The sequence below is a fragment of the Scyliorhinus canicula genome, chromosome 21, assembly GCF_902713615.1.
Source record: "Scyliorhinus canicula chromosome 21, sScyCan1.1, whole genome shotgun sequence".
Classification (NCBI taxonomy): domain Eukaryota; kingdom Metazoa; phylum Chordata; class Chondrichthyes; order Carcharhiniformes; family Scyliorhinidae; genus Scyliorhinus; species Scyliorhinus canicula.
Genome location: NC_052166.1, coordinates 19,394,192 through 19,463,962, shown reverse-complemented (window position 1 = coordinate 19,463,962; position 69,771 = coordinate 19,394,192). Strand labels below are relative to the sequence as shown.

Genomic DNA, 69,771 nt, shown 5'->3' with positions numbered 1-69,771 from the left:
TAAGTGCAGACAAGATGCCTAAATAACCATTCCTATTGCCAGTAAATGGATTGTGGAATAATTATATTTGAAGTGAGTTAGTCAACAGTCATGCGCCTTAATGACAGATTAGCAAATTAAATAAAAATCAATGGTCTAATGTAATTTTAAAGGCAAAAAATCTTTTAGATGATTCAACATTTTTGGCGGAATGAACAAATAAACAACTATATTTAAAAGGAGCGTTCTAAACGGAGGAAGGAGGGAGCAATTAAATAATTATTCTGGCAGAATACATCATTAAAATAACAATTTGATCTGTTACACCAATAAACTGTGCCGTAGATTCTAAACTGTTAAGAGGCACAAAAAGAGAACAGCTACAAAATCTTGAAGAAAATATAACGGTCAACATCAGTGTTCCTTGAGTTTTTCAGGAGCAAAGGAAAGAAGATTACTAGGGGGGAGGGATGTCACAGAACAAGGAAATAGCAGAATTACTAATTATTTTGTTACACATTTTGCCACCGAAAGTGGAGGGTTGATTACTGATTGACAGAATGACCTTTCTTCAAAACTGGCCAATCTCACTGAAGATCCTTATCACTTTACTGTTTTTGGGATCCTGCTATGCATAAATTGGCTGCCACATTTCCTACACTACAACAGAGACAACACTTCAAAATAATTATAGCAGTAACATACTGCAGATGCTGAAAATGTTAAATAAAAACAGAAAATGCTGGAAATATTCAACATCGGTGGAGATGGCAACAGAACAGATTTAGAAACAAAATTTGGCTCCAGGAGGGGTGTAACGTGGGTAGCAGAATCATTACCAGCAGCTCCTCACTGAAAAACGGGAGCAATGGTCATGACCTGAAATAATTAAACTTGATGTTGGGTCTGGAAGACTTTGAAATACCTAAACAAACGATGAGGCCCTCACCGTTCCTCAAGCTTCTACTGAACTTCATTAGAACAGTGTAGGAGGCTATGGGCTGATGGGTCAGTGTTCTAGAGTGTTGGTTATTTTAGAGGGTCTTTATAACCATATGCATGCCAACTGTAAATCTTTATTAACTCTTAGAGCTATTCACAAATATACAGTAAAGGATAAAACTAGGCACTGTCACCATGCTTGCTGGTACATACAGCTCTGTCTAACATAGACTGACTCTGGGTGCTCTCTAACATTACCGTGTGGGTGGTACTATACTCAGTCCCACTTTAACCTGATATGTGCCAGACCCTTACACTACATCTCCCCCCCCCCCCCACCCCAGTCTTTCTACAATGTATGTAAGTGATTATAGTTTACTTACATCTTTTATTGTTATTTCTATCATACATTTGCGTTACTACATTATTACATGTCATTATTACATTGTCACTACCCTATATCCCCCTTGAAGTCTTTGAATGATAGACTCTATCACTGCTGGTTCTTTCTGTAGGTTTGGAGGTTGTTTTGGCATCTGACTATAATCCTTGATATCTCTACCTTGCACAGTAGGGATGGGCAGTCTAGGGATGAGCTGGAGACTCCTGCTGTTTCTCCTGACTGTACCCTCTGTGATACCCACCAGGTAGGAGTCAGGTTGGTTCTTGTCCTTCCTAATGACGGTATCTCCTCTCTCTCGGGGTCTTTAATCTAAACCTTGTCACCTCTCTGTAATTCTGTCAGGTACGGTACACCCTCTGTTGTAAGTGGAAGCTTATTCCTGCCTGTGGGATGACTCTCTCACTCAGATGTCCTGGTAACCCTGGGTTACCAACCCTGAGATGAGTTTCTTCAGCAGGATTGGAAGTTGTGTGCAGAGTTTCCTGCTCATCAAGAATTTGGATGGGGCAGGCCGCATTGTAAAGGGCTATACTTGTATGTGAGCAGGTTAGTGGGGAAGTCCTTGTTATTTTTTACGAGGGCTGTTACTGTCTGGGCCCCTCTTTCAGACTCTCCATTTGACTGTGGGATCTCGGGGAGCTGATGCCATGGATATGGTGGTGAAGTCCGCAAAGTATTCACCTGAAAATTGTTTTCCGTTATTGGGCACAATCTCACCCGAGAAGCTGTAATGTGTGAACATCATCTTTTAGTGCTGGAGTTACTGCCTCTGTGATAGTCATATATAGTTACCTTACCTCAACTCCTCCTGAGAAGTAGTCCACTATTGGGTGGAGTGCTGTTTCCAGGGGCAGGTGTGGACTCGATGAGCCGAATGGCCTCCTTCTGCACTGTGAATTCTGTGATTATAAAGCACACTGCTCCTGAAGATGAATAGGTCAATGTCCAGCCTCTCCAATGGCCTAGTAGGGAACTGTGTGGGAATGAGGAGCTCTTTCTGGTCCTTCCTGTGTAAGCACACACCTGTCACTTTGCAATAGTGTCTCCAATTGCCTTGAAATGGCTGACCAGCCAACGGATTGGGCCGGTTTCTGCACTTTTGTCCAGGTGGCCCTGGTGTATTTTCTGAAGTATCTCTGGCCACAGGAGACTGGGATGATCAGTCTCTTATCGTAGACCAGGAACTCATCCATAATCGTAAAGTGTTTTTGTTGTTTGAACCAGGTTTTCATAGCCCCTCCGTCTGATCTCTGCTGAGGCAATTCGTGTTGGCAGTATCTGCAGATGGGGACACATTCCTCATCGCACATTTGTTCCTGGTGGATCTATTGCAGTTTATTTGTGGTCGCTGCCAAGTGTCTCCTTGTCACTTTAGAGTACACTTCCAGTTGTTCGATGGGATTTTACATCCTGGCCGGGATTCTCCCCTACCCGGCGGGGCGGGGGGTCCCGGCGTGTCGGAGTGGCGTGAACCACTCTGGCATCGGGCCTCCCCAAAGGTGGGGAATTCTCCGCACCTTTAGGGTCCAAGCCCTCACATTGAGGGGCTAGGCCCGCGCCAGAGTGGCTCCCGCTCCACCGGCCGGCGCGAACGGCCTTTGGTGCCCCGCCAGCCGGGGCTGAAAGGCCTTCGCCGGCCGGCGGATGTCCGCGCATTTGCCGGTGCGTCAGCGGCTGCTGACGTCATACCGGCACATGCGCAGGGGAGGGGGTCTCTTCCACCCCCGCTATGGTGAAGACCATGGCGGGGCGGAAGAAAAAGAGTGCCCCCACGGCACAGGCCCTCCCGCCGATCGGTGGGCCCTGATCGCGGGCCAGGCCACTGCGCCCCACCCCAGGACCCCGGAGCCCGCCCACGCCGCCAATCCCGCCGGCACCAGAGGTGGTTTAAACCATGCCGGCGGGAAAGGCCTGTCAGCGACGGGACTTTGGCCCATCACGGGCCGAAGAATCGCCGCGGGGGACCCGTCGACTGGTGCGGCGCGATTCTCGCCCCCGCCGAATCTCGGGGGGGCGGAGAATTCAGGACAAGGCGGGTGCGGGATTGACGCCGGCCCCGGGCGATTTTCCGCCCCCTGTTTTGTTAGGAGGCCACCGTGGCCCTTGGAAGTGTGTCTGCTGTTGTCTGTTTTTGTACTTTGTATCCATCTCCTGGGGGTAACCTCCTGGTACAATGGTGAACCTTCTGGATTCTGTGAGCCACCTTTGATAGCTCCTTCGGGTCCAATAAGGAGACAAGTGGTTAATTTTAATTGTAACCTTGAGGTCGATGATATAGTCTGTAAACTTCTCACATACCCATGTGACTGTGATGGCTTCCTTTTGAATGACCGTGTACATCGTCTCCTTGTCCGAAAGTCCTCTGAATGCATTATACAGAGGACGGCAACTTCCGTCCAGTTGTTCCTGGAACAGGAGTGCACCCAGGTCTGTGGACAAAGCATGTGGGTGGAACTGGGTCCATGGAGAGCAGCATTGCCTTGACGGAAGAGAAAGTTGGTTCTTTGATGTGAACACCAGCACCATGCCTGGTCCTTCTTTTGTAGATGCCTTAAGAGTTCTGTGATCTGTGCCAAATTTAAAAAAAATATTGCCAGCTGGTTGACCAGTCCAAGAATCTTGGAGCTCTGGAATTGAGGATGGTAGTTATGGGCCTCCTGTGATGCCTTTATTACATAGTTACAGAGAAGATAGGAGCAGGAGGAGGCCTTTTGGCCCTTCGAGCCTGCTCCGCCATTCATCACGATCATGGCTGATCATCCAACGCAATAGCCTGATCCTGCTTTCGCCCCATCGCCTTTGACCCCATTCTCCCCCAAGTGCTATATCCAGCCGCCTCTTGAATGTATTCAAAGTTTTGGCATCAACTACTTCCTGTGCTAATGAATTCCACAGGCTCACCACTCTTTGTGTGAAGAAGTGTCTCCTTATCTCTTTCTGAAATGGTTTACCCTGAATCCTCAGCCTGTGACCCCTGGTTCTGGACACACCCATTATTGGTAACATCTTCCCTGCATCTACCCTGTCTAGTCCTGTTAGAATTTTATAAGTCTCTATGAGATCCCCCTTCATTCTTCTGAACTCCAGCGAGAACGATCCCAACCTAGTCAATCTCTCCTCATATGATAGTCCCGCCATCCCTGGAATCAGTCTGGTAAACATTCGCTGCATTCCCTCAAGAGAAAGTACATCCTTCCTCAGAGAAGGGGACCAAAACTGCACACAATACTCCAAGTGTGGCCTCACCAAGGCCATGTATAATTGCAGCAACACATCCCTACTTCTATACTTGAAACCTCTCGCAATGAAGGCCAATATACCATTAGCCTTCTTTACCGCCTGCTGCATCTACATGCTTACCTTCAGAGAATGGTGCACAAGGACACCCAGGTCCCGCTGCACACTCCCCTCTCCCAATTTACAACCATTCAGGTAGTAATCTGCCTTCCTGTTTTTGCTTCCAAAATGAATAACCTCACACTTATCCAAATTATACTGCATCTTCCCACTCGCCCAACCTGTCCAGATCTTGCTGTAGGATCCCTGCATCCTCAGCACAATTCACCCTCCCACCTAAGTATAATCATCTGCAAACTTTGAGATGTTACATTTTGTTCCCTCATCCAAATCATTAATATATATTGTGAATAGCTGGGGTCCCAGCACCGATCCCTGTGATACCCCACTGGTTACTGACTGCCAATTTGAAAAGGAGCCATTAATCCTTACTCTTTGTTTCCTCTCTGCCAACCAGTTTTCTATCCACCTCAATGCATTTCCCCCAATCCCATGCGCTTTAGTTTTGCACAATAATCTCTTATGCGGGACTTTGTCAAACGCCTTCTGAAAGTCCAAATATCGACTGGCTCCCCCTTGTCGACTGTACTGGTTACCTCTTCAAATAATTTCAACAGATTTTTCCCTCCACTTTTTTTAATAAATAACTTTTATTCAAAGTTTTTCACATATTTTCAACAACAAACAAACCCCCCCCTTACAAAAATAAGAGCAACAACAAAAAACACAAATAAACAGATAAATAAAATCCAGCATGGATTTATGAAAGGAAAAATCTTGGAGAGGGCAAGGTCTCGGCGATCTAGCAGGAGATGCAGGAGGAGGAGGAGGCCTCGGTGGAGGAGCTAAAAGATAAATGGGAGGAGGAGCTTAGCGCAAGAGGAGGAAGAATTTACCCTACCCAGGGCATCCACCCACGTACCCTCGTCTATCTCATCCCCAAGCTCCTCCTCCCATATACCTTTTAGCTCCTCCACCGAGGCCTCCTCCTCCTCCTGCATCTCCTGGTAGATCGCCGAGACCTTGCCCTCTCCAAGACTTTTCCTTTCAGAAATTCAGGCTGACTCTGACTGATCCTGCCACTGCTTTCTGAATGTTCCGCTATAAAGTCCTTGATAATGGATTCTAGCATTTTCCCCACTACCGATGTTAGGCCTATAATTCCCTGCTCTCTTTCTACCTCCCTGTTTGAATATCGGAGTGATGTGAGCTACCCTCCAATCTGCAGGGACAGTTCCAGAGTCTATAGAATCCCAGAAGATGACCACCAATGCATCCACTATTTCCAGAGCCACCTCCTTAAGCACTCTGGGATGCAGATTCTCAGACCCTGGGGATTTATCCGCCTTCAATCCCATCAGTTTTCTAAGGTCCATATCACTACTAATGTTGATCTCCCTCAGTTCTTCCCTCTCACTAAACCTTTCATTCTCCAACATTTCTGGGATCTGATTTGTGTCCTCATTTGTGAAGTCAGAACCAAAGTATGTATCCAATTGCTCAGCTATTTCTTTGTCCCTTATTATGCATTCCCCTGTTTCTGCCTGTAGGGGGCCTACATTTCTCTTTACCAATCTCTTTTCTTCATATATCTGTAGAAACTCTTAAGGCGCGATTCTCCGAGCCCCGCACCGGAGAATTGCTGCAACCGCGCCACAACGCCCCGACGCCAGCGTGCGATTCTCTGAGCCCCGCACCGGAGAATCGCTGCAACCGCGCCACAACGCCCTGACGCCAGCGCGCGATTCTCTGAGCCCCGCACCGGAGAATCGCTGCAACCGCGCCACAACGCCCTGACGCCAGCGTGCGATTCTCTGAGCCCCGCACCGGAGAATCGCTGCAACCGCGCCACAACGCCCTGACGCCAGCGCGCGATTCTCTGAGCCCCGCACCGGAGAATCGCTGCAACTGCGCCACAACGCCCTGACGCCAGCGCGCGATTCTCTGAGCCCCGCACCGGAGAATCGCCGCAACCGCGCCACAACGCCCTGACGCCAGCGCGCGATTCTCTGAGCCCCGCACCGGAGAATCGCTGCAACCGCGCCACAACGCCCTGACGCCAGCACGCGATTCTCCGAGGTGCGGAGAATTGGCGCCATTTGCGCTGGGGTGTTTGACGCGGCGCCGGCTGCGGGTCACTAAAATTGGCGGGGCCGCCAATTCTCCGGCCCAGATGGGCCGAGTGGCCGCGCGGAAAAAGCAGAGTCCCGCCGACGCCGTTCACCCCTGGTTGCTGCCGGCGGGAACTCAGCGCAAAGGTCGGGGAGCGGCCTGTGGGGTGGGGAAAAGCGCTCCTTCACCGCGGGGGGGGGCCTCCGATGGGGTCTGGCCCGCAATCAAGGCCCACCAATCGGCGGGCTGGCCTCTCCCCTCCGGGCCTACATTGTTGCGCGGCCGGCGCTGAGCCCGCATGCCATGTTGTGTAGGGGCTGGCGCACTGAAGAAGTCCCCCGCACATGCACAGGTTGGCGTGGCCCAACTGCGCATGCGCGGGTTGGTGTGGCCCAACTGCGCATGCGCGGGTTGGTGTGGCGCCCATTTGGCGCCGGGAAGATGGCTGGAGTGGCATAAACCGCTCCAGCGCTGTGCTGGCCCCCTGTGGGGGACAGAATCGGTCGTCCCCGCACCCGTTTCACGCCATAGTGAAACGTGACTGCGTTCACGACGGTGCGCACACTTAGTCTCCATTTTGGAGAATCGCCTCTCCCCCCCCCCCCCCCCCCCCCCCAGTGTCAGTCTTCATGTTCCCTGCAAGCTTCCTTTCGTACTGTACTTTCCCCTTCTTAATCAATCTCTTCGTCCTTCTCTGCTGAATTCTAAACTGTTCCCAATCCTCAGACTTATTATTTTTCTTGGCCAATCTGGATGCTTCTTCCTTATATCGGGTACTATTTCTAATTGCCTTTGTAAGCCATGGATTGCCCCTCTTACCCACTTTGCTTTTGTGCCAGACAGGAATGAACAGTTGCTGTGGTTTCCCCATGCGTTCCTTGAATGTTTGCCATTGTCTATCCACTGTCATCCCTTTAAGTAGCTCTCCCCAATCTATCAAGGCCAACTCAAGCCTCATATCCTCATAGTTCCCTTTATTAAGATTCAGCACCCTAGTCTCTGAATCAACTACTTCACTCTCCATCTTGATAAAAAATTCTATCATGTTATGGTCGCTCATCCCCAAGGAGTCTCGTACAGCCAGGTTGGCAATGATTCCCTTCTCATTACACAGTACCCAGTCTAAGGTGGCCTACTCTCTAGTTGGTTCCTCCACATATTGGTCAAGAAAGCCATCCCGTATACACTCCAGGAATTCCTTCTAATTGTGGCTAATTTGATTTGCCCAATCTATGTGAAGATTAAAATCACCCATGATCACCGATATTCCCTTATTACATGCATCTCTAATTTTGTGTTTAATGCGATTTCCAACCTCACCACTACAGTTTGGAGGTCTATATATGACACCCACTAATGTTTTTTGTCCCTTGGTATTTCTCAACTCTACCCATACAGACTCCACATTGTCAGCTAATATCCTTTCTCACTATTGTGTTAATTTCCTCTTTAACCAGCAGTGCCACATCACCACCTTTTCTTTTATGCCTGTCCTTCCTAAATACTGAGAACTCCGGGACATTCAGTTCCCATCCCTGTTCACCCTGCAATTATGTCTCCATAATCCCAATTATAACATACACATTTATATCTATCTGTGCGATTAGTTCATCCATTTTATTGCAAATGCATTAAGGCACAGAGCCTTTAAGTTTGTCTTTTTCACAATGCTTGCCTTGCTCCCAATGTTTTTCTCGACTGCCCTGTTTGAATTTTGTCCTTGGTTTCTCCACCTATCACTTTTCTTATTCACTTTTCTACCTCTTGCTTTTGTCCTTGTTCCCTCTTTCTCTGATTCCTTGCATAGGTTCCCATCCCGCTGGCATATTAGTTTAAACCCTCCCCAACCGCTCCAGTCCTGCCCAGGTGTAACCCGTCCAGTTTGTACAGGTCCCACCTCCCCCAGAACCGGTCCCAATGCCCCAGGAATCTGAAACCCTTCCCCTGACACCATCCCTTCAGCCACGAATTCACCCTATATATCCCGTCATTTCTACTTTGACTAGCACTCTGAGATCACTACCTTTGAGGTCCGATTTCCTAACTTCCTTCCTAGCTCCCTGTATTCTGCTTTTAGGACCTCATCCCTTTTTTTTACCTATGTCGTTTGTACCGATGTGTACCACGACCACTGGCTGTTCACCCTCCCCCTCCAGAATGTGCTGTACCCGCTCTGAGACATCCTTGACCCTAGCACCAGGGAGGTAATTGTGGAAGATATGGCTCAGGGATCAAAGTGATATTTTGGAAAACCCGGAGTTGTGGTTTAGTGGCAGCCCTGCCTCCTGCAGGCACTCTGAGACTGCTGTGAGTCTCTCGTCATCTTCATCCACCATTGCAACCTGAACCAATTCATCATCCAGGTGGCAAATGATCCCCTGAAGGCACCGCATATTGGCCGATGTCAGTTTATCTGGCACCAACAAGATTCCAAACGGTAGGCGATTAAAGCAGAATCTGCCAATGGGAGTAATGAATGTCGTCATGCTAAATTGCCCCTTTGTGTCCAAAAGCCTAGGTGGGGGTCCCTGGGTTATGGGAATAGGATGGGGTTCGTGGGCCAAGATAGGATGCTCTTTCCAAAGGCCAGTGCAGACTTGATGGGCCGAATGGCCTCCTTATGCACTGTAGGGATTCTATGATATATGTGATTTTTATTCAGATGTGACTCTGCAAGGTTTGAGTAAAATGAAAGACTGGGCGGGATTCTCCGTCGTCCAGTGCCGATTGGGTGAAGAATCAATTCCGCTGCCGCGGTGGATGCCGATTTCACACCAAATTGCAATTCTCCGTCGCTTCGGCAGCAACGTCAATGCATTCCAGAACGCACGCCCAGTAAACGCAACGTACAGTTGGCATATCATTAGTGAGCCTGCCCACTGTGAACTTAGTGCCACAGGTCATGTAGGTGTTCCCCCAGGGCACCCCCCATGGTGCCCCCTGGCCCCAACTGAGCCATCAGCCATATGCCCTCTTGTTGGCTGGGATTGTGTGTGTGGGGAGTGCAGTGTGTATACACGGCTGCAGCTTGTTGGCCTCCTGAGTGTCAATCGTGAATTTGGCACAGTTTCTCATTCAAATCGATTGTGTTCCGTGGCGCCAGTGCCAGCCCCTTAACAGTCGCTGAATCAGTCCAGGGGCGGCACCAGTTTTGCTGTCGTGGAAATCCACGAATCCTGCCCCGGCGTCAATAGTTAGTCTCAGGAACGGAGAGAATCCAGCCGTGGGTTCTTGAACTTTGCGTCAAATATATTTATTAAAAGACCTCAATATAAACACGTCCGATTTTGCAAAGTGTAATACATTACAATAAATGATTTTAAGTTCTTTTGGAGCACAGGTACCTGCAGCCCACAACAATGCCGTTCTATTTCCAGAGTTAAATGACATTTAGAAAGTGAGCCTCACTAAGATTATGGGATGGAATCTCTGCCCCCCCCCAGCCATTCGTTGGAGGTGGGATTTTATCCTCCTGCCGCTTGTCAGTGGGATTTCCCATTGTAACCACCCCACGCAGTCGGAAAACTCACGGATAGGGATACGCTGCCGGCGTGAAAACAGAACCTCAACAGCCAGAGGAGTCCAGCCTATGTTTCCATCTGAAACATTTTAATGTCAACGCCTGCTAATGTATTCGCTCACTGCGCTCTTTCTCCAACAGAAACACTGTGAAACAAAATCGTTAAGAAAACTCGCATTCAGCTAGACAATCACTCAGGGAATATTCTCTGTTTTATTCTCTGACTTGATTCAGTCACATTATCATTGACAAAAGGCAGGCGGATACTGACAGCAAGATCAAGTTCTCAGGAAGCTACTTTCTGTTAAATACATGAACCCGAGACTGCATGTCGGATTTAAAACAGGGACACTCAGGTTAGATTTGTACCAACTGAGAATAAAACAAGCCCATCCCATAATATGTCAGCCTTTTAACTAGTTGTCTGGGGCTGGTAGTATTGGGGGAACTGATTGATTGATTGCTTTATTGTCACATGTACCGAAGTACAGTGAAAAGTATTTTTCTGTGGCCAAGGGAACGTACACAGTATGTACATAGTACACAAAAAGAATAATCAACAGAGTACGTTGACAAACGGTACATCGACAAACAGTGTTTGGTTACAGTGCAGAACAAGGGGCCAAACAAAGCAAATACATGAGCAAGAGCAGCATAGGGCATCATGAATAGTGTTCTTACAGGGAACAGATCAGTGTGAGGGAGTCATTGAGGAGTCTAGTAGCTGTGGGGAAGAAGCTGTTCCTATTCCTGGATGTGCAGGTCTTCAGACTTCTGTATCTTCATGGGTAGCACATTAGCACAGCGGTTAGCACAGTTGCTTCACAGCTCCAGGGTCCCAGGTTTGATTCCCGGCTTGGGTCACTGCCTGTGCGGAGTCTGCATGTTCTCCCCATGTCTGCGTGGGTTTCCTCCGGGTGCTCCGGTTTCCTCCCACAGTCCAAAGATGTGCAGGTTAGGTGGATTGACCGTGCTAAATTGCCCTTAGTGTTCCAAAAAAAAGGTTAGGTTGGGGTTACGGGGTTACTAGGTTACGGGGATGGGGTGGAGGCGAAGGCTTAAGTGGGGTACAGTGGGCTGAGTGGCCTCCTTCTGTACTGTAATTTTTTAAAATAGATTTTACAGTGCAGAAGGAGGCCATTCGGCCCATCGAGTCTGCACCAGCTCTTGGAAAGAGCACCCTACCCAAGGTCAACACCTCCACCCCATCCCCATAACCCCACAACCCAGTAACCCCACCCAACACTAAGGGCAATTTATCATGGCCAATCCACCTAACCTGCACATCTTTGGACTGTGGGAGGAAACCGGAGCAGCCGGAGGAAACCCACGCACACACGGGGAGGATGTGCAGACTCTGCACAGACAGTGACCCAAGCCGGAATCGAACCTGGGACCCTGGAGCTGTGAAGCGATTGTGCTATCCACAATGCTACCGTGCTGCCCACAAAATTCTATGATTACGCCTGATGGCAGGGTTTGGAAGAGGACAAAGCCTGGGTGGGAGGGGTCTCAGATAATGCTGTCTGCCTTCCTGAGACAGCGGGAGATGTAGACAGAATCAATGTGAGGGTGGCAAGCTTGTGTGATGCGTTGGGCTCTGCAGCTTCTTGCGATCTTCAGCTGAGCAGTTGCCATACCAAGCTGTAATGCAGCCGGATAGGATGCTCTCTCTGACACATCTGGAGAGGTTTGTGAGAGTCGATGCAGACATGTCGAATTTCTTTAGCTTCCATCGGAAGGAGAGACATTGTTGGGATTTGTTGACTGTTGCATCAATGTGAGTGGACCAGGACAGATTGTTGGTGATGGTGACCCCCAGGAACTTAAAGCTATCGACCATCTCCACCTCAGAGCCATTGATGTAGACGGCTTCCTTAAGTCAATGATCAGTTTCTGGGTCTTGCCGACATTTAGAGAGATTATTTTCGGTACACCATGCAACCAAGTGATCTATCTCCCTTCTGTAGTCTGATTCATCGTTGTTTGAGATACAACTCACCACAGTTGTATCATCCGCAAACTTTTAAATGAATTGGAGTTAAATCTTGCCACACAGTGGTGTGTGTACAGGCTAGTACAATAGAAGACTGAGCTCACATCCTTGCGGGGCCCCGGTTTTGAGGACTATTGTGGAGGAGGTGTTGTTACCTGTCCTGACAGATTGCGGTGCAGAGTTTGGTTATTAGTCTTGTCGGGATAATGGTGTTGCAGCCGGAGCTGTAGTATATAAACAGCAGTCTGATGTCGGTGTCCTTGTTGTCGAGGTGTTTGAGTGTTGATTGTAGGGCCAGGGAGATAGCATCTGCTGTGGACCAGTTGCGGCGATAGGTGAACTGCAATGGATCGAGTCCGTCTGGGAGGCTGGCAGTGATCCGTCTCATGACTAGCCGCTCGAAGCATTTCATGATAACAGACATCAGGACCACCGGTCGGTAGTCGTTGAGACAGGCTACCTTGTTCTTCTTTGGTACTGGTATTATCGTGGAGGAGGGAACCTCAGAACGGGGAAGGGAGGTGTTGAAGATGTTTGTGAATACACTCGCCAGCTGGTCTGCGCAGGATCTGAGTGCTCCCCCAGGGACTCCGTCGGGGCCCGTCACTTTCCGCGGGTTCACCTTCAGGAAGGCAGCTCTTACCTCTGAAGCTGTAATAGTGGGTATGGGCGTGTCCGGGGCTGTTGGGGCGGGTGGCACTGATGTCTTGGCTGGCTGTTCAAAGTGGGCATAGAACCTGGTCAGTTCACTGGGGAAGGATGCTCCAGCCCCAGATATTCCGCCTGGCCTTGCTTTGTAGCCTGTGATCTTGTGTAAGCCCTGCAATAGACGTCCTGGGTTTGTGTCGTTGGCCTGGGACACTAGTTTGATTCGGTACTGTCTTTTGGCGCCCCTGATGGCTTTACGTACATCGCACCGGATTTCTTATACAGGTCAGGGTCGTCAGACTTGAACGCCTCCGTCCGGGACTTCAGCAGGGAGTGAACCCTTCGGTTGAGCCAGGGTTTAATTTGGGAATACCCGTATTGTCTTTTTTGGTACACAGTCCTGGACACACTTACTGATGAAGTCTGACGGTGGTTGCGTACCCGTCCAGGTTAGCTGCCGCGGCCTTGAATATGGACCAGTCCACAGCCTCCAAGCAGTCACAGAGGATGTCCTCTGATGCCTCGGACCAGCACCGCACAGTTTCCTTGACTGGCTCAGCGCGCTTGAATTGCTGTTTGTAAGTCAGAAGCAGGAGTACTGACTTGTTGTCGGGGAATGTCGCGACATCCTAAATTCCTCCTCTAACAAGATATATCATTATTGCCAGAAATAATCAGCACTGGAAATCTCCATGAACACAATTATCACCTGGTCACACATAGTGATAAGCGTAATTCTTCCTGAACAACAAAGGTGACTTGTTTCCTGTACTGGTTTGGGGAACTTTTGAAAAGAATATGCAGATTTTCGATCGCCATTAAGACACTGAGAGAAGCAATTGAGCAACGGTTGATCTGCTGAGGAAATTAATTGGCAAACATATTGGAATTATGAGCCTAAAGTCTGGCACTGCTCTGTAACTATATCACTGCCGTTAACATTAAGGTGTGATTTGGGTCAATCAATGGCTAATTCTTTTAATCACCTTAACATGGAGTCACCCAGCCTCCTCGCTCAGGAAATGTGCGAGGGGCATTTTTTACATGGAGTTTCCTGGAACCCACTGCCAGTGGAGGTGGTGGAAACACGTTCAATAGTGACATTTAATGGATGCCTTGACAAGTACATGAATAGGATGGATGTGGTGGTATGATTAGCATAGCTGCCTGCCATTGGTGCAGAACACCGGCTTACCATTGGCCCTGGTCGGTCATGTGCCTCTCGACCGGTTGGTTGAGACCAGTCATGTGACGGCTCCCCGATTGGTCGAGAGGCTGAGTTAACCCCGCCTCCAGGGCAGGGTATAAATACCCAACACTCCCGGCGGTCGTCCTTCTACTGTAATCGACCGCAGGGCTAACATCTAGCAGATTAAAGCCATACTTTTGTTCAGCAACTCGTCTCGCTGATGGTACATCAATTTAATCTGCTAGAAATTTGAATATGGAGCTCCGGATCAAGCCCAAATGCCTCCGCATCAGCCCACAAACTCCGAACGCATTGGAAATCTTCAAGCATTGGCTGGCGTGTTTCGATAGCTATCTGGCGACCGCAAGCAGCCCCCCCACCATGGCACAGAAGCTTCATATTCTCCATTCCAGCGTGGGCATGGCGGCCTACGTGATGATGGGGAAGAAAAAGAATACGACATGGCCATGGACAAGCTAAAAGGACAATTTCTTAAGCCGGTAAACCGAGTGTTCGCCCGACATCTGCTGGCTACCAGACAACAGATCCCCGGTGAGTCCTTAGATGATTTTTACCGGGCCCTCGCTGTCTTGGGGAGGAATTGCGCCTGCCTCCAAGTTTCAGCCACTGAGCACATGGAACTTTTGATCAGAGATGCTTACATGGCTGGGATGCAGTCCGCCGCTATCCGCCAGCGGATGCTGGAAAAAGACGACCTCAGCCTAACTGAGGCACGGTCTCTCTCCACCTCCCTGGAGGTCGGCGACTTAAACGCCCGCGCCTATGTCCCCAGCCGCGCTGCAGCGCCCTGGGCCTCCTGGCACGCTTCCCCATCGCCATCCGCAGCTCCCGACCCCCCTCAGGACTGCGCCGCGGGACGCCCCGACAAGTCCGCGGGGCCCCGCTGCTATTTCTGTGGGCTTGCTAAACACCCCCGCCCGCGCTGCCCGGCCCGTTCCGCCCTTTGTAAGAGCTGCGGGAAGAAGGGCCATTTTTCATCTGTCTGCCAGGCCAAACCGGTCGCTGCTGTGCCACGCAGCGACCAGGGATCTCCTCCTCCAGGCCCTTCTGGGCCCTTCCAGCGCACCGCACCAATCTCCCCCCCACCCCGCCCCCGGGCCCCTGCGCGCCTCTCTGCCCCAGCTCTCAGCCGCTCCGATCGGCCCGCCGGCACCGCTAACCCTGCCCCCAGCAACCACGAGGGCCCTGCGGGCGCCGCCATCTTGGGGCCCCGATTCCACGTGCGGGTCCTGGTCGCCGCCATCTTGGGGCCCTGACCCCACGTGCGGGTCCTGGGCGCCGCCATCTTGGGGCCCCGATTCCACGTGCGGGTCCTGGTCGCCGCCATCTTGGGGCCCTGACCCCACGTGCGGGTCCTGGGCGCTGCCATCTTGGGGCCCCGACTCCACGTGCGGGTCCTGGGCGTCGCGATCCTGGACTGGCACACAAGGTCCTGCCAGCACCCACTCGGTCGACGACGACGACGACTACGGATCTTCTCCACAGCTCGTGGCTATTCAGCTCGACCAGTCACGTCCACGCACGCTCGCCAAAACGATGATGCAAATACACCTCAACGGGCACGAGACGGGCTGCCTGCTGGACTCCGGGAGCACGGAAAGCTTCGTACACCGACACGTTAAGACGCTGCGTGCTCCCTGTCCACCCTGTAAAACACAAAATAGGGTTAGCCTCAGGTGCGCACTCCGTCCGCATCACCGGGTGCTGCATCGCGGACCTCACGGTCCAAGGGAAGGTTTTTAAAAATTATAATCTCCATATCCTCCCCGAACTTTGCGCACCGGCACTCCTAGGACTGGATTTCCAGTACAACCTGCAGAGCTTGACCTTCCAATTCGGCGGCCCTATACCCCCCCTCACTGTCTGCAGTATCGCGTCCCTCAAAATGGACCCCCCCTCCTTGTTTGCTAATCTCACCCCCGATGGCAAATCCTTCGCGACCCGGAGCAGACGGTACAGCGCCCAGGACCGGACCTTCATCAGGTCCGAGGTCCATAGGTTGCTGAAGGAAGGGGTCATCGAGGCCAGCAACAGTCCCTGGCGAGCCCAAGTGCTGGTGGTCCGGACTGGGGAGAAAAACCGGATGATCATCGACTACAGCCAGACCATCAACCGGTTTACGCAACTGGACGCGTATCCTCTCCCCCGTATTTCCGCCATGGTAAACGAGATTGCGAAATACAAAGTCGTCTCCACGGTGGACCTCAAGTCCGCTTATCACCAGCTCCCCATCCGCGCAAGTGACCGCAAATACACCGCGTTTGAGGCAGATGGGCGCCTCTACCACTTCCTCAGGGTTCCATTCGGTGTCACACGTGGGGTCTCGGTCTTCCAACGGGAGATGGACCGAATGGTCGACAAGTACGGCTCCCTTCCCGTATCTCGATAACGTCACCATCTGCGGCCACGACCAGCAGGACCATGACACCAACATCCGAAAATTCCTCCAAACCGCAAAACTCCTTAACCTAACAATAAGGATAAGCGCGTGTTTAGCACCGACCGTCTAGCCATCCTCAGCTACGTAGTGCGTAAAGCAGTGATAGGCCCCGACCCCGAACGCATGCGCCCCCTGATGGAACTCCCTCTCCCCAATACCCTCAAATCCCTTAAATGCTGCCTGGGTTTCTTCGCTTACTACACCCAATGGGTTCCCAATTACGCCGACAAGGCCCGTCCCTTCATTCAGTCCACGACCTTCCCGCCGTCGTCAGAGGCCTGCCAGGCCTTTAGCCGGATCAAAGCGGACATCGCAAAGGCCACGATGCACGCCATCGACGAGTCCCTCCCCTTCCAGGTCGAGAGCGACGCATCAGAAGTAGCTCTGGCGGCCACCCTGAACCAAGCGGGCAGACCTGTGGCCTTCTTCTCCAGAACCCTCCAGGCTTCCGAACTCCGCCACGCCTCAGTGGAAAAGGAAGCCCAGGCCATAGTCGAAGCTGTGCGACATTGGAGGCACTATTTGGCCGGCAGGAAGTTTACCCTCCTCACAGACCAACGGTCAGTAGCCTTCATGTTCGATAATGCACAGAGGGGCAAGATTAAGAACGACAAGATCTTACGGTGGCAGATCGAGTTGTCCACGTACAACTACGATATCTTGTATCGTCCTGGGAAGCTCAATGAGCCTCCTGATGCCCTGTCCCGCGGTACCTGCGCCAGCGTGCAGATAGACCGCCTCCGCTCCCTCCACGCGGACCTCTGCCATCCAGGGGTGACCCGTTTCTATCATTTCATAAAGATCCGCAACCTGCCCTACTCCATCGAGGAAGTCAGGACAGTAACCCGTGACTGCCACATCTGCGCACAGTGCAAACCGCACTTCTACCGCCCCGAGCGCGCACACCTGATCAAAGCATCCCGCCCCTTCGAACGTCTCAGCATAGACTTCAAGGGGCCCCTTCCCTCTAGCAACCCCAACATTTACTTCCTGCCGGTGATCGATGATCGGTGATCAATGTATACTCCCGCTTCCCCTTCGCCATTCCCTGCCCCGACATGACCACATCGACCGGCATTAAGGCCCTCCTCTCCATCTTCTCCCTGTTCGGCTACCCCGCGTACATACACAGCGATCAGGGGTCCTCCTTTATGAGCGACGAGCTGCGTCAATTCCTGCTCAACAGGGGCATTGCCTCTAGCAGGACGACCAGCTATAACCCCCGGGGTAACGGACAGGTCGAGCGGGAGAATGGTACCATCTGGAAGACCATACTACTGGCCCTCAGGTCCAGAGATTTCCCTATTTCCCGATGGCAAGAGGTTATCCCCGATGCCCTACATTCTATCCGCTCCACCTCCACGTGCGCAAGGCTCAGCCTGACGCAACTAAAAGTGGTACATAGAGCCCACTTAACAAGAAACCGTATGAGTAGGTTCTTCCCGGAGGTGGAGGACAGATATGAACGGTACCAAAGAGGCCCGGCCATCCACGCCCTCATGTTCTGGTCTTGCCCCAGACTTGTGGAGTACTGGACAGCCTTCTTCGAGGCTATGTCCAAAGTGGTGGGGGTGAGGGTGGAGCCATGCCCGATAGTGGCGGTCTTCGGGGTTTCAGACCAGCCAGATCTATTCCTGGGGAGGAGGGCGGACGCCCTTGCCTTTGCCTCCCTGATTGCCCGCCGTAGAATCCTGGTTGGCTGGCGGTCAGCAGCACCACCCAGAGCTGCAGACTGGCTGTCCGACCTCTCGGAATCTCCCCAAATGGAGGAAATCAAATTCGCCATCCGAGGGTCAGACGACGGCTTCCACAGAACGTGGGAGCCATTCATGCAATTGTTCCAGGACCTGTTTGTGGCCAACGAACAAGAGGAAGAATAGCCGGGTGGCCAAGAATCAGGGGAAAATGGACGGGAATCGGGGGAAGGTAGCTTTGGGGGGGGGAGGGGGTGGGGGGGGGGGGGGGGGCTACGGGTTCGTTATGGGGGTTTGTTCTCATGGTTTTATGCTTATTTATTTTTCTTGTTAATTTATTGTTTTTGTATTGGAGGGGAGGGGTTACTGTTTTTCTCTGTTGTGATAAAATTTGTTGTTGAAAACTTGAATAAAAATTATTCCAAAAAAAAAGAAGGACAAAGCCGCAAGCGAAGGTCTGATGGCAAGCTAAGGCCCAAAACCAAATTGTAAATAAATGCCTATAAACATGTGCCTCGGCCATATTGGGGAATGTAAAATATGTATGCCGGTTAAAGGGGGTGGCCACAGTTGTTATTATGAAGATGCTTGCCTGTAAATATACATGTTAATTTTTGCGTGTTTTTTTCTAATAATTTGTAATTTGTTGGATATAAAATATGAAAACTCAATAAAAAACATTTCCAAAAAAAAATGCATTGCTGCCAACAGCGCTGAGGACCTGGGTTCGAATCCCGGCTCTGGATCACTGTCCATGAGGAGTTTGCACATTCTCCTCGTGTCTGCGTGGGTTTCACCCCCACAACCCAAAGATGTGCAGGATAGGTGGATTGGCCACGCTAAATTGTCCCTTAATTGGAAAAAATAATTGGGTACTCTAAATAAAAAAAAACATAATTGCCTCTTATAATTCAATAAATTGCAATGCAAGTTGTCTGATTTTGCTGTGAGAGGGTTAAATTACATAATGCGACCAAATTATTCTGTTTGCAATTACAAAACCTGAATTAATTATTAATAGCGAGCAAAGTAAAATAGAGAGAAAGCCTGATTGTTTTTCAGATGAAAATGTAATTAACATAACAGATTTATGGAGTTTTAAGAACAGAAAAAGAGAGCAAGGGTAATCTTGAAAGGAATGGGTGGCACAAATTATTCATTCAAGGGTTTCTGCTCCACTCTTTACCTTTCGTCTGGTTTTGTCTTGGCAAGCATCATCTGTGGGTTAGACTCAGGCAGCAGAGCCACTCCCTAGCTGATCTGAAAGCAATTGCGAGATCCCTGAATTAGAAATTGCCTGGGAGATGCAAGACTCAGACTCTGGGATGTGCAATCCCAGGAGAGAATCTTGCTTCTTGGGAGAAAATATGGAGGAATTGAGGACGGCTCCCTCTCCATTACGGGTAAGATCCTAGTCATCAGGTCCGAGGCACTCTTGGTTTTGCTGTACATTGCGCAGGTCTGGCCCATACCCCACTCCTGCACTGAGGTAGTCACAGAACCATCTTCTACCTTATCTGGAGATTGAAAATGGACCTTATCCACATGGCCACGATATGCCAATCTTTTGATAAAGGGGGACGGGAGATCCAAAGTCATCCTCATCCTGATGGGCATCTTTGTGTACAGCTGCGCATCAGCAAATGCCAGATGTCACTGTGTGTCACGGTTCTGCCTGTCCCCAGTGATGTGAAGGATGGGTCTGGCCACATTCCCAAAAGGCAATAAAACACCTTCGACCACAGGTCTGTCAGGCAGTGATCCGCTGGCCCTGCCAGGAAAGGAGATGGTGAGCCCTGTCAGATGGCTCCCTGAGCAGACTGTCAAAGTCATTTGGCAGAATTCATCACCAGAACTTTCACACAAGCACCAAAAGGTGAGAAGAGCCCTCCCCGTCAGATCTTTCCTGCATGCTTGGAGTTTCACTCCCGCTGACAAAACAGGTCTGAAAAAATGCAGTGGTTTCGGTTGAGGTTTTTCAAGCAGCTCTGTAATTCAGAGTCCCCGTGCTCCACGGGCTGTTCCCACTGAGGAAAACATCGACTGTTGAAGGACCATGAAAGTTGCACTTTGCTCTGCTCGAAACATGCTGTTGCAAAGAGTTGTCTACAACAAAGTGTTACAGACTGGCAGATTCCAAGGTCTAGGACTCTGTGCTGAGGAACACACTAAAGCCACAATGCGCAGTGGAGAAAGATTGTGTAAAGCTCGTCAGTCAAGGTACAGCCCATGTAAAACCCCTCAGGCTGTATGCTTCAGATGTAATGTATGTTGTAAATATAACTCGTAATTTTGTAAGTGGAGTGAAGCACCTCATAATGCCTCGTGCTGTATTTAAATACACTGGACAGTATTAAACAATATGTCATGTGAAATTTGAACCATGTAATGTACTTTTAAAAATGTTCTGAATCAAATATATTTTTTGGAAAAAATGAATTGAGGACTTTGTCACAGTTTGTAGTAATGAACTGCCAGTGACTGAGGCTCCTTGTTCGGAACTCTATCGGAACATTGGACCTGTCCCCCATGTCCTGGCCATGTCTCGGACCCATCTGTGCCCCAGACCCTGTCCACCTCCCAAGCCTTTGCAAGATGTTCCAGATGTAAAACATTTAATGATATATTTGTACACAAATGTGGCTGCTGCAATGACATTAATGAAACAGAGTCTGGGGCGGCGCAATTCTGGCCTTGGGTGGCTGTGTGGAGTTTGCATGTTCTTGTATCTGCGAGGGTTTCCTCCGGATGCTCCGGTTTCCTTCCACAGTCCATGTGCAGGCTGGGTGGGTTGGCTATGCGGAAATTGGCCCTTAGTGTCCAGAAATGCGCAGAGTAAGTGGGGTTATCGGGTTAGGATGGGGTTATGGGGATAGGGTGGAGGTGTGGGCCTAGGTCGGGTGCTCTTTCAGAGGGTCGGTGCAGACTCGATGGGCCGAATGGCACTTCTGCACTGTAGGGATTCTATGAAATGAAAGGATGTTTTAAGATATCTCTGGTTGTTTGTAGACAGCACACAGATCCCTGCGTTTGTGAAGTCCTTGGGGGGGGGGGGGGGGGGAGTCCGGAAAGGCGCTATAGAAATGCAGTTTTCTCATGGTCTCACAACAAATCGCTTGTCCATGGGATGGTGATTGAAGGGCGGCTGTGACTCCGCTCACCAGTGTGAAGTTGACAAACAAGACCTTGCTTTAAGAGTGTGTGTGAGACACATCTCTCGTTACTTTGTTTCCCTCCGGCTCCTGGAGTTTTGCAAGTGCCGTTTGTAACCTGGTGAATCAATGAGCGAGCAGAGAGTTTGCTGAATGTTGCCAGCAGCTGCCTCTCTCCTGTATTTCCTGAATTGCCAGTTTCAGCTCGTCTCCTTTTCCCGGTGACCTTTGTCTCCATCCTGTATTTCCGCATTCACCTGTGCTGGGCTGGCCGGCCGCTTGCTGCTGTCTGCCCCATGTCCCAGCCGGAGAGTGAGCCCCCTGAGCCGGACCAGCCGGCAGCCTGCCCAAGCTGCCAGCAGGAGGAGGGGGAGCTGAGCCGCCCACCCTGCTGCACCTGCCGGCGGCCTGACCTCCAGCAGCTACCCGCCTCCCGGGCTCCGGAATGCAGCGACTGTCCCATCCACCGCGGGCAGGAGGGCTGGTTCTGCTACACCGAGGGCAGGCTGGTGTGTGCCCACTGTGCCATCCCCGGACCCTGCAGCAGCCACCTGGGTACCACCATCGGGGAGGCGGCGGAGCGCATGAGGGTGAGTGAGAACCGGCTGAGGGGGTGAACAGGGGCATGGGGGACCCAGGATAACTGTACCCAGGGCATCAGCCACGTGTCTCAAGCTGCAGAGTCCCCTCATCTACCTGGTTGGGGTAAGTGAGAGCTAAAGGGGGGCATCAGTGGAATTGAGGGCATGAGGGTAATGGTATCCACCCAGGCCATCTGACAGGGGAAGGGGGAAGGGGGGGGGGGGGGGGGATTCAAGGTACAGAGTCTCATCTACCAGGTACAGGGGCATTAGGGTAAGTGAGCACCAATGGGTCATCGGTATAATGGTACCTAGGGGACCTGACAAGGTTCAAAGTATTAGAGGGTCCAGGGCAGGGTGTGGATTGGGCTCCAGTGTGATCTGAAAAGGTATCTGAAAAACTACCCTTGATGTTAATTGCAACTGGGCTGGCAGCACTCGTGGGTCAGAAGGTCCAGGGTTTGAACAAAGACAGATCAAAGCTGGTACTTCAGTGCATTACTGACGGCGTGTTGCTGTGGTGTAAAAGCTTGGGTGAATGTAAAAGACTCCTAACCATATCACTGTGTTGAAGAAGAGCTGGAACATTCTCCCCGGTGTGCTGGTCAGTATTTATCCCTCAATCCACATAATCAACACAGACGTTCTGCTCATTTCTCACATTACTGCCTGTGGGAGTTGGCTGTGTGTCAATTGGCAGATTCATTTCCTACAGTGACTATATTTCAAAAATTACTTCACTGGCTGTGAAATACCTTGAAACATCTGAAAAGCAATTCTTTTTATTTCTTTTTCATATCTTTCCTGGAGAAGAGTGCCACGACTTTTATAATTTCTTGGCACTCGGATCATTCCTGCAAGTCCCCTTGTGTTGTCTCCCGAGTAATGGTGCCCAGGGCATCCGAAAGGTGACTTGTGGTATCGGGAGCCCTCTCCCGCCCATCAGCCTTCGAAGGGTAATGAGAGCTGAGAGGGACATCGGTGATGGAAAATCCAATTAATATGTGGCGATTTCCCCTCCTCCCTGCCCCCTCTATTTTCCTGCTTTCTCAACCTTTTTGATGGGATGGATTGGATTCCTGACGAGGATATGGTTGGTCGGTTCTTTGCTGGGATATGTAATTTTCATATCACAAGCCTCTCACTGCAATGTCAGCCTGGACAGAGGGTTGTGGACTGTTTCACTGGTGGGGACATTACAGTCGTGCACCCTGAGGGCCACTTAGCCAAATGGCAGGTTAGGGAGGGGGCAAAACATTCTGTGTGCGGCCTTGACGGAACAGACAGCAGAACACAGCCTGAATGTCTCAGGTACTCACTGAGACAGAGTCACTGAGCCAGCAGTGGTGCTGTGTCCCCACTTTGAAATAAGAATCATCTAAATAGAGTGTATTGCTGATCAATGTGAGTGATTGATATTCCAACCATGTAAAGCTTGGCAGAGCTTCACGCGGTCAAGTATTGATTGCTCATTTTAGTGCTTGTACAAACTGTTGCCAATGTCTTGGGGGTGGTTTGCATTTAATTAGTATGATTAGTCTCCCTATCTCCTTAAGTTGGTGAGGGGTGCTGGCTGTATGCCACCCCACCCTCCTTCCCATGCCCCAACCATCCACCACCATCCAGTAAGGGGCCTATGTTGTAACATACAATTCCTATCCAATCTGATTTATTAGAAATCTACCCAATAATCCTTTGTAATCTTGTGGAGATTGTGGGATTCTCCCTGATTACAGGAGTGGGAATCGTCCACAAACATCGTGCGCAAAGTTAGAAACTGGATTCTTGCCAGAGGTCAAACCCATTGTGAGTCTCCCAGCCTCCCCTGCCAGCTCCGACAAGGCACGCCCACAGGCAGGAACATGCAGAAGACCTACATACACCTCATTTCTATATCATTATCAGGCAGGAAGCTCGATTCACTGCCCTCCTGGGATGCCCCCCCCACCTTCCAAGCCGGGAGTCACACGGGTGGGATTTGGTGCAAGTCCTCAAAAGTGGGGAGCAGGCGCCATGGACTCCTAGGGAAAGCAAGGAGATAAGTACCTTTCATTACTGTATTCTGGGGTGCAAAGCGAGATTTTCATAGTGACCTAGGGGTAGTGGGGCTCGTGCTGGTGGGGGGGGGGGGGGGGGGGAGTTGAATTGGGGCAGAGGGGGAGATTGCCAGGACAGGGCATCATGTTAACTTTCAGGCGTCTGACTGGTAATAGTCTGATTCCTGTCAGTTTCCTGTAAGAGCTGTGAGGTCTCCTGTTCACTTAGAATCCAATCATCCCGAGCTTCTGGAAACCCTCATAGTTGTATCAACATTCCAATTAAAATGTGAGGTTGGCCTTGGGTAATTTCAGGATCCACACGTTTTGGCACACCTCATTGAATTCCTCTGATTGTCAGCTCCAGGGCAGATGAAGGAGGGGATTAGCTGAGGTTAGTTGACTCAAGGAAATGATGCACCAGTAGTTGTTGAAACCTTTTTTTTTGGCAGACAGCCCATGTCAGATCAAAGACTTCATTGTTGATACAATCAGGTTAAGCTCTATTGAGGCTCAGAGTAGCTGCCACAGCTCTGACAGGAAGGCACAAGGGTCCCTCAATGGGGAACTCTAGTCCCTCCCAACCCTCCTTGGGAAACCCAGTAGAAGGGCCACATAGTCAAACACCTTGCAACCACTGGTTGGGTGGGAGGGAATGTGACGATTGAAGCTGTTAAGCTGTTCAGAGCAAGAGGTGGGTGCATGTCACTAAAAGTGACAGGGCTGCAGTGTCGAGTCAATGTCCTGGTTGGGTCTGATTCCCGACTCCAGCAAATCAGCCGCCTGGGGAGCCGGGAATCCTGGGTGATTCACGGGGGGAGGGATGGCCCATTTGGATGACCTGAATTGGGCCTATTCAGTGCTCCTAGCGGCAGCAGGAAGCTGTCCTGATTCCCTGCTGGCGGGAGACTTAGACTCAAAGCTGGAGAATTGCGCCCTTTGTGTTCCTCTGCTTCCTCTTGGACCTGACCAAGTGCACTCTTCTCCCACCTTACAGTCTGGCCTCGGGTCTCTCGGCATGATGCTGATATTTTGCCGGACACCAGATGGAGTGAGTCACTGGCCCTTTGCTAAACAATATACTCATTCAAATCATTCCAGCCATGGCCTGACATGGCTCAGAGCTGTTGATAATTTTTCCCTCATTATCAGAGACACGTGCGGGTGAATATATTCCTGTTGAATATATTCCTGTATGGTTGCGGCGTTAAAGAGAGTGAGGAAAAAAAGTGCAGGACGTTGCAGTTATCTTGAGGAGGCGGTGCTTCTGAACTACTAACAAGTAGGGGCAGCACGGTAGCATGGTGGTTAGCATAAATGCTTCACAGCTCCAGGGTCCCAGGTTCGATTCCCGGCTGGGTCACTGTCTGTGTGGAGTCTGCACGTCCTCCCCGTGTGTGCGTGGGTTTCCTCCGGGTGCTCCGGTTTCCTCCCACAGTCCAAAGATGTGCGGGTTAGGTGGATTGGCCATGCTAAATTGCCCGTAGTGTAAGGTTAATGGGGGGATTGTTGGGTTACGGGTATAGGGTGGATACGTGGGTTTGAGTAGGGTGATCATTGCTCGGCACAACATCGAAGGCCGAAGGGCCTGTTCTGTGCTGTACTGTTCTATGTTCACTGTTCTATGTTCTAGGGGCTGGTTTAGCTTAGGGCTAAATCGATGGCTTTTAAAGCAGACCAAGGCAGGCCAGCAGCATGGTACAATTCCCTTCCCAGCCTCCCTGAACAGGTGCCGGAATGTGGCGACTAGGGGCTTTTCACAGTAACTTCATTTGAAGCCTACTTGTGACAATAAGCGATTTTCATTTCATTTCATTTCAAGTGTTTATCTGAGTGGCTTGTTTGACAGTAGGGTTTACCTTGTCCAGGCTAATATTACCATCCAGGCTGTATCACTAAAGCAGATTCTCTGGCCATTTACCGCATTGCTGTTTATACAACTTGTTGGTTTCTTGACCCAATATACTGCGGATGCTGGAATCTGAAACAAGAGCCTAGCACTCTGGAAAAACTCAGCAGCTCTGCTGGCAGCTACCAGGAGAGAAAGCAGTCATGGACACTGCTTCAAAACAAAGGCGAAACGTTAACTCTTTCTCTCCTGTTAGATGCTGGCAGACCTGCTGCGTTTACTCAGCTTCCTCTGATCTGGTAACCTTCCTCAGGTTTAGGTTCACAGTCCTGACGACAGGGTCTGGCCTGGAGTTTGTTTGGCTGAATCTGGACTTCTTGCCCCTTCCTCAGCTGGTTGTCTGGTCCCGAGTCCCACTTTGGAACCAGCATCCAGGCTGACACCTCTAGTGCAGTTCCGTCATCAAATGGTCAATGAATGAACAGAGCTGATTGCCTTCAACAAGATGTAAATCTGTCATGGTCGGTAATAATTATCCCGCAACATTTTAGGATTGTTTGGAGCATCTGCAGGAAAGCGATGTGAGCACAACAGAAAGGGATCTTTGTTCTTAGAGATTTTTAAAATGCCAACATTCATTTTTTAAATTTTCCTTCCTACCTCTTTTAGCCCTCTCTCTCTCTCTCGTGCCCTCCCTATTTGTCTTTCTATACCTATCTGAACTCTATTCACCTGATTTCCTGCTTCTCTTTATTCTTTTATGGGATGTGGACATCACTGGCTTGGACAATATTTGTCGTCAATCCCTAATTGCTCTTGAGAAGAGCGTGACAAGCTGCCTTCTTGAATTGGTGCAGTCCCTGAGTTGTAGCCACACCCACAGTGCTGTTAGGGAGGAAGGATCTTGGGACTTCTGGTTGCGGCTATGCGGAGCTAAGCCGAACGTTCGGCAGCTCCCGCCAGGAACGGACTTTTGGGCTCTTTTAAGGGCCCCCTAACCCTCCAGGGGGTGGAGATCCGGGAGCTCCGACAACAAGCCTCCGAAAGAGAGGATGAGGCCGCGGCCCTCGCGGTAAAGGTGGAGATGCACGACGTGCTCCATAAGAAGTGGCAGGAGTGGTTCGAGGAGATGGAGAACCGGTCGAGGCGGAAAGATTTGCGGATCCTGGGCCTCACGGAGGGGCTGGAGGGGTCAGACCTGGGGGCCTATGTGGTCGTCTTGCTGAATTCGCTGATGGGAGCTGGGTCCTTCCAGGGGCCCCTGGAGCTGGAGGGGCCCCACAGAATACTGGCCAGGAGGCCCAAGCCGAATGAGCCGCCACGGGCGGTGCTGGTGCGGTTCCACCGGTTCGCTGACCGAGTGCGTGCTTAGGTGGGCCAAGAAGGAGCGGAGCAGCAAGTGGGAAAACACGGTAGTGCGGATCTACCAGGACTGGAGTGCGGAGGTGGCTAAGCGGAGGGCCGGGTACAACCGGACGAAGGCGGTGCTCCACAGAAAGAGTGTGAATTTTGGCATATTACAGCCGGCGCGTCTGTGGGTCACTTTCAAGGACCGGCACTTTTATTTTGAGTCCCCGGAGGAGGCGTGGGCCTTTGTGCGGGCCAAGAAGTTGGACTCTGACTAAGGGTCGGGGGTTTGTAAATAACTGTGTTAACGTTTGGTGGGAAGGGTCTCTGTTTTATGCTGTTTTATGCTGTTTTAAGCTGGTTGTGTTTTGGTTTTTGGGCGGGTGGGGGGCTGTCTTTTTTGCATGGTCGGGCAGAGGGAAAGCGCGGGCTTTTCTTCTGTTTCCCGCGCTGAGGGCAGATGGGGGCGGGGTCGAAGCTGAGAATCGCAGGCTTTTTTCCCGCGCGAGAGCGGGAGGGGGAGGAGGAGGGTCTGCTGATGGGTCTGGGGGAGGAGGAGTAGCCGCACGTTGGGGGGAGGGTCGGAGGTGTGGCGGGAGTCGCCGGGGTCAGCAGAAGTTAGCTGGCTCACGGGATTGCTACGGAGGGAGTAACACGGCTGGGAGGGGTCCTAGCCTTGGGGGGAGGGGGGGGGGGATACCGGGTTGCTGCTGAAATGGCCAGGAAGGAGCTGGAGTCTGCAGGGGGGGCTGGGGTGGGGGGTTGCCGCCGTGGGGAACGGGCCGAGCGGAGGGCGCTGGCCTGGGACGGGCAGGGGACGGGTTATGGCTAGTCGGCAGGGGAGGGGGGCAGGGAGCCCTCTGATCCGGCTGATAACTTGGAATGTGAGGGGGCTGAATGGGCCGGTCAAACGGGCCCGGGTGTTTACGCATCTGAAGGGGCTGAAGGCGGACGTGGCTATGCTCCAGGAGACGCACCTGAAGGTGGCGGACCAGGTTAGACTGAGGAAGGGCTGGGTAGGCCAGGTGTTTCATTCGGGGCTGGATGCAAAAAACCGGGGGGTGGCGATTCTGGTGGGAAAAAGGGTGTCGTTTGAGGCGTCAAAGGTGGTGGCTGACAGTGGAGGGAGGTATGTGATGGTGAGCGGCAAGTTGCAAGGGGAGCGGGTGGTGCTGGTGAATGTCTATGCCCCAAATTGGGACGATGCGGGTTTTATGCGGCGCATGCTGGGCCGCATTCCGGATCTAGAGACGGGGGGCCTGATACTGGGGGGGGGGGGGGACTTTAACACAGTGCTGGATTCCCCATTGGATCGATCCATGTCCAGGACGGGCAGGAGGCCCGCGGCGGCTACGGTGTTGAGGGGGTTTATGGACCAGATGGGAGGGGTGGATCCTTGGAGGTTCGCGAGGCCGAGGGCCAGGGAGTATTCATTTTTTTCCCACGTGCATAAAGCCTATTCCCGGATCGATTTTTTTGTCCTGAGCAGGGGGCTGATTTCGAGGGTGAAGGATGTCGAGTATTCGGCCATAGTCATTTCGGACCATGCCCCGCACTGGGTAGACCTTGAGCTGAGGGAGGAGAGGGACCAGCGCCCGCTTTGGTGCCTGGAGGTGGGACTGCTGGCGGATGAGAAGGTGGGCGGGTGGGTTCGGGGGTGTATCAAGAGGTACTTAGAGGCCAATGATAATGGGGAGGACCGGGTGGGGACGGTTTGGGAAGTATTGAAGGCGGTGGTTAGAGGGGAGTTGATTTCCATCTGAGCCCATAGGGAGAGGGGAGAGCAAAGAGAGAGGGAGAGGTTGGTGGGGGAGGTGGTGAGGGTGGACAGGAGATACGCGGAGGCTCCGGAGGAGGGACTGTTGGGGGAGCGACGTTACCTTCAGGCCAAGTTCGACTTGCTGACCACTGGAAAGGCGGAAGCTCAGTGGAGGAAGGCACAGGGAGCAGTGTACCAATATGGGGAGAAGGCGAGTAGGATGCTGGTGCATCAGCTCCGTAAGCGTGACGCGGCCAGGGAGATTGGTGGAGTGACAGATAGGGGAGGCAATGTGGTGCAAAGGGGGGTGGACATTAATGGGGTCTTCAGGGACTTTTATGGGGAATTTGGGGCTTTTCTGGGTACAAGCTCAACCTGGGTAAGAGTGAACTGTTTGTCGTGCACCCGGGGGACCAGGAGGAGGGGATTGGTAGGCTCCTGTTGAAAAGGGCGGGGAGGAGCTTTCGGTACCTGGGAGTCCAGGTGGCTAGGAGCTGGGGGGCCCTTCACAAGCTTAACCTCACTAGGCTGGTGGAGCAAATGGAGGAGGAGTTCAAAAGATGGGACATGTTGCTGCTGTTGCTGGCAGGCAGGGTGCAGTCCGTCAAGATGACGGTGCTCCCAAGGTTTTTGTTCCTGTTCCAGTGCCTCCCCACCCTTATCCCGAAGGCCTTTTTTAGGAGGGTCAACAGAAGTATTATGGGATTTGTATGGGCGCATGGGACTCCAAGGGTGAGAAGGGTGTTTTTGGAGCAGGGCAGGGATAGGGGGGAACTGGCGTTGCCCAACCTCTGTGGGTACTATTGGGCTGCCAACGCAGCGATGGTGCGTAAGTGGGTAATGGATGGGGCAGGGGCAGCATGGAAGAGGATGGAGATGGCGTCCTGCATGGACATGAGCCTGGAGGCACTGGTAACGGCGCCGTTGCCGCTCCCTCCAACGAGGTATACCACGAGCCCGGTGGTGGCGGCTACCCTCAAAATTTGGGGGCAATGGAAACGGCATAGGGGGGTTGTGGGGGGCTCAATGGAGTCCCCAATACAGGGGGATCACTGGTTTGTGCATCAATGGCAGGTTTCTGGGCTGGCACAGGGTAGGTATTAGGAGGTTGAGGGACCTGTTTGTGGATGGGAGGTTTGCGAGCCTGGGTGAGTTAGAGGGGAAGTCTGGGCTCCCCCCGGGGAACATGTTTAGCTACATGCAGGTTAGGGCGTTTGCCAGGCGGCAGGTGGAGGCCCCCACGTGGGGTACGGGACAGGGTGCTCTCGGGGGTGTGGGTTGGAGGGGGGAGGATTTCGGACGTGTACCACGTAATGCAGGAGGTGGATGAGGCCTTGGTGGAGGAGCTGAAGGGTAAATGGGAGGAGGAGCTGGGTGAGGAGATTGAGGAGGGGACGTGGGTGGATGCTCTGGAAAGAGTGAATTCCTCCTCTTCCTGTGCGAGGCTTAGCCTCATACAGTTCAAGGTGCTACATAGGGCCCACATGACTGGGACGAGGATGAGTAGGTTTTTCGGGGGCGAAGACAGGTGTGCTAGGTGTTCGGGGAGCCCAGCGAACCACGCCCATATGTTCTGGGCATGCCCAGCGCTGGGGGAGTTTTGGAAGGGGGTAGCAAGGACGGTGTCGAAGGTGGTAGGATCCAGGGTCAAGCCAGGCTGGGGACTCGCAATTTTTGGGGTTGCAGTGGAGCCGGGAGTGCAGGAGGCGAAAGAGGCCGGTGTTCTGGCCTTTGCGTCCCTAGTAGCCCGGCGGAGGATCTTGCTCCAATGGAAGGATGCGAGGCCCCCAAGCGTGGAGGCCTGGATCAATGATATGGCGGGGTTCATCAAATTGGAGAAGGTGAAATTTGCCCTGAGGGGATCAGTACAAGGGTTCTTTAGGCGGTGGCAGCCTTTCCTGGACTTCCTGGCAGAACGGTAGGGAAATAGGCCGGCAGCAGCAGCAACCCGGGGGGGGGAGGGAGAGGAGAGGGGTGGGTTTGTTTCGGGGGAAGGGAAAAATGTGTATATGTGTTTATTGAATATGCCGGGTGTTTATCTATTTCTTCTTTTTGTAGTTACTGGGGGGGGGGGGGGGGAGTTTGGTTTTGGGGGTTAGTGTGTTTTTCTTTTTGTTGTTGGTAATACTGTTTTCTTGTTGTTATTTTCTGTTTTTGATATGTTTTTGAAAATCTCAATAAAAATGATTTTTTTTAAAAAGGGAGGGAGGATCTTTGTTGTTCCTCCATTTCTTTATCAATACTTAAATCTCATTGGTTAAGGAGATCCCATCATTCACTGAGTTCACCGATCCCTTGTCTCCAATATTAATGAGGTTGCCAATCCTCCAGGATTGGCCTGGATTCTCCAGAATTTGAAGATCAATCAGGACACTGCTGTATGAAAAATACCATCGGGACATTTAAAAATGTGTTTTTTGGTCGTCATTTTCTTTGAACATTTTTCTTTGCCAGATGTAAAAATATTGAAAATGGGGGGGAAAAAGCTGCTTGGCTGACAGTCAGTCATCATTCACTTGGGCAATGCATCTTTTTGCTTTCCAATTTTCATTGGTAGGCCGTGTGCCACAAGGATGGATGTGTTGGCTGACTAATGGCTGGAGTGTGGGGGCTGAAGTCATGTGATAAAACCTCCGGGAATATATTTAATCACAGTTGGCAACCCTAGGTTATCAGCTTGTGCCTCCAGCAAGTTAGAGCACCGGAAAGCCTTGAGTTGAAATGTGCAAAAAACAATCTAATATCTCACACCCGGAGATGGCTGATGGAACCATCAATTCACGAGACACGTGTTTTAAGATATGAACAGTGGTTTTAATCTACTTACTACAGAGCCAGCCTGTTACCCGTTGAACTCTTGATAAACTGCAGGCTGGCCCTGGACACGGTTATTTATACAGCAGTCAAGGGGGAGGAGTCATGGGCGGAGCCAAGGGTGGAGCCTGTACAAACTCCTGAGCATTCCCAGAGCTACTCCCCCTAGTGGTCGGATAACGCTACTGCGCTTACAATAGAATTGGTAAATACAGTGTGAATTACTACGTTACATTCACCACAATGGCCCACTCCAGCAAAATGTGGGGCCGTTATGCACTGTACGCATAAGCCAAGTCAGGGGCAGCACGGTGGCACATTGCTGCCTCACAGCACCAGGGACCCAGGTTCAATTTCAACCTTGGGGACTGTGTGGAGTTTGCATGTCCTACTTGTGTCTCTGGGTGCTCAGGTTTCCTCCCACAATCCAAAGATGTGCATGTTGTGTGGATTGACCATGCTAAATTGCCTCTTTGTGTCCAAAGATGTGCAGGTGAGACGGGTGCAGTGGATAAGATGGGGGAGTGGGCCTAAGAAGGGAGCTCTTTTGGAGGGTCGGTGCAAACTTGATGGGCCAAATGGCTTCCTCCTGCACTGCAGGGATTCTATGATTAACCTCCACACCACAGTGCAGTCTCTGATGGATGCATGAGTGAGACACTGAGGCAAACATTAAGATTGTCCTCGACTGCTTGGCATGCCTGAATAGATTTATGGAATGTGTGCTTCAACAGTAGCTACTGTTAGACAGGCACAATGGACAAATACACTCACCTCATAATGGAGAGGGATTCTGTAAACTCTGCACAATGCTATTCAAGGTTCAGAAGGATAAGGTTTTAGAAGATAAAGTAACCAGTTCTGTGTACAGTATATAAATGTTTTAATTTAAGACTAACTCCCAGGGTCATATTATTTGTTGCGATAGTGAGTAGGTTGGTTTAACTTTGGAAGATGCCAGGAATCATGTGAGGCAGAGTTCTTTCGTGAAGTTCAATTAAGTTTAAAACATGAGGCAGACGAGAAACATTACCACATTAACTTCTCGATCTTTGGTAGTTCATTGTGTTCCAGTACATCCATTTAGTTTGGAGACAGACTGTTGCAATAGCTGAGAAGGGGAGACTGCAGATTGATTTTGTTAAACAGTAGCTTTATTAAGCCATTCTCTCTCTCGTCTCTCACATACTCGCAATGTGAATGTGGCTATGTTATTCCCAGCACTGGGGCAAACAGCGTTCCTGTTTGTAATCAGGCTTTCTCTGTACAGAATATTTTCACCGTAGAATTGTTTTCTTATCACATGCCTTGAGTAAAAGAGCTCAAAACAATGGAAGGAAGGTTAACTTTATATAGTGGGTTATCGCAATTGGCAAAATGCTTCTCAAGCAATGCAGTCACGATATGTTAGCAAACACATGGAGTAGATCTTGACTTTGTGTCTTGGCATAGTTCGGGTGATAATGAAAGTGCATTGACTTCAATGAAAATACAATGGGGAGAATTGTTAAATGATTAACTAATCCCTATTCTACACTTTTTGCACAAAGTCAAAATCTCTCCCCTTAAACTGTAAGGCTATCTGCATCCGAAACATCCGTGTGCTAAAGAATGTAGCAAAAATGATGAAAGAATATACAAAATATATTCTCTTTACTGCTTGTCTTTCAATTTCTCTATCTGTTTCTCTCTCTCTCTCTGGAATATCTTTTCTGTTTCTTTTACTTATTTCCCAAAATATACTTCAATGAAAAAATTGGTGAAGTACATTTCATAATAGTTAAAATTTGACATTACATGAAGTGCAAGGCAGATAAGTTTCTTTCGGTACAGTGCGTGAAGTGCCTCACTAGACTTGCCATTCAAGGTTCTTTTGCTTCGACCATTAACTCTTGCTAGTCTGGATACTGCCACTTGCCCTGCTTGTCCAGTGTAGTCAACTAGCTGTCTTTTCCTGTTACTCCCCTGCCCAGTGTCCATTCCTTGTTTTCAGAAGACATTATGCTGAGATATTTTGCTCCCTGAGGACAAATACCTTATGGTTCCCTGCCCGTGGCTAAGTACCCATCTATGAACTTGGGCAGTTTATGCTGACAGTTGGATAAGTGGGAAATACATGACTGTGTAAAAACACAATACACCGAGTGGTTCATTGTTTGATATGAAAAAGCTCTATGTCAATTCTCTCCTTACTTCCATTGTTTTCTCAGTACATTTCAAGACAGGGGTATGATAGAAGAAACAAAATGTGTATTAAAGGCCTGATTATAATCCGGGATGTTGTTAGTTGCAGCGCCATGAATAATACAGTCGCTTTCACAACAACGTTTATTTATATAGCACCTTTAACATTGTAAAATGGGTGGCGTGTGGCGCAGTGGTTAGCACTGGGACTGCGCTGATGAGGATCCGGGTTCCAATCCCGGCCCTGGGTAACTGTCCGTGTGGAGAGTTTGCACATTCTCTTCGTGTCTGCCTGGGTTTCACCCCCACAACTTAAAGATGTGCAGGTTAGGTGGATTGGCCATGCTAAATTGCCTCTTAATTGAAAAAAATAAATGATTGGGCACTCTAAATTTATTTTTAAAAATAAGTCCATAAGATATAGGAGCAAAATTAGGCCATTCGGCCCATCGAGTCTGCTCTGCCATTCTATAATGGCTGATATATTCCTCATCTGTTACGTACAATGCTAAAGGCCAAAAGCTGGATTGCAAAATCAGCCAGAGCATCTCCTCCCTGGAACACATGACCTAGGAGCGGGAGGAGGCAATTTAGCCTCCCGAGCCCAACACCCTCAATGTGATCATGGCTGATCCCATCCTGGCCTCAACTCCACTGTGCTGCCCATTCTCCATAACCCTTCATCTCATTACCAATTAAAAATCTGTCTAAGTCCTCCTTAAATTTACTCACTGTCCCTGTGTCCGCCACACTCTGGGGTAGCGAATTCCACAGATTCACTGTGGACTCTAGAAAGCATTAGAAAGGGTGCAGAGGAGATTCACCAGGATGTTGCCTGGGCTGGAGCGTTTCAGCTATCAAGTGAGACTGAGTATTCAGGGGTTGCTTTCCCCAGAGCAGAGAAGGCTGAGGGGGACCTGATCAAGATGTACACAATTATGAGGAACATAGCGAGAGTGCACAGGAAGGTACTTTTCACCTGTGGAGGGGCAAATAACCAGGGGGCATAGATTTGAAGTAAGGGGAAAGAGGTTTAGAGGGGATGTGAGGAAAAACCTTTTCACCCACAGGATGGTGGGAATCTGGAACTCACTGCGTGAAAGGGTGGTAGAGCCAGTAACCCTCACAACATTTGAGAAGTATTTAGATGAGCCACAGCATACAAGGCTACAGCCCAAGTGCTGCAAAATGTAGACAGGGCCGGCGCAGACACAATGGGCTGAAGGGCCTCTTTCTGTGCTGTAAAAATCCTGCGACTCTATAAAAGTGACAATGAAACCATTGTCGATTGTTGTAAAATCCCGTCTGGTTCACAGGTGTCCTTCCCTGGTATGACCGACTCCGGGCCTACAGAAAAATGAACTGCCCTATGAAATGACCAAGGAAACCACTCAGTTCATGGGGCAGTTAGTGATGAACAACAAATGCTGGCCTTGCCAGCGATCCTATGAAAGAATACATTTTTAAAAAGTACTTCCAAAGAGTGGTCACCATCAGAATGTAGGAAAGGGAGTAGCCAATCGGAATGCAGCAGACTCCCACTAACAGTCATGTGATAAATAATCAGTGACGTAGGTTGGGAGACACGTGTTGTCCAGGACATGTGGCGAACTGCCCTGCTTTTCTTCAAAATAGCGCCATGGAAGCTTTTATGTAGACGGAGGTGAACCTTGGGTTAACATCTCAGCACCGCATCTCTGAAATAGAACGCGAATCCACAACCTTTTGATTCAGAGATGTGAGTGCTACCAACGAGCCAAGGTTCACACTTTAATATAGCTATTCAAACAAACATAAAATCACTAAATATTAACAGAGTTAAAATTAGGCTGTTTGAACCTGTGTTAAAGGGAAAAATATCACTTCACATATACTGTAAAACAAAGCCCTGCATATTTTTGATCTCTCAAGTTACAAATTCCTTTGCTGTCATAAGATGTATCTGCTCCTTGTGTCTCCGTGTCTGCGTGGGTTTCCTCCGGGTGCTCCGGTTCCTCCCACAAGTCCTCAAAGACGTGTTAGGTGAATTGGACATTCTGAATTCTCCCTCTGTGTACCCAAACAGGTGCCGGAATATGGTGACTAGGGGATTTTCACAGTAACTTCATTGCAGTGTTAATGTAAGCCTACTTGTGACACTAATAAAGATGATTATTATTACTGATGCCCACAGTTTGATGTTCCTTCCCACTTGCCCAGTGTGAAAGAATAACGGTGTCATTTTTTTTCTCTCCCCAGAATAATCTGGTTGACGTTTGTGAGAAATTACAGCTGAGATTAGCCTCGGTGGAGAAATTCACGGCAGAGACACTGAGCAACAAAAGCCAAGGTGTTAAGGCAAGTGCCCTCCATTCGCTGCCCCCACTCCAGTTTCTGGTCTTGGGCAATGTACTCCCCTGTACTGGAAGAATTATTTTTTTACAGATTGGCTTTCACAGGGAATTGGATATAGATTAAAAAGGAAGAAAGTGCAGGGGAGTGGGGAAGAAGCAGGGGAAATAGGAATATTTTTATTCATTCATATTATGTGGGTTTCATTGGCAAGACTACCATTTGCTGGCCATCTTTAATTGAGAAGGGGGTGGTGAGCTGCCGTTTTGAACTGTTTCAGTCCATATGGGGTAGATACACCCAAAATGCTGTTAGGGAGGGAGTTCCAGGATTTTGACCCTGAAGGAACAGCTGATATATTTCCAAGTCAGGATGGTGAGTGACTTGGAGAAGAACTTGCTCCTTGGTGGTGGTGTTCCCATGCATCTGCTGCCCTTGTCCTTCTAAGTTGTAGAGGTCATGGGCTTGGAAGGTATTATTGAAGGAGTGAGTGGCTGCAGTGCATCTTGTAGATGGTACACTTTGCTGCCACTGCGCATTGATGGCAGAGGCAGTGTGTAAGGTGGTGGATAGTGTGCCAAACAAGCGAGCTGCTTTGTTCTAGATGGCGTTGAGCTTCTTGAGTGTTGTTGGAGCTGTACTCATCCAGGCAAATTAAAGATTATTCCATCACACTCCCAACTTGTCCCTTGTGGTCAGGCTTTGGGGAGTCAGGAGGTGAGTTACCCACCACAGAATTCCCAGCCTCTGCTATTGTAGCCATATTATTTAAATGGCTAGTCCAGTTCAGTTTCTCGTTAATGGTAACCCTCACGATGTTGATAATGGGAGATTCAGTCATTGAATGTCAAGAGGAGATGGTTGGATTCTCTCTTGTTGGACAATGTCATTGCTGAGCACATGTGTGGCGTGGCTGTTTCTTGTCACTATTCAGCCCAAGCCTGAATATGATCCAGGACTTGCAGCATTTGGACATGGATTGCTTCAGTATCTGAACTGGACTGTTAAACTGAAGATTCGCAACAATCTCGGGCCCAATCGAACGGCCTCGTCGCGCACGACCTGGGTCGCGTTGCGGACTTTACCCCGCTCGGGAGACTTGTGACGCACAGGATGCATCGTGAGATCTAACGAGATCTCGCGAGGCGTTGCAATCTGGATCTTGCCCTCATTGGGCGGCATCCTGATTTGCATAATTAAGTCCAGCTGGAGGAGGACTCGTGTGGGGGTCGAATCTGAGGGCCCTGGTAATGGCTGCATTGCCGTTATCCCTGGGAAAGTATATGAGTAGCCCGGTGGTGGGGGGAATCATCAATTAGAATGTGGAATCCGCTTAGGAGGCACTTTAAATTAAGGCACATGCTGGTGTTGGGCCCGCTTTGTGGGAACCATAGGTTTGTGCCCGGGGGGGGGGTACATTTGCGGGCTTGGAGGAGCTGCAGGAGAGGTTCGAGTTACCAAGGGGGAGTGAGTTTAGGTATTGGCGGGTGCGGGATTTTGTGCGGAAGGAACTGCTCTCATTTTCCCAGGTGCCAGAGTACATACTGCTGGAGAAGTTTTTGCTCCTCGATGTGTGGGGGTGAAATGGAAGTATTGCGGAGATATATGGGTGATTGGGAGAGAGTGAAAGGGGTCAAGAGGAAGTGGGAGGAGGAGTTGGGAATGGAGATGGGTGGGGAATCTGGAGTGTTGTCATGCGCCAGGTTAGCTCAGCCCCCTTCTGCGTAAGGATGAGCCTTGTACAGTTCCAGGTGGCCCTTATATCTCGGGCCCAGATGTATGGGTTCTTCCCGGGAGTGGCGGGTGTGTGTGAGAGGTGTGGGAGGGGGACAGCAAACCATATCCACATGTTCTGGGGGTGTACAAAACTGGAGAGCTTCTGGGATGCGGTGTTCGATGGTCTGTCGGGGTTTGTGGGGGTGAAGCTGAAGCCGGATCCTATGGTGGGGATTTTTGGGGTGGTGGAGGTGCCGGGTGTGCAGAAGGCCGACATTGTGGCCTTCGCCTCTGATTGCCTGGTGACGGATTCTCTTAAATTGGGGGTCGGTAGCCCCACCGTGGGTCGCGGCGTGGCTGGGGATGTGTACGTGTTTCTCAGGTTGGAGAAAGTTAAGTTACGTTTGCCCTCAGCAGATCGGAGGAGGGGTTTGTAACACGGTGGGAGGCAGATTCTGTGTTTGTTTGAGGATTTGTTTATTGTGTGGGGTGGTGGGGGAGTTGGGATGAGGATGGGGGGGTTGGGATTAAAAGGGGGAAAATTGAACAAACTGTATGTAATTTGTTTCGTTGGTGCTATGTGGATGTTTTTTGAGGCTCTCTGAGCTCTGAACATTGCACCATTGCAAATCCGTTGTGCAGTTAGCAGAGCAGGATTGGAGAACGAGTGCACAAAAATCCGGATCTGCCACTGGTAGAAGACATCACCCACCCACTCAGCAACAATGTGACTAATCTGGACCAACATAACTGAGCTAGGCAGTTACGCTGCGGACTTGTGGAAGGAGCTTTGGTACAACACCAACAACACAGCCCAGAATCAGCATTTGATTGATGATCCCACGTTGATCCCACATCAAAGGAATCCTAAGGAGAGTAACGCACCTCCTGACCACCACCCCCCCCCCCCCACCCCCCCCCAAAAGCCTGTCCACCATCTACAAGGCACAAGTTAGGAGTGTGATGGAATACTTGCCTGGATGAGTGCAACTCCAATAACACTCAAGAAGCTCAACACCATCCAGGACAGATTAGTCCTCCTTCGACAAACATTCAAACCCTTCACCACCGACGAAGATTGGCAGCCGTGTGTGCCATCTACAAGATGCACTGCAGTAACTTGCCAAGGTTCCTCAGACAGCACTTTCCAAACCCATGACCACTGCCATCTAGAAGGACAAGAGCAGCAGATACCTGGGAACCCCACCACCTGGAGGCTCCCCTCCATGTTACTCATCACTCTGACTTGGAAATATATCACCGTTCCTTCACTGTCACTGGGGCAAAATCCTGGAACTCCCTCCCTAACAGCACACTGGGTGTACCTACACCTCAGGGACTGCAGCGGTTCAAGAAGGCAGCTCACCACCACCTGAAGGGCATTTAGGGATGGGCAATGTCAGCGACGCCCACATCCAGTAATTTAATTTTTAAAATAGGAAATCCCAAGCTTTAACCTCCCACGCAGCGGAAGGATACAACTGAACAGGCTTTGCACTGGAGTCGGACCCTGCCTTGACAACATTTTCCATTCGGGACCACATGACCCACCCCTGTGCAACTGTTACCAAGCGCAAACCATGGAGGTGCATATAATTAACAAGTGCTCCGAACTGTGCTTCAGTGTCGGTCTCACTGCCCTACACCAGGCTAATGAGGATACTGCCAATTGGCTGAAGAATTTCAAGTTTGACATCTAGCTGTTCATCATGGTTCAACAGGTAGCATTGTGGATAGCATAATTGCTTCGCAGCTCCATGGTCCCAGGTTAGATTCCGCCTTGGGTCACTGTCTGTGCAGAGTCTGCACATCCTCCCTGTGTGTGCGTGGGTTTTCTCCGGGTGCTCCGGTTCCCTCCCACAGTCCAAAGATGTGCAGGTTAGGTAGATTGGCCATGATAAATTGCCCTTAGTGTCCAAAATTGCCGTCAGTGTTGGGTGGGGTTACTGGGTTATGGGGATAGGGTGGAGGTGTTGACCTCGGGTAGGGTGCTCTTTCCAAGAGCCGGTGCAGACTCGATGGGCCGAGTGGCCTCCTTCTGCACTGTAAATTCTATGACAGCAGTAGCCAGCATTCAAAAGGCATGATGAGATGCGACTGTCCCAGTGACGAGATTAGCAGGCATCCATGGAATAGAATCCCTACAGTACTATTCAGCCCATTGAGTCTGTACCCACCCTTCAAAAGAGCACCCCACCCAGGCCCACTCCCCTGCCCTATCCCCATAACTCCACCTAATCTTTGGACAGTGCGAAGAAATCGGAGCAACCAGAGGAAACCCACACACGCATGTGGAGAAAATGCAAACTCCACACAGTCACCCAAAGTCGGAATCGAACCCTGGTCCCTGGCGCTGTGAGACAGCAGTGCAAACCACAGTGCCACCATGCCGCCCTAAATGGATGGGACCTGGGGAGTGCCTGCAGGAGGGAGGGCTGTTTTTTGTTTTATTCTTTTCATCGTAACTGGGTAAATGTTCCAGCACTGAGACTATTATCTCTTAGAAACAGGAGCATCTGTCAATGTGTTGGGGGACAAAACATTCAGCGAACTTCATAAATGCCCCACCCTGCAAACGAGGAAATACAGAAAATTCCCCTTACAATCGTGACAAACCACTGAAAATTTTCAGGACTTTTGAAACATCGATCACATTGAAATATAATAGGATGAATGATGTATTCTGTGTCGCATCAGGAGAATCAACGTATCACTTTTTACACAGCAACAGAATAACACATGATTGCTATCACATACTCGATTCAAATTGAACTTGTATCTTAGTGTTTTCCACTCACATCAGACTTTATTGATACATAGAACAGTACAGGCCCTTTGGCCCACGATGTTGTGCTGACCATTTATCCTAATCTAAGATCAACCAAACCTACACCTCTTCAATTTACTGCTGTCCATGTGCCTGTCCAAGAGTCGCTTAAATGTCCCTAATAACTCTGACTCCACCACCTCTGCTGGCAGTGCATTCCACGCACCCACCACTCTCTGTGTAAAGAACCTACCTCTGACATCTCCCTCATACCTTCCTTCAATCACCTTAAAATTATGTCCCCTTATGGTGAATGTAATATAGATGTATATATGTTAATTCACACTGTCTTTGTAAGCGCAGTAGCGATATCCTACCACTAGGGGGAGTAGCGCTGGGAGCACTCAGGAACTTGTATTGGGCTCCGCCCATGACTCCTCCCCCTAGTGCAGCTGTTTAAATACCCGTGTGGAGAGTCAGCCTGGGTCACTACGAGTTCATCGACGGGTAACAGGCTGGCTCTGAAGTAAGTCGATTAAAGCCTAGATTCACATCGGAAACACGTGTCTGGTGAATTGATGGTTCCATCAATTTAATTGACTTAAGAACAGTAAAGATCGATTATGGAATCGGCCCTCAAGCCTGGACGCCTGGAACTCAACCCGCAGGATGCAGAGGCTAAAGAAATCTTCTCCCACTGGATCCGGTGCTTCAAGGCTTACCTGGCCGAAGCGAGCACAGCCGAAAGTACAGAGGATCAGAAGCTAAGTCTACTGCACGCGAGGGTGAGCCACAGAATCTCTACTCAGCCAGTTCATATATTGCGGCGCTAGCAGTTCTCGAAAAAATGTATGTAAGGCCCATTAATGAAGTTTACGCTCGCCATGTGTTCACGACTCTCCGTCAGCGGCCTACGGAATTACTCGCCGAATTCCTGAGAGAATTTAATAATTTGTCCAATGACTGTAATTACCAAGCGGTTACCGTGGCTGAACACAGGGAATTGGCGGTACGCAATGTTTTTGTAGCGGGCCTCAGGTCTAACTATGTGCGCCAGCGACTGCTGGAAAAGGGAGCCCAGGACTTAGAAACGACTGTGGAAGCTGCTACCACGATGGAGGTCTCCTTCCGCAGCCTTAGCTCGTTCCCCGCGGACCCCGCAACCCAATCATGGGCCCCCGACCAGCGACTCCCCCAGGCCTGTGCTACGCGGCCGCCCAGCCACTATGCTGCTCCAGCCAGCCACTATGCTGCTCCAGCCTGCCATTTCTGCAGCCAGAACCAGCACCCGTGGCAGCACTGCCCGGCCCACAACGCGACCTGCAGCAGCTGCGGACGAAAAGGGCATTATGCAAGAGTGTGCCTCGCAAAAAGGGCCCCAGCTTCCAACTCCCCAGCGACTCGCAGTAACCGCTCCCCTCACTCGAGGTTCACCCTCATCACCGACCAAAGATCGGTTGCCTTCATGTTCAACAACTCGCAAAGGGGCAAAATAAAAAATGATAAAATTCTGAGGTGGAGGATCGAACTCTCCACCGCTGGGCCCGAAACGCTGCGTACTATGCCGCGACTCCGCCCCATCCAGCCACGTGCGATCCATGGGGGCCGCCATCTTGGAAAACCTCCACCACGCGGCCGGCCACGTGCTACTCATGGGGGCCGCCATCTTGGACGCCATCTTCCTCGCCACCCGCCACGTGCGATCCAAGGGCCCGATCGGCATCTCCGCGCTCGGACAACTCAGCGGAGGAATTCGAATTAGACTATGAACTCAGAGGGCAGTCATCACGGGGCCACTCCAGCACAGCTGATTGAGCCGCCGACTACCCGCAACTCAGCGTGGTCACTCTGGACCAATCACGACCAAAGAATCTACGAAACTCGATGGCAGAGGTCCATATCAACGGGTACAAAACGCCATGCCTCTTCGACTCCGTGAGCACAGAGAGCTTCATACATCCAGACCTGGTAAGACGCTGTTCGCTCCCCGTTCTCTCCGTGCAGCAAACTATCGCGCTCGCTTCAGGCTCCCACTCGGTCCAGATCCAGGGACGCACAGCCGCGACATTCACAATCTGAGGCGCTAGTTACTCGAAATTCAAACTCTACGTTTTGCCCGAACTCTGCGCGCCACTCTTATTAGGCCTAGACTTCCAATGCAACCTCAAGAGCCTCACCCTCAGCTTCGGAAGGCCCCTGCCCCCACTCACGATCTGCAGCCTCGCTACGCTGCGAATTCCCCCCCTCCTCTCTTTGCCAATCTCACTAAGGACTGTAAACCTGTAGCCACTAGTAGCAGGCGGTATAGCCTGCAGGATAGGGTATTTGCCAGAGCAGAGGTCCGAAGGCTACTCAGAGGGGATTATAGAGGCCAGCAATAGTCCTTGGAGAGCTCAGGTGGTGGTCGTTAAGACCGGGAAAAAATTCCGTATGGTGGTCGACTACAATCAGACTATAAATAGATTTACGCTCCTCGACGCGTATCCCCTCCCCAGGATTGCAGACATGGTAAACCAGATTGCCCAGTACCGGCTCTTTTCCACGGTGGATCTAAAGTCTGCATACCACCAGCTCCCAATCCGCCCGGAGGACCGCCACTACACAGCATTCGAGGTCAATGGCCGCCTCTTCCATTTCCTCCAGGTCCCTTTCGGCGTCACTAATGGGGTCTCGGTTTTCCAACGAGCAATGGACCGAATGGTGGACCAGTACGGTCTGCGGGCCATGTTTCCGTACTTGGACAATGTCACCATCTGCGGCTATGACCAGCAGGACCACGACTCCAACCTCCACCATTTTCTCCAGATGGCACAGAAACTGAACCTCACGTACAACAAGGAGAAATGCGTTTTCCGCACATCCAGACTAGCCATCTTCGGCTATGTCGTGGAAAACGGAGTCCTGGGCCCCGACCCGGATCGTATGCACCCCCTCTTAGAACTCCCTCCCCCTCATTGTCCCAAGGCCCTCAAACGGTGCTTGGGATTTTTTTCCTACTATGCCCATATGCAGACACAGCCCGCCCACTCTTTAGGGCCACACGATTCCCCCTGTCAGCTGAGGCACGCCAGGCCTTCGACGGCATCAAGGAGGACATCGCCTAAGCGGCCATGCGGGCGGTGGATGAATCCACTCCCTTTCAGATAGAGAGCGACGTCTCAGAGGTAGCTCTTGCAGCCACGTTAAATCAGGCAGGGAGACACGTTGCATTTTTCTCCCCTACCCTCTCCGCTTCAGAACTCCGACACTCTTCAGTTGAGAAAGAAGCACAAACCATTGTGGAGGCTATCCGTCACTGGAGGCACTACCTCGCAGGTAGGAGGTTCACCCTCACAACCAACCAACGGTCGGTCGCCTTCATGTTCGACAACTCGCAAAGGGGCAAAATTAAAAATGACAAAGTTCTGAGGTGGAGGATCGAACTCTCCACCTACAATTACGATATCAAATATCGACCCGGGAAGCTCAACGAGCCTCCGGATGCCCTATCCCGCGGGACATGCGCCAGCGCGCAGATCGACCGATTAAAAGTCATCCACAATGACCTCGGTCACCCGGCTCGCCCACTACATCAGGGCCCGAAGCCTGCCTTTCTCCAACGAGGAGGTAAAAGCGGTCACCAGGGACTGCCCGATCTGTGCGGAGTGCAAACCGCACTTCTATAGACCAGACAGGGCCCACCTGGTCAAGGCTCCTAGGCCCTTTGAACGCCTCGTGATTGATTTCAAAGGGCCAGTCCCCTCAACTAACAAGAACATTTACTTCTTAAATGTTGTAGACAAGTTCTCCCGTTTCCCATTCGCTAGCCCGTGCCCCGACATGACCTCCCACACAGTCATTAGGGCCCTGCATAGCATCTTCACCCTGCTTGGTTTCCCCAGCTACGTACACAGCGACCGGGGTTCGTCCTTCATGAGCGACGAGCTGCGTCAGTACCTGCTCGAAAAGGGCATTGCCTCGAGCAGGACTACCAGCTACAACCCCAGGGGGAACGGGCAGGTGGAAAGGGAGAACGCGACGGTCTGGAAGACCGTCCTACTGACCCTCCGGTCTAGAAAGCTCCAAGTGTCCCAGTGGCAGGAAGTCCTCCCAGATTCTCCAGGTCATGGACCTTGGTTTTCAATGTTTTCTGCCCCTCTTCCCAACATCGCTACCTCTGCTTACAAGGTGGTGATCCGACCATCATGATCCGAGATCGTCTCCTCCACCTTCTGGATCGTCAAACTTTGCGCCTTCAACTGTTGTTCCATCCTGTCCAGAGCTGCCCGAATTGGCTCAGTCATCTTTGCCACGTCGTCTATGACCTCCTGCCTCTGCATTCGAAATTCTTTCGCCAAAAATTTCACCAGTTTCTCTGTTGTCTACTGAGATGGCAATGACGATGCAGAGACCTTCCGCCATTTTCACCCCTCCTGAGACACACGGGTCTTCAGAGTCCGAAGAGGAGCTCTAACCCGGCTTATTCCTCGTATTGTAGCCTGCAGACATCCCACGCCGGAGGAGGACCCCAAACTCGCCAACTACCCCATTCTTTTCACCTGAACTTCACCCATTAAAAAGGTAAATAGGACCAAAACAACAAATCCCCAAGCAGGACCCACATTATGTGCGATCTCTCACTTCATGGATACCACCAGAAGTCCCCAGATAAGCAATCCTAACCACACGGAGTATCTTACAGCTCCATCTCTACGTACATGGAAGTGAGTTTGGAGTGATAACTGATTATAGGCCGGTACTAAACTTGTTCAACCATTCACGGGACACACCAGCTACTTGAACAGACTGTTGAATACTCAAACTACAGGACTGAGTGTTGAGTGTTAGCCAGGGAAGCTCAATGGGGCATCTTTCATGCCATTCTTTACCGACAATCAGTCCTACTGAAGAAGAGACAGACATACGGACTCAAATTGTTAACTTTGTTTCTCTCTTGGCAGATGTTGCCGGACCTGCGGGGTTTTCCCAGCATTTTCTCTTTTTACACAAGTCCTACCAGTCGTGAGGAAAAGAAAAGGGGCTGGTTTAGCACAGGGCTAAATCGCTGCCTTTGAAAGCAGACCGAGGCAGGCCAGCAGCATGGTTCAATTCCCGTACCAGCCTCCCAGAACAGGCGCTGGAATGTGGCGACTAGGAGCTTTTCACAGTAACTTCATTTGAAGCCTACTTGTGACAATAAGTGATTTTCATTTCATTTCATTTTTTCATTTTCATTATTGAGAAAATCTTTAATCTATCGTATATTGTTTATGACTGAGCGCAAAGTCTGCATCACTTATTAATTTTAAACAAAAAAGGATTCTGTGAAAGAGATTATTGTTGCAATAAAGATCTAAGTGTTACTGGTGAAGTTAAAATTGTTTTTACGTTTACTGCTTGCATTGTTTATAAGACAGACAACCCATTCTGGAAGTTTAAATATTCCAGGAAAATTCAAAAAGAAGATGTACCTCTCATTTACCAGGAAGGAGAAAGGTGTAGTGCAGGGGTTCCCAAACTGGAATCCTAGATCAGACCCTGAGAGGGCGGGGCCAAAAAGGACCTGGAGGGGAGCCCTGAGGGGAGCCAAGATTGTGGGTGCCAGAGAGGAGCTGGGACCAGGGGAAGGAGGGACCCGTGAGGAGCTGGAGGGCCCTGAGCGGGGCCGGAACTGCAGGGCCCCAAGAGGAGCTATGGGCATGGGGTCCCTGAGAGGAGCTGGGATCATGGGGGCCCAAGAGGAGGGGAGGTGATTGTGGGTGAGTGTGTGTGAGTGGGTGCTTCCATTAAAATTGACCAAAAGAAGGTAAGACTTGTTGATTAACAGAGCTTTTTATTATAATAAATGTATACATATAAGACATAGAACGATCTTTTAAGTTATTGTATGTTTGTACCTATTTCACAATAATAATCATCTTTTGTGCTTTAATTCTTCAATACAATAAGAATCTGTGGCTGCAAAAGAGACTCTGGGATGGTATGTTGCCTCCCTTGTGCCAGGGTCAGGGATGCCACTGAATGACTGCAGAGTATAGTCAAGGGGGAGGGCAAACAAAAAGATATCATGGTGCACATTGGTAGCAACAAATGGGCTGCATGGTAGCACAGTGGTTAGCACTGTTGTTCACAGCGCCAGGGTCTCAGGTTCGATTCCCGGCTTGGGTCACTGTCTGTGTGGAGTCTGAACGTTCTCCCCGTGTCTGCGTGGGTTTCCTCCGGGTACTCCGGTTTCCTCCCACAAGTCCCGAAAGACGTGCTATTAGGTAATTTGTACATTCTGAATTCTCCCTCCATGTACATGAACAGGTGCCGGAATGTGGCGACTAGGGGATGTTGACAGTAAACTCATTGCAGTGTTAATGTAAGCCTACTTGTGACAATAAAGATTATTATTATAGGCAGAAAAAGGGATGAGGGCCTGCAAGCAGAATTTAGGGAGCTAGGAAGTAGATTAAAAAACAGGACCCCGAAGGTAGTCACCTTTGGATTACTTCAGATAGCAAGTGAGTATAGAAATAGGAGGTTAGTGCAGATGAATGCGTGACTGGAGAAGTGGTACAGGAGGGAAGGCTTTAGATTTCTGGGACATTGGGACTGGTTTTGGGGACAGTGCGACCTGTACAAGGCGGATGGAATGGGACTAGCGTCCTTGTCGTGAGGTTTGCAAGTGCTGTGGGGGTTGTTTATTTTTTAATTTAGAGTACCCAATTAATTTTTTCCAATTAAGGGGCAATTTAACGTGGCCAATCCACCTAGCCTGCACATCTTTGGGTTGTGGGGGCAAAACCCACGCAAACACGGGGAGAATGTGTAAACTCCACATGGTCAGTGACCCAGAGCCAGGGACCTCAGTGTCGTGAGGCAGCAGTGCTAACCACTGCGCCACCATGCCATTTACTTGGCAGGGGGGTGGGATCATGAGAGAATGTTCAGTATGGATAGATGCACAGCCAAAATTAGAAGAGACAGCAAGTGAGTCAAGAAGTCTAAACCAGTTAAGCACACACATAGAAACATACATTGAAAATAGAGGCAGGAGGAGGCCATTTGACCCTTCGAGCCTGCTTCACCATTCATTAGGATCATGGCTCATCAAGTTCAATACCCTGATCCCGCCTTTCCCCCATATCCCTTGATGCCATTAGATCCAAGAGCCATACCTAATTCCTTCTTGAAATTTCGCAACGTTTTGACCTCAAGTATGATATAATATAATCCTAATTGACTTGGTCTCTCCTGATATGTCATTCCTGCTATCCCAGGAATCAGCCTGGTAAACCTTCGCTGCACTCCCTCCATAACAAGAACATCCATCCTCAGATAAAGACACCAAAACTGCACACAATACTCCGGGTGTGGCCTCACAAATGTCCTATACAATTGCAGTAAAACATCCCTGTTTAGAATTCTAGTAGATTTGTCAACAATGATTTCCCTTTTGTAAATCCATGATGACTTTGTCTGATTACACCACTGCTTTTCAAATGGGGTGCTATGAAATCCTTGATAATGAACTCCAGCAACTTCCCCACTACCGATGTTAGGCTCACTGATCTCTCGTTCCCTGTTTTCTCTCTCCCTCCCTGTGTGAATAGCGGGGTTATATCAGCTACCCTTCAATCTGTAGGAACCATTCCAGAGTCCAAAGAATTTTGGAAAATGACCATCAATAGATCTACTATTTCTAGGGCCACTTCCTTAAACTCTAGGATGAAGATTATCAGGCCCTGGAGATTTATCCACTTTCAATCCCATTAATTTCACCCAAACCATTTCTTTACTAATACTAATTTCCTTCAGCTCTTCCCTGAAACATGTGTTTCTCAGAACTTCTGGTACATTATTCATGTCTCCCTTTGTGAAGATGGAAGCAAAGTATAAATTTTTTTTTTTTAAATAATTTTTATTGGAAGCAAAGTATAAATGTAGTTCCTCAGCCATTTCTTTGTGCCCCATTATGAATTCCCCTGTTTCTGACGGTAAGGGCCTACATTCGTTTTTATCAATCATTTTCTCTTTACATATCTATAGGAACGTTTACGGTCAGTCTTTATGTTCCCCATGACCTTATATTCAGATTGCATTTTCCCCTTCTTAATCAATTCCTTGGTCCGCCTTTGCTGAATTTTCAACTGTTCCCAATCCTCAGGTCTATTGCTTTTTCTTGCTAATTTGTATGCCTCTTCTTTGAATCTAATACTATCTCTAATTTCCCTCGTAAGCCATGGTTTGACCACGGTTCCATTTCTACTCTTAAACCAAATAGGAATAAACAACTTTGGAATTCATCTATTCATTCCTTGAATGCCTGCCATTGCCTGTCCACTGTCCTTCCTTTCAGTAATGTTTCCCAGTCCATCTGGCCAGCTCATGCCTCATACCATCATAGTTACCTTTATTGAGGTTCAGGACCCTGGTCTCAGAATCAACTACCTCACTATTCACCTTGTTAAGAATTCTATTATATTATGGTCACTCGTCCCCAAGGGTTCTCTCACAACCAGATTGCCAACTAACCCTTTCTTATTGCACAACACTCAGTCCAATATGGCCAGTTCCCTTGTTGATTCCTCAGTGTGGTGATCCAGAAAGCCATCCCGTGCACACTCCAGAAATTCCTCCTCTGTTTTACTATGACTAATTTGACTCGCCCAATCTATATGCAGATTAAAGTCACCCATAATCACAGATGTTCCTTTATCACCTGCATCTCTGATTTCCTGTCTATTGCTATTCCTAACATTCCCACTGCAGTTTGGTGGTCTGTACACCACCCCCTAGAAATGTTTTTTGCCCCATGGTTTTTCATAGCTTGATCCAGACAGATTCCACATGATCTGTACTAATATCATTCCTCAATATTGTATCAATATTTTATTTTTTTAAATATAAATTTAGAATACCCAATTATTTTTTTCCAATTAAGGGGCAATTTAGCGTGGCCAATCCACCTAGCCTGCACATCTTTGGGTTGTGGGGGCGAAACCCACGCAAACACGGGGAGAATGTGCAAACTCCACACGGACAGTGACCCACTGGGATCAAACCTAGGACCTCGGCGCCGTGAGGCACAGGGCTAACCCACTGCGCCATCATGCTGCCCACTTATCAATATCTTCTTGAATCAACAATACAACTCCACCGCCTTTTTCTTTCTATCTGTTCTCCGGGATATAGGCAGATTGGTCAGATGGGCTGATAAATGGTGAATGGAATTCAATCGGATAAGTGTGAGGTGATGCAGGACAAACAAGGCAAGGGACATGATAAATGGCAGGATCCTGGGATGCACTGAGGATCAGGGGGACATTGGTGTACATGTACATACAGGAGTGATGGTGGATAAAGTGGTTAAAAAGACATATGGTATACTTGGCTTTATTAGCCGTGGCATAGAGCTAAAGAGCAGGGAGGTTATGCTGGAACTGTATAAAATATTGGTTAGGCCAAATCTGGAGTATTGTGTGCAGTTCTGGAATCCACATTATCAGAGGGATGTGAGATATCTAAAATTATGAGGGGATAGAGTAGACGGGAAGAAACCTGTCCCCTTAGTGGACCAGGGGGCAGAGATTTAAGGTAAGGGGCTGGAATTCGCTGCCTGAGAGGATGGTGGAGGCAGGGACCCTCAGAACAATTAAGGAGTATTCAGATGTGCACTTGCGATGATAAGACATATAAGGCTATGGGCCAAGTGTTAGAAAATAGGATTAGAATAGTTAGGTTGTTTTAACTGGTGCAGACGCAATGGAATGAAGGGCTTTTTCTGTGCTGTAAACCTCTATGACTCTATGTTTACTCAGGGCGTTCCTTCAGTCCTCTTGGGAGGTCAAAAGAGTTCCGCTAGTAAAGTTTGGGGAACTCTGATGCAGTATTCTGTGTGTAGTGTACGTACAATGTTTCAGTCGAGGGATTGAGAAAATAAAAACGCTAATGTTCTAACAGCAAACTGAGTTTCTTACCTAGAAATTTACACCTGCACTGGAATTTCCTCTCTAAACTTCCCTCCCTTTAAAGACACTCTTTAAAACATGTGACTATGTCCAGTCCTTTGTCATCTGTTCTATTATCTCCTTGTGGTGGTATGATTTGCATAGCTGTCTGCCATTGGTGCATAACACTGGCTTACCATTGGCTCTGGTCGGTCATGTGCCTCTCGACCGATTGGTTGAGACCAGTCATGTGACGGCTCTCCGATTGGTCGAGAGGCTGAGTTAACCCCGCCTCCAGAGCGAGGTATAAATACCCAGAACGCCCGGCGGTCGTCCATTTACTGTAGTCGACCGCAGGGCTAACTTCTAGCTTATTAAAGCCTAACTTTTGTACAGCAACTCGTCTCGCGTTCGATTGATGGTTCATCACTCCTTATGTGGTTCAGTGTTTGATTAGGCTCCTGTAACGCTCCCCAGGATGTTCGGCTACGTACAAATGCAAATAGTTGTAACAATGCGATTTTAGCTGCCTGGGCTGATCCCACTGATTGAGGGCATGGTTGCTCTGATTACCGCCGTTGGTCATTGCTCATCCTTACTGATAGCTTCTCTCCACCTTCCTGCCAACAGGCAAATGCCAGTGGTGCCAGGGAACTGATCATCCAACGTCTCAACTTCATACGTGAGATATGCGAGAATGAGGAGCAGAGACTGTTGGAGGTGATCCATGATGAGGAAGAGCAGGTCCAACAGAGCATACTGACCCAGAAAACCTACTGGATGGAGTCTCAGCAGAAGTTGGTTGACATTAAAAACTACCTAGTAGACACACTGACCAAAATGGATGACAGCGCTCTTCTGGTGAACAATAATTTTCCATTACTGTCCTGTCTCATTTATGAAGTACTGCTGTTTACTGAATAATTCACCCTTTCTTTTTCTCTCTCTCTCTCTCTGCAGAAACGCCAACAGGAAATATTTGAAAGGTAAATCCTGTCAATCATGTGGAATGAACATTGGCGATGGACATCAAAGTCTGCAAAACCCATTGAAGCATTACTCCTGTAGTTTAGGATGTCAGTTAGACCGGAGAGTTAATGCTGTGTCTTGCCTCAATCCTGCACCCGGCCTGACAATAGCAAAATACCGCGGGTGTGGGAAATCATAAATAAAAACAGAGAATGCTGGAAACACTCGCACATCAGGCAGTGGAGAGAGAAATAGAGTTAAGGTTTCAGTTCAATGACCTTTCATTGCAGCAGTTCTATCTGCTGGCCTGACCCACTGAGTATTTCAGCATTTCCTTGCTTTTACTCCCACTTGATAATAACTGGATCAAATTTCATATTGAATTTAGCCCTGTAGAGAACTCCAATTAAGTGATGTGAGTTCCCATCCTGATTGGATCAAATTACACAATGTTTGATTATTGCCCCCAGATTTCAAGGCAGAGCCAGTACCAACTTTGTTAAATCCACCAATCGGGTGATGTTACTAAACACATCCTTATTCATTCAAGTTTTTCTCCTGCTGTTGACAGTGTCATCTAGATCCCTTATAAGTGCTGCCTCATGGTGCCGAGGACCCAGGTTCGATCCTGGACCTGGGTCACTGTCCGTGTGGAGTTTGCACATTCTCCCTGTGTATGTGTGGGTCTCAAGATGTGCAGGGTAGGTGGATTGACCATGCTACAATTGCCCCTCAATTGGAAAATAAAGAATTGGGTACTCTAAATTTTATTTTTAAAAATAGATCCCTTATAAGAGTATTATACCGTACTTGCCTCCCGGAGAATTATTCTGTTTTCCATTCTCTAAGGAAAGAGCTGTCTGCTCTCTTCATTGCGAGAATTTTATTTGGGAATACCTGACCCTTTGGGTGTACAGACCCAATTGTTTCATCCTCCGCCCACTCCTGCAAGGAGAGCAATAAAACATAGAACATACAGTCCAGAAGGAGGCCATTCGGCCCATCAAGTCTGCACCGACCCATTTAAGCCCTCACTTCCACCCTATCCCCGTAACCCAAAACCCCTCCTAACCTTTTTTGGTCACTAAGGGCAACTTATCATGGCCAATCCACCTAACCTGCACGTCTTAGGACCAAGGGAGGAAACCCGAGGAAATCCACGCAAACTGTGCAAACTCCACACAGTCACCAGAGGTCAGAATCAAACCCGGGGATCTGGTGCTGTGAGGCAGCAGTGCTAACCACTGTGCCACCATGCCGCCGATTTTTGTATCTGTGGTTTCAGCAGTTTTCAGTCCTGCGATAATGGGGAGATTTGAAGGCCAAGATTATTGTGGACACAAACTGAGGGAGCTGGGCGAGGGAGCAAAGTTTTCACATTTTATAAATAGATCCCAAACTCCTATTAACCCTGAGGAGGAATGTGGAGTTTGCACATTCTCCCCGTGTCTGCGTGGGTTTCACCCCCACAACCCAAAGATGTGCAGGATAGGTAGATTGAACACTCTAAATTGCCCCTTAATTGGAAAAAATAATTGGGTACTCTAAATTTATTAAAAAAAAAAAAAAAACCCTGAGGAGGAAAATAGATGAATCCAATTGTTGTTTTCTGCACCCGCATATGGGTCAATGAACTTAAATCTGTGTCCTCTGCTTACCGGTCCTCCTGCTGGGGGGGGAAACAGTTTCTTATTTATTCTATCTAAACTCTTTGTGTTTTTGAACACCTTTAGTAAATCTCTCCTGTATGTTCTCTACTCGGGGAACAATCCCAGCTCCTCTGACCTGTCCACATGACTGAAGTCCCCCATTCCTGTAATCTCCTCTCCATTCTCTCGGTATCATTCCCAATTGCAGTGAGTAGAATTGGACACGATATCCCAGCCGTTTTGTGTGTTTTTCTACTTTTATGTTCTGAATGTAATTTTTTTTGTTCTAGGGCAGAGGAAGCAGAGGGAATTCTTGAGCCTGTGGACTCAAACAAGCTGAACTTCAACCTTTCCTGTGCTCACAGTCACCTCCTCGGTAATCTATGGGCCTCTGCGGCCATGATCTGCATCGCAGGTCAGTAATAACTGGCACACAATAATGGCTTGGCCCAATCCAAGAGTTTACTGCCTACCACCTTACCCTCGTGTCCCATTCACCTCTCATCCATCCTGTGTCACTGATCTACATCGTCTCCCCAGTCAAGCAATGCCTCCATTTTAAAATTCTGTTTACAAATACCCCAGTGGACTCACCCCTCCCTACTTCTGTGATCTCCTCCAACCCCACCACCCTCCGAGATATTACTATTCATCTAATTCTGGTCTCGGTGATTTTAACCGCTGCACCTTTAGGCTCCGAGATCTGGAATTCCTTCCCTAAACCCCTGCCCCCCCCCCCCCCCCCCACTCTTTCCTCTCTAAAACCTACCACATTGACCAAGCTTTGGCGCATCATCCCAGGTATTGCCATATTTGGCTTGATGCCAGATTTTGGTATGTTTTATTGCATTGGAGATGCTGCATAAATAAATAACAAGTTGTTGTTGAAAATCGCTGAGTGTGGTTAGAATGTGGAACTGGCTACCACAGGCTGTAATTGAGGTGAATAGTATAGATACATTTAAAGGAAAGCTGGATAAGAAGGGAAGAGAGAATATGCTGACAGAGTTAGATGTGAAGTAACTGGAAGATGTCTGGTGAGGTTCATAAATGCTGGCTTGGACTGGTTGGGTAAAATGGCTCGTTTCTGGAGTGTATAATCAATGTCATTCTAGGTGATATTAAGGGCTGGTTGAACCCTATGAGTGTTCTCCTCATGAATCAATGGGATTAGCAGGTTAGGCTATTAGGCTATACATTCCAGTGGCATCCAAGGTTTGATCCTGGGCCTGTGTTGAATTTGCCGATCTCGGCGATTGGTGCGCTACACCTGGCGTGGGTTCAGGAGGTGAAGACGAGAGTTGTCTGATGCTAATTGCTGTTTGTAACCCCTGCTGGAGTTCTCATGTTGAGTGGGGGAGAAAGGGATCATGCTTAATGTGAATCACCCTGCAGTCAAATTGACTGCCATGTAACTGCAAGAACAACAAGCACTCTGGTCAGTACTGGAGTATGAGCAGGGGTTCAGCAACCTCAAAAAAGAAATATACACAGACTATCTCCAAAATATCTGCACTCCTCACTGAGCCCCGACTCCTCTTGATATTTTCCACAGCTATGGTCTTACCAATATTTAATTGAAGTAAATTTCTGCTCACCTAAACAGTATTTACATTCAGAAACAGTGGATGGGTTGAGTGAGGTAACGGTGGGGTAGAGCTGGGTGTTGTCAGTGCACATTTAAAATGTGACATTCTGGCTGTCCTTTTGTCTGGTGTGGCCTGGGCTGGGGATTGTGTTCTGGGCTGGGAGTTTGGTTCTGCTTTGGGGGCTGGGGGCTGGAGACTGGGCGGAGGGTTGGGCTGGGCTTTGATGGTGCAGTCCAGTTGCTGAAAACAAAACACCCACCTCAGGCTAGTGATGGATAAGGAGGAAGCCTGGAGTCTGGGCTGTGGCACTGATTAAATCATTAGCTTCTGTCCAAACCTGTCTATAGTGGGTCACCATGTTTCACACTTTGCCGATAGTGGGTGATATTACAACGTAGGATTTCAACTTGACGTCTAGGTGTGAAGCTCCTGTAGTGGATCAGTCGCTATCACAGGATCTGCCTCACTTTCCTATGTTGTGAAAATGAAACGGTCTCCGTATTGGGTGGCTGATCGACAACATGAGCTACACACGCCCAGCGGAGAAATCTAAAATCCTGGAATGTTTTGATATTCCAATGCTCTGGAATATTTTCTCGCAGTAGAGTGGTCAATGAGTGTATCTTTGAGCACTGTCAGCAATAAGAAAATGCCTTCACTATCATAGTGTTTCTGAGGTTTGGGTTCTGGACTTTGATTGGATATATCATCCAGATTTCTATCTGTTTACAGGCAGACGAAAGAGCTTTGAGAAATCGACTGAAATGTTGTAAACTCGACCATACATAGGACCAGGGGTGGAATATTCGGCCCCTCAAACCTGTTCCTGTACAAACCGTGTCTGTAAATATTTGAATGACCAAGTGCTGGAAAGTGGGATTAGAATACTGAGGCGGTTGTTTTTGACTGGCGCAGACGCGATGGGCTGAAGGGCCTTTTCTGTGCTGTAAACCGCTATGACTGTAACCTTAGTAAAACTCTAATCTTCTGTTTCAGATACTGAAGATTTGCACATAGATGAGAAAACTCTGCACACGTCGCTGATGCTCTCTGAGAGTAAAAAGAGACTGACCTTTGTCAAGAAGAAAGTCCAATTGTATCCGGACTGTCCTGAGCGCTTTGAGCACTGGCCAAATGCCCTGGGACTGGAGTCTTTCCAGAGCGGGCTTCACACCTGGACAGTGGATGTGCGAAATAGCTGTGCCTACAAAGTGGGACTGGCTTACGGCTGCCTTCCACGTAAAGGCTCCAGCCATGAATCCCGACTTGGTTATAACTCGTCCTCTTGGGTTTTTTCTCGGTACGATGAAGAATACACAGTCGCCCACGACGGCCAGCTGAAGACCTTGGATCTGCTGAGGTGCCCAAAGTTGATTGGCGTTATGGTAGACTATGATGGAGGTGAAATCCTCTTCTATGATGCTGACGCCTGCGCTATAATACACAGTTACAGAACAAAGTTTGTCCGTCCCATCCACGCGGCATTGGCAGTGGCGGATGAAAGTATCGCAATTGTCCACTAGCGGGGTGGTCCGTGCACTCAATATTCCTGAGTTTGCGCCTAATATTTTGGTTCTGGAATTTTCTCATTCTAGGAAGAGATCCCAGTCTAATTGAAAAGCAGATTACTGCGAATGCTGGAAATCTGAAACAAAACAGAAAATGCTGGAAGCACTTCACAGGTCTCGCAACATCTGTGGAGAGAGAAACAGAGTTTGTGTTTCAGTTCAGCGACTCTTTGTTGTTCTGGTGAAAACTGATCAATCTGAAATGCTAACCCTGTTTCTTTCTCCACAGATGCTGCCAGAGTGTGTCCAACATTCTCTGCTTTTACCCCAGTCGAATTATTCAGGAACGAGCAGGTGTCCCAAAGCTGGTTTAAATGGAACACAAAAGCTTCTTTAGCTGAATTGCCCACATAGGAATCCAGAGAATCCCATGAAGGAGGCCATTTGGCCCATTGAGCCTGCACTGACCCTCCGCAAGAGCACCCCACCTAGGCCCACTCCCCCGCAACCCCGTAGCCTCACCTAACCTGCACATCTTTGGACTGTGGGAGGAAACTGGAGCACCAGGAGGTAACCTACGCAGACACGGGGTGAATGTGCAAACTCCACACACACAGTCACCCGAGACCGGAATCGAACCCGGGCCCCTGGTGCTGTGAGACAGCAGTGCTAACCACTGTATCACCGTGCTGCATCCTATGTTTCATTCTTGTTGTTTGGGTTAAATCCTGTGTTAATTCCTAAGTAGAATGTTGGGTATTCCTCTCTGGCTTGCTGCACTTATTTACCTTTCTGAAGTTATTGGTGCCCATGCTGATGTAGATTTTGATAAAATTGACTGTTTGGCATGTAGGCAATATTGGTATTGGCAGCCTTTAGGCTGACCTGGTATCATTGGTGGGTCCTCTTGTATCTCTGGTATCAGGTTGATCCAACAGTGGGTTGTTAAACATCAACATGTTGGTATCGGACTAGAGTTACATGTAGGTCAGACCAGTTAAGGATGGCAGATTTCCTTCTTGAAAGGACATTTGTGAAAAATGTGGGGCGGGATTCTCCCGTACCCGGTGGGGCGGGGGGTCCCAGCAGGATGGAGTGGCGTGAACCACTCCGGCGTCAGCCCGCCCCAAAGGTGCGGAATCATCCGCACCTTCAGGGGTTAGGCCGGCGCTGGAGTGGTTTGCGCCCTGCAGGCCGGCGTGGAAGGCCTTTGGCGCCACGTGCCACGCCATCCGGGGCCGAAGGGACTCCGCCGGCCGGCGCGGGTCTGCGCATGCGCGGGAGCGTCAGTGGCTGTTGACGTCATCCCCGTGCATCGCTGGGGGGGTTCACCTACGCGTCGGTCATCACGGAGGCTGACACGATCGACGAGTAGGAAAAGAGTGCCCCCAGGGCACAGGCCCGCCCGCGGATCGGTAGGCCCCGATCGCGGGCCAGGCCATGGTGGGGGCCCCCGCGGGGCCAGATCGCCTCGTGCCCCCCCCCCCCTCCCGGACCCTGGAGCCCGCCCGCGCCCCCAGGTCCCGTCGGTAAGGGACCTAGTCCAATTTACGCCGGCGGAACTGGCAAAGAACCAGCGGGTCTTCGGCCCATCACGGGTGGAGAATCGCCAGGGGGGGCAACTGTGAGCGGCTGCCGACCGGTGCGGCGCGATTCCCGCCCCTGCCGAATCTCCGGTGCCGGAGACTTCAGTGGCCGGCAGGGGCGGGATTCACGCCACCCCCCGGCGATTCTCCGACGCGGCGGGTGGGTCAGAGAATCCTGCCCTACGTTTTTATGATAATTCAACATCTTCATGGTCATCATGACTGATTCCAGCATTTTATTACCAGATTTAAAAAGAACTGAATTCAAATTCTCAAACTACCGTGGTGGAATGTGAACTCTCATTCTCTAGAAGATTATTAGTCCAGTACATAATCACTACACTACTGTATTATACGTTTGACAGTGAATGTTAACAGGCCATCTTACTGATAGAGGAAGGAATTTACTGGATAGGGACAAAGGTCTGGGACCAGGGCTGTTTTCTCCCTATCCCAGAGGCACTGACCTAATTGTAACCGTTCCTAATTACAGCTTCTTAAGTGTCCCCGGCGTTAATTGCTCTATTGATGGCCCTGCCTTCAGTTACCTGTACTCCAAGTTCTGGATGCTCCTCCCTACATCTCCCCACCTCTCTATTTCACTTTGCTACGAACATATCAAATAGGAACAGGAGGCAGCCATTCAGCTCATTGAGTCTGCTCCACCATTCGGTCACATTTAATGAAGGAGCCTCAACTGCTTCACTGGGCAAGGAATTCCATAGATTCACAACCCTTTGGGTGAAGAAGTTCCTCCTAAACTCAGTCCTAAATCTACTTCCCCTTATTTTGAGGCTATTATTTTGAGAAAGTTCTGCTTTCACCTGCCAGTGGAAACAACCTGCCTGCATCTATCCTATCTATTCCCTTCATAATTTTATATGTTTCTATAAGATCCCCCCTCATCCTTCTAAATTCCAATGAGTACAGTCCCAGTCTACTCAACCTCTCCTCGTATTCCAACCCCTTCAACTCTGGGATTAACCTAGTGAATCTCCTCTGCACACCCTCCAGTGCCAGTACATCCTTTCTCAAGTAAGGAGACCAAAACTGAACACAATACTCCAGGTGTGGCCTCACTAACACCTTATACAATTGCAGCATAACCTCCCTAGTCTTAAACTCCACCCCTCTAGCAATGAAGAACAAAATTCCATTTGCCTTCTTAATCACTTGTTGCACCTGTAAACCAACTTTCTGTGACTCATGCACGAGCACACCCAGGTCTCTCTGCACAGCAGCATGCTTTAATATTTTATCATTTAAATAATAATCCCGTTTTCTGTTATTCCTACCAAAATGGATAACCTCACATTTGTCAACATTGTATTCCATCTGCCAGACCCTAGCCCATTCACTTAACCTATCCAAATCCCTCTGCAGACTTCCAGTATCCTCTGCACTTTTCGCTTTACCATTCATCTTAGTGTCATCTGCAAACTTGGACACATTGCCCTTGGCCCCCAACTCCAAATCATCTATATAAATTGTGAACAATTGTGGGCCCAACACGGATCCCTGAGGGACACCACTAGCTACTGATTGCCAACCAGAGAAACACCCATTAATCCCCACTCTTTGCTTTCTATTAATTAACCAATCCTCTATCCATGCTACTACTTTACCCTTAATGCCATACATCTTTATCTTATGCAGCAACCTTTTGTGCGGCACCTTGTCAAAGGCTTTCTGGAAATCCAAATATACCACATCCATTGGCTCCCCGTTATCTACTGCACTGGTAATGTCCTCAAAAAATTCCACTAAATTAGTTAGGCACGACCTGCCCTTTATGAACCCATGCCTCACTATTTCTTCCTTGATGATAGATTCCAGCATCTTCCCTACTACCAAAGTTAAGCTCACTGGCCTATAATTACCTGCTCTCTGCCTACCTCCTTTTTTTAAACAGTGGTGTCACGATTTGCTAATTTCCAGTCCCCGGGACCACCCCAGAGTCTAGTGAATTTTGGTAAATCATCACTAGTGCATCTGCAATTTCCCTAGCCATCTTTTTTAGCACTCTGGGATGCATTCCATCAGGGCCAGGAGACTTGTCTACCTTTAGCCCCATTAGCTTGCCCATCACTACCTCCTTCGTGATAACAATCCTCTCAAGGTCCTCACCTGTCATAGCCTCATTTCTGTCAGTCACTGGCATGTTATTTGTGTCTTCCACTGTGAAGACCGACCCAAAAAACCTGTTCAGTTCCTCAGCCATTTCCTCATCTCCCATTATTAAAACTCCCTTCTCATCCTCTAAAGGACCAATATTTACCTTAGCTACTCTTTTTTGTTTTATATATTTGTAGAAACTTTTACTGTCTGTTTTTATATTCTGAGCAAGTTTGCTCTCATACTCTATCTTACTCTTCTTTATAGCTTTTTTAGAAGCTTTCTGTTGCCCCCTAAAGATTTCACAGTCCTCTAGTCTCCCACCAATCTTTGCCACTTTGTATGCTTTTTCCTTCAATTTGATACTCTCCCTTATTTCCTTAGATATCCATGGTCGATTTTCCCTCTTTCTACTGTCCTTCCTTTATGTTGGTATAAACCTTTGCTGAGCACTGTGAAAAATCGCTTGGAAGGTTCTCCGCTGTTCCTCAACTGTTCCACCATAAAGTCTTTGCTCCCAGTCTACCTTAGCTAGTTCTTCTCTCATCCCATTGTAATCTCCTTTGTTTAAACTCAAACCACTAGTATTTGATTTTACCTTCTCACCCTCCATCTGTATTTTAAATTTCACCATATTGTGATCGTTCCTTCCAAGAGGATCCCTAACTATGAGATCATGAATCAATCCTGTCTCATTACACAGGACAAGATCTAGGACCGCTTGTTCCCTCGTAGGTTCCATTACATACTGTTCTAAGAAACTATCCCGGATACATTCTATAAACTCCTCCTCAAGGTTGCCTTGACCGACCTGGTTAAACCAATCGACATGTAGATTAAAATCCCCCATGATAACTGCTGTACCATTTCTACATGCATCAGTTATTTCTTTGTTTATTGCCTGCCCCACCATAACGTTATTATTTGGTGGCCGATAGACTACTCCTACAGTGAATTTTTCGCCTTACTATTCCTGATTTCCAGCCAAATGGATTCAACCTTATCCTCCATAGCACCGATGTCATCCCTTACTATTGACTGGATGTCATCCTTAAATAACAGAGCGACACCACCTCCCTTACCATCCACTCTGTCCTTCCGAATAGTTTGAAACCCTTGGATATTTAACTCCCAGTCGTGACCATCCTTTAACCATATTTCTGCAATGGCCACTAAATCATAGTCATTCACGATGATTTGCGCCATCAACTCATTTACTTTATTCCGAATACTACGAGCATTCAGGTAAAGTACCCTTATGTTGGGTTTTTTACCTCTGTTTTGAATCTTAACATCTCCAGTTTTATTCCTTTTAGTATTACTGGGCCTATTCACTGAGCTCCCCTCAATCACTGTACCTTGTACTGTTGCCCTTTTTGATTTTTGACTATGGCTTCTCTGCCTTGCACTTTCCCCCTTACTTCCTTTTGCTTATATCCCTATTTTACTACCTTCCAACTTCCTTCATCGGTTCCCATCCCCCTGCCACATTAGTTTAAACCCTCCCCAACAGCTCTAGCAAACACCCCCCCAGGACATCGGTTCCAGTCCTGCCCAAGATAACCCGCGCATTCCAGGTATCAATCTAGTAAATCTCCTCTGACCCACCTCTATCGCATTTACTGTCATAATATACATCTGTGTGTATAATGGAGTGCAGACAGGCAGTGATTGACACACAAGATCACCAGTAAGCACACAGAACAGAGCAGCCAATCACCAGACAGGACACTACCACTATAAAGCCAGAGGACACTAGGTTTCCCGCTCTCTCTGGACCCAGCCACTGAGACAGTCAGTGCTCGTGAGCATAGTCAGTGCAAACACCATGCGGTAGCTAGTAAGTCTGGTCAGGCTAGTACTAGGTCGCCAGTCAAGTCAGCATAGTGTCAACCCACAGTTGAACATGTATAGTAGTTAAGACGTTAAATAAAATCGTGTTGCATCTTATCAAGTGTTGGAGGTCTGTCTCTCGTTACACTGCATCAAGTGCAGTCCCCGTCGACCCAGTCTGCCCAACACATCATGGTACCAGTGAGTGATGCTGAAATCTGACGGACCTACCTTGAGTGAATCAGCGTTGACCAGCAAACAGCCATCCGGTGACATGGACAATGTCCGCCCTCCTCCGCAGCTTCGCGTCGCCGGCAACCACGGTGCAAATTGGAAACTCTTCAAACAAAAGTTCCAACTATATATCGAAGCCACCGACCTCAAGGCCGCGTCGGACGCCAGGAAGATCGCACTATTACTCTCTACAGCCGGGGACCACGCCATCCACATCTACAACTCCCTTACATCCGCTGAAGGCGAAGACAAGACAAAATTTAAAACAGTCCTGCTGAAGTTCGACAGCCACTGAGACGTTGAGGTGAATGAGAGCTTTGAACGGTATGTATTGCAGCAGAGGCTTCAGGGTAAGGCTGAACCATTTCAGTCCTTTCTGACCCATCTCCGCATCCTCGTGCAGTCATGTAACTATGACTTGACAACTGATTCCATGATCTGGGATCAGATTGTTTTCGGGGTCCGATTCCCTTCACCAGCAGCTCCTGAAAGTCAAGCAACTCGCCCTCACCATCGCCATTGAAACGTGCGTTGTCCACGAACATGCTAACAATCGGTACTCCTACATCAGGGTGGTAGAAACTGCAAAGCTAGCCTCCCACGAGGCGGAATGGGTGCAGGCTATCGCACAAATGCAGGGCCTGAGGATCGACGAGAGTGACCATTTTGCGCGCTTTTCCCAGGCCCCTGCGCATGCGCGCCACGACCAAGGGGACGGCGAGACAGACGTTCAGACTGCGCAGATGCATACGTCATTCGACCGCACTGCGCATGCGCGATGGCGCACGGAACGTGCTGACGTTGGCGTTATGACGTGTCCAAATTGTGGCTCTGCCCATTTAAAGCGGCAGTGTCCGACAAAATCATGATGGTGTCTACAGTGTGGCAAGCTTGGCCACTATGCAGCCCTTTGCAGATCTGCTCCACTGCCCAGCAGGCAGCGATCCCAGTCACGACGCAGAAGCGTCCGTTCAATACAGCAGGCCATGCCAGATTCCGAGCCCAACAGATCCTGATGCTGAGTGCTTTTTGCAACTGGGGGCTTTTCACAGTAACTTCATTGAAGCCTACTTGTGACAATAAGCGATTATTATAGGGGTTGGTTTAGCACAGGGCTAAATCGCTGGCTTTGAAAGCAGACCAAGGCAGGCCAGCAGCACGGTTCAATTCCCGTACCAGCCTCCCCGAACAGGCGCCGGAATGTGGCGACTAGGGGCTTTTCGCAGTAACTTCATTTGAAGCCTACTTGTGACAATAAGCGACAAAAAAAAAAGAAGGCGGTCCTCCGCTTTCTAGGGATGGTCAACTTCCTCGGGAAGTTCATTCCCAACAAGGCGTCCCACACCACAGCCCTCCGCCATCTCGTCAAAAAGTCGACGGAATTCCAGTGGCTGCCCGCTCATGAAAAATAATGGCGTGAGCTGAGGGCAAAGCTCACCACAACCTCGGTTCTGGCGTTCTTCAACCCAACCAAGGAGACCAAAATATCCACTGACGCGAGCCAGGACGGCATTGGGGCGGGGCTCCTCCAACGGGATGACTCCTCGTCCTGGGCTCCAGTTGCGTATCCCTCCAGAGCCATGACGCCCACTGAGCAATGGTACGCTCAGATTGAGACGGAATGCCTGGGCCTCTTAACAGGAATCGACAAGTTTCACGACTATGTTTATGGCCTCCCAAAATTCACGGTAGAGACGGACCACAGGCCACTAGTCCACATAATCCAGAAGGATTTAAATGACATGACGCCTCGGTTACAGCGAATCCTTCTCAAGCTACGCCGCTATGACTTTGAACTTGTCTACACGCCAGGCAAAGAGCTCATTGTTGCAGATGCCCTTTCCAGGTCCATTACCACACCGTGTGAACAAACTGACTTTGTCTGCCAAATCGACGCGCAGGTGCAATTGTGTGCCTCCAACCTTTCGGCCTCTGATGAGAGGGTCATCCAACTTCGTGAGGAAACAGCCAAGGGTCCTCTGCTACAGCGAGTGATGCAGCACCTTACAAATGGTTGGCAGAAGGGACAGTGTCCCCAGTTCTACAACGTCAAGGACGACCTGACGGTGGTGACGGCATCCTCATGAAGCTCGACAGGATCGTGATTCCTCAGAGCATGCGAGTTATGGTGCTCGGCCAACTCCATGAGGGTCACCTGGGGGTCGAGAAATGTCGACGCAGAGCTCGGGAGGCAGTTTATTGGCCGGGCATCAGCCAGGACGTTGCCAACAAGGTCCTCAACTGTCCTACATGTCAGAAATTTCAGCCAGCTCAACCCAAAGACACTTTGCAGCAACATGAGATAGTGACCTCCCCATGGTCCAAAGTCGGTGTCGACCTTTTCCATGCCAAAGGGCGTGACTATGTCCTCCTGGTCGACTACTTCTCCAGTTACCCAGAAGTGGTGAAACTGTCCGTCCTCTCATCGAAGGCAGTGATTAAATCCTGCAAAGAAACGTTCGCCAGGCATGGGATAAAGCTCACGGTGATGAGTAACAACAGTCCCTGTTTTTACAGCCAGGAGTGGTCTGATTTTGCACGGTTATACAACTTCCGTCACGTAACCTCCAGCCCCCACTACCCGCAGTCAAACGGCAAGGCCGAAAAAGGGGTCCATAAGAGATTGCTATGCAAGGCTGCAGACTCCGGCTCCGACTTCAACCTGGCATTGCTGGCATACAGGGCAACCCCGCTGTCCACTGGGTTGTCTCCAGCACAGATGCTCATGAATCGCACTCTGCGAACCATGGTTCCAGCCATCCATGTTCCAGACCTTGACCACCTCACGGTCATACAAAAGATGCAGCAGTCTCGGGCCCAACAGAAAACCGCATATGATGCTCATGCCACGGATCTCCCCGACCTGGTCCCAGCTGACCGAGTTCGTGTTCAGCTGCCTGACGGCGGCTGGTCCGCCACAGCTGTGGTGGTCAAGCAAGTGGCCCCAAGATCATTCCTCGTCCGCATGGCTGATGGCTCCTTGCTACGACGCAACAGACGGGCGCTGCGCAGGAAGCGCAGAGTTCCACGCCCGCCACCTGACCGAGATGCCCCGCCACACACAATGCTTCTTCTGGACGTGCCCTACCATGAGGCCACCGATCTACCAGCAATCCTGCCGACCCCTGCGACCACCGCATTGGCGGCGGTCCCGCCTATCCAAATGCAGGCGGCCCCTGATCCACCCTTGAGGCGGTCAACCAGAATTCATCGCCCGCCACAAAGACTAAATTTATTGACTGAACTTTTGTACATCTTGTTACCTCATCGTTTTGACCTCTGTAAATATCGTTTTACCGTTTCATCTGCCCTATATCTGCACTAGTGACAGCTTCCTATGTATATGTATATTTGGGCAGCATGGTAGCATGGTGGTTAGCATCAATGCTTCACAGCTCCAGGGTCCCAGGTTCGATTCCCGGCTGGGTCACTGTCTGTGTGGAGTCTGCACGTCCTCCCCGTGTGTGCGTGGGTTTCCTCCGGGTGGTCCGGTTTCCTCCCACAGTCCAAAGATGTGCGGGTTATGTGGATTGGCCATGATAAATTGCCCATAGTGTCCTAATAGTAAGGTTAAGGGGGGGAGTTGTTGGGTTACGGGTAAAGGGTGGATACGTGGATTTGAGTAGGGTGATCATTGCTCGGCACAACATCGAGGGCCGAAGGGCCTGTTCTGTGCTGTACTGTTCTATGTTCTATATAAATTCATTTTAGCACATTCTGTATATAGTCACGCACATATACACATCCACACGCACACGCACCTTAATATTTATTATCTAAAAAAAAACGGCGGGGGGTGGGAGGGAGATGTCATAATATACATCTATGTATATAATGGAGTGCAGACAGGCAGTGATTGACACACAGGATGACCAGTAAGCACACAGAACAGAGCAGCCAATCACCAGACAGGACACTACCACTTTAAAGCCAGAGGGCACTAGATTTCCCGCTCTCTCTGGACCCAGCCACTGAGACAGTCAGAGTCCATGAGCTAGCCAGTGCAAACACCATGTGACTCAGGTAGTAGAACACCCAGATCTCTCTGCACCTCGGGATTCTGCAGCCATTCTCTATTGAATTAATACTTTGATTTTTTTATTCTTCTTGCCAAAGTGAACATCTTCACATTTTCCACATTATACTCCATCAGCCAGATTTCTGTCCACTCACTCAACCTACCTATATCCATCTCCAACCTCCTTTTGTCCTCTTCACAGCATACTTTCCTGCCTGTCTTTGTGTCTTCTGCAAATTTAGCTTTTTCTCCCCTCATCTAAGTCATTGATAGAAATTGTAAAGAAGTTGAGGTCCCAGCACAAACCCCCGTGGGACTCCACTCGTCACATCCTGGCAATCAGAAAATTACCTATTTATATATACTCTCTGTTTTCTGCCAGCCCAGCCAATCTGCTCTCCATGCCAATATGTTGCCCCCATGCCATGAGATTTTATTGTCTGCAACAATCTTTGATGTGGCACCTTATCAAATGCCTTCAGGAAATGCAAGTGCAATACACCGAAAGGCTTCTTGTTGCCCACAGTGCATGTTATTCCATCAAAGAATTCCAATAAATTGGTTAAATATGATTTTCCTTTCACAAAACCATCTTGACTCTTCCTGATTACCTAGAGCTTTTCTAAGTGCCCAGCTATAACCTCCTTAATGATGGCATTCAACACCCTCCCCACAACAGATGTCAAGTCTAACTGGCCTGTAGTTTCCTGTTTTCTGCCTCCCCCCTTCTTGAATTGAGGGGTTATATTTGCTACTTTCCAGTCTGATGGAGCCTTTCCAGAACCTTGCGAATTTTGGAAAAGTAACACCAACACATTCTCTACCCCATTAGCCATCTCTTTGAAGACCCTGGGATGAAGTCCATCGGGACCTGGAGACTTGTCAGCCTGAAGTTCCATCAGTACAGCTTCCCTAGTGATTGTAATTTTACCAAGTTCCTCCCCCCCCCCCCCTTACAGTTATTACTGGAATGTTTTTGTATCTGTTATAGTGTAGACAGAAACTAAATATTTGTTAATTTCATCCACATGTCTTTATTTTCTACTATCAACTCCCCATTCTCACTCTCCAGAGGACCAATACTCACTGTGTAGTCTTTTCATTTTTAAATACCTGTAGAAACCTTTACTAACCATTTTAACATTTTTAGCTATTTTCCTCTCATACTCTAATTTCTTTTGACTAATTAACCTTTTAGTCATTCTCTGCAGTTCTTTATATTCTGACCAATCACCTGACCTGCCACTTATCCTTGCGCAGTCGGCTGATTTTCCTTAAGTTAACTTCTTTATTTAACCACGAATGGTGCGTCCGCCCCGTAGGAGTTTTCTTTAAAGTAGGAATATACTTATTCTGAGTATTCTGCTTCACTATTGATCAATCCTCTCGCCTTGTATCCCAGTTCACTTCAGCTAGTTCAGCGTTCATAGCCACTTGTTGCCCTTTATTTATGTTTTAAATACTAGTTTCAGACCCACTCTTCTCCCTTTCAAACTGTCATATTGTGATCACTGCTAACTAGAGGTGCCTTTACTGTGAGATCATTCTTCCTTTAAGACACCCTTTAAAACCTATCTCTTGAGCTTTTGGTCATCTGACATTGTTACCTTAAGTGTTTCAGTGTCATATTTTGTTTTATAGTGCTCATGTGAAACATATAGCATGTTTCATTACATTAGTGGTGCTATAGAAGTATTTAAAAAAATATATAATCATTAAACATAAAACAAACAACCAAACACAGCAGCATCACTCCCCCCAACCCCCGCTTAACGCTGACAGTGACTAATGCTGTATAGAACACAATAAAGGGCCGCCATCTTTTGTAGAACCCCTCAATTGCACCCCTTAACATGTATTTTACTTTCTCGAGATGCAAAATTTCCATGAGATCCCCCAGCCACACCAAGGCACTTGGTGGTGAAGCTGACCTCCACTCCAACAGAACCCGCCTGTGAGCGATCAACAAGGCAAAGGCTAAGACATCCACTAACGCACCCGTCTGCAACTCCAGCCGGTCTGACACCCCGAATATGGCCACTAGGGGTCTGGGCTCCAAATCCATCTGTAAAATCTGGTGCTGAAGATGGAGACCCAAGATCTCACCAGCTCAGAACACGCCCAGAACATATGCACATGGTTTTCCGGTCCCCTCACACTTATCTTCCACCTCCTGAAACATCCAACTCAACCTAGCCCTGGTTAAGTGCGCCCGGTGAACCACCTTCAACTGTATCAAGTCCAGTCTCGCGCATGAGGTGGTGTTTGCCCTACGGAAGGCCTCATACCATACCCGCTCATCTAATGCCACTCCCAACTCCTCCTTCCACTTGGCCTTAATCGCTGCCAGGGACGCAGTATCCTTCACCATTATTCTCCCGTAAATTCCCACGGTACTCCCTCTTCCAACCGCCGAGTGTCAAAACCCTGTCCAACGGTGAGGATGGTGGTGCTACAGGAAACAACGGAAAAATCATCATCACAAAGTCCCTCGCTTTCCATCTGCGAAAATCCAAACGTCTCTGACAGTTCCTGCAGGCTCACGAACCACCCTCCAGAAACAAGTCCCCCATGCCATCCACCCACCTATCCTCCCAGCCCCGAAGCCTGGCATGCTTTGCCAGCCCAAACCTATGAAGATCACAAATCAGCATCCGTTTTAACATCCTACCTAATTTAAAATGCTGCCGAAATTGACGCCAGATTTTCATTGTCGCAACCACCATCGGATTACCCGAATACGTCCCTGGAGAGAATGACAGCGGGGCCGTCACCAGCGCCAACAGCTCTGTCCTCTTACTTGAGCCCAACTCCATCTTCACCAGACTGCCTCCTGATCCCCACACTGACCCAACACCACCGCATTCATCGTCCAATAGTAGTAGATCAAGCTCGGCAACGCCAAACCCTCTAACTGCCGGTCCCGTTGCAGGACCTTTCGACTAGTCCTCGCAATCGTACCCGCCCAAATAAAGCACTAAAACAGTTTCTCCACCCACCCCGCACTAAATGCCTTTAGAAAAAAAAAACGGCAAACATTGGATTAGAAAGGTGGAAAAATGTTTGTGTTAACAGGCTGCACTGGCCTGCCAAGGACAGAGGGAGGCTATCCCACCTGCTACTATAGAAATAGAAGTTGTTTTGTCATTTAATACACTGAGGATAAAAACTGGTTAGTGGGATCAGCCACGACATTTTTAATGGTGGCAATTTGTGAAATGGAAACTGGCTGAAATTCAGAGTTCATGTTATGAGTCTGTTAGTCTATTGCTCCCTCAAGAATGTTGAAATTTCTAGAGGGGACGGTACAGACTTTACCGGATGATACTGAGAAAACAGGCTTGGGAGGGGCTCCAGCTCCTCTGTTTCTGTGATATATAATGCCTAGTTTTAATTTCTGATACCAGAAAGATGCCCCCTAGATAGAGGAGGTTTGGAATGGGTGCACTGAGAGTAAATAAGCTACTGAGAACCATATTCTGCTTTACTGCTTTTCTTTCTCGGCCATTCTGTCAGTCCTTGCCGCACTAACACTTTCCTTGAGAGGGTTTGCAGAGGGATCGAGCAGGATTAACTTTG

General features: G+C 49.3%; 1 protein-coding gene across 4 annotated transcripts; it reads left to right on the top strand.

Annotated features, from left to right (window-relative positions):
• Positions 1–19,523: 19,523 nt before the first annotated feature.
• Positions 19,524–56,921, top strand: LOC119955947 (B box and SPRY domain-containing protein-like). 4 transcript variants are annotated; one of them, XM_038782609.1, is made up of 6 exons: positions 19,524–19,644; positions 36,202–36,300; positions 51,322–51,552; positions 51,652–51,677; positions 53,600–53,724; positions 55,895–56,921. In XM_038782609.1, exons 1-6 carry the CDS (start codon positions 19,546–19,548, stop codon positions 56,419–56,421), a joined length of 1,107 nt encoding a protein of 368 aa, XP_038638537.1. In that variant the 5' UTR covers positions 19,524–19,545; the 3' UTR covers positions 56,422–56,921. The 4 variants fall into 4 exon arrangements, with proteins under 4 accessions (XP_038638537.1, XP_038638535.1, XP_038638536.1 ...); XM_038782607.1 differs by lacking the exon at positions 19,524–19,644 and adding an exon at positions 21,314–21,983; XM_038782610.1 differs by lacking the exon at positions 19,524–19,644 and adding an exon at positions 25,015–25,061.
• Positions 56,922–69,771: the final 12,850 nt, after the last annotated feature.

What these genes read in the sequence shown, in the direction of transcription:
- LOC119955947 (XM_038782607.1), top strand. Translation starts at nt 21,690, where the DNA reads ATGTCCCAGCCGGAGAGTGAGCCCCCTGAGCCGGACCAGCCGGCAGCC. An exon ending in AGGCGGCGGAGCGCATGAGG is followed by an intron (nt 21,984 to 36,201) that starts GTGAGTGAGAAC and finishes TTCTCTCCCCAG; the next exon opens with AATAATCTGGTTGACGTTTG. An exon ending in ACAAAAGCCAAGGTGTTAAG is followed by an intron (nt 36,301 to 51,321) that starts GCAAGTGCCCTC and finishes TCCTGCCAACAG; the next exon opens with GCAAATGCCAGTGGTGCCAG.